At 38.5% G+C, this 68556-nt stretch overlaps 8 protein-coding genes, 1 long non-coding RNA gene and 2 pseudogenes across 11 annotated transcripts in view; 7 read left to right on the top strand and 4 right to left on the bottom strand.

The window, feature by feature from the left end:
* Window positions 1-552, top strand: part of LOC145906777 (uncharacterized) — a 1522-nt gene extending 970 nt beyond the window's left edge. Inside the window, exons 5-6 of the long non-coding RNA XR_014402864.1 lie at window positions 314-367; window positions 433-552. This is a non-coding gene — a long non-coding RNA (uncharacterized LOC145906777). The remainder of the gene's footprint in view (window positions 1-313; window positions 368-432) is intronic.
* A 3410-nt stretch (window positions 553-3962) lies between these two features.
* LOC145907053 (uncharacterized) lies at window positions 3963-7713 on the top strand (annotated as a pseudogene).
* A 658-nt stretch (window positions 7714-8371) lies between these two features.
* Window positions 8372-9823, top strand: LOC145907052 (uncharacterized). Its single transcript, XM_082994491.1, has one exon. It carries the CDS (start codon window positions 8372-8374, stop codon window positions 9821-9823), a length of 1452 nt encoding a protein of 483 aa, XP_082850617.1.
* A 2201-nt stretch (window positions 9824-12024) lies between these two features.
* Window positions 12025-28693, top strand: LOC145906681 (matrilin-1-like). Its single transcript, XM_082994131.1, has 6 exons — window positions 12025-12125; window positions 27345-27510; window positions 27567-27639; window positions 27711-27856; window positions 27957-28062; window positions 28549-28693. Exons 2-6 carry the CDS (start codon window positions 27362-27364, stop codon window positions 28684-28686), a joined length of 612 nt encoding a protein of 203 aa, XP_082850257.1. The 5' UTR covers window positions 12025-12125; window positions 27345-27361; the 3' UTR covers window positions 28687-28693.
* LOC145906305 (uncharacterized) lies at window positions 18765-20312 on the top strand (annotated as a pseudogene).
* LOC145906304 (uncharacterized) lies at window positions 21259-24934 on the bottom strand. Its single transcript, XM_082993720.1, has 9 exons — window positions 24160-24934; window positions 24038-24097; window positions 23396-23434; window positions 23003-23044; window positions 22881-22928; window positions 22640-22684; window positions 22490-22534; window positions 22088-22141; window positions 21259-22022 (listed from the first exon to the last, which is right to left on the bottom strand). The coding sequence occupies exons 1-9, from the start codon at window positions 24932-24934 to the stop codon at window positions 21259-21261; spliced, it is 1872 nt and encodes a 623-aa protein (XP_082849846.1).
* Window positions 28694-35631: 6938 nt separating the features above from the next.
* On the bottom strand, window positions 35632-49883 carry LOC145905365 (intraflagellar transport protein 140 homolog). Of its 2 annotated transcripts, none has more exons than XM_082992541.1 (34): window positions 49821-49883; window positions 49325-49566; window positions 48859-49083; window positions 48463-48593; window positions 48034-48179; window positions 47778-47902; window positions 47442-47581; window positions 47107-47213; window positions 46851-46993; window positions 46550-46724; window positions 46141-46247; window positions 46009-46081; window positions 45773-45885; window positions 45509-45636; window positions 45294-45411; window positions 44978-45114; window positions 44096-44249; window positions 43567-43698; window positions 43175-43243; window positions 42584-42729; window positions 42075-42252; window positions 41782-41865; window positions 41415-41521; window positions 41144-41239; window positions 40951-41083; window positions 40528-40671; window positions 40074-40202; window positions 39585-39767; window positions 39256-39359; window positions 39051-39147; window positions 38261-38473; window positions 36948-37114; window positions 36589-36730; window positions 35632-36011 (listed from the first exon to the last, which is right to left on the bottom strand). In XM_082992541.1, the coding sequence occupies exons 2-34, from the start codon at window positions 49469-49471 to the stop codon at window positions 35772-35774; spliced, it is 4533 nt and encodes a 1510-aa protein (XP_082848667.1). In that variant the 5' UTR covers window positions 49472-49566; window positions 49821-49883; the 3' UTR covers window positions 35632-35771. The 2 variants fall into 2 exon arrangements, with proteins under 2 accessions (XP_082848667.1, XP_082848668.1); XM_082992542.1 differs by having other exon boundaries at window positions 48034-48176.
* A 1934-nt stretch (window positions 49884-51817) lies between these two features.
* Window positions 51818-54149, top strand: LOC145905478 (peroxisomal 2,4-dienoyl-CoA reductase [(3E)-enoyl-CoA-producing]-like). Its single transcript, XM_082992691.1, has 8 exons — window positions 51818-52207; window positions 52417-52485; window positions 52580-52697; window positions 52992-53061; window positions 53124-53248; window positions 53308-53401; window positions 53668-53772; window positions 53834-54149. Exons 1-8 carry the CDS (start codon window positions 52035-52037, stop codon window positions 54040-54042), a joined length of 963 nt encoding a protein of 320 aa, XP_082848817.1. The 5' UTR covers window positions 51818-52034; the 3' UTR covers window positions 54043-54149.
* A 7-nt stretch (window positions 54150-54156) lies between these two features.
* Window positions 54157-64200, bottom strand: LOC145905477 (nuclear pore complex protein Nup85-like). 2 transcript variants are annotated; one of them, XR_014402748.1, is made up of 21 exons: window positions 63795-64200; window positions 63521-63620; window positions 63017-63115; window positions 62883-62946; window positions 62747-62820; window positions 62561-62595; window positions 62430-62499; window positions 61683-61834; window positions 61296-61361; window positions 61167-61214; window positions 58125-58247; window positions 57604-57735; window positions 56872-56958; window positions 56356-56456; window positions 56010-56227; window positions 55425-55510; window positions 55234-55366; window positions 55072-55171; window positions 54884-55004; window positions 54673-54813; window positions 54274-54601 (listed from the first exon to the last, which is right to left on the bottom strand). XR_014402748.1 is itself a non-coding variant. In XM_082992690.1 (20 exons), the coding sequence occupies exons 1-20, from the start codon at window positions 63852-63854 to the stop codon at window positions 54497-54499; spliced, it is 1974 nt and encodes a 657-aa protein (XP_082848816.1). In that variant the 5' UTR covers window positions 63855-64200; the 3' UTR covers window positions 54157-54496. The 2 variants fall into 2 exon arrangements, 1 of the variants encoding a protein (XP_082848816.1); XM_082992690.1 differs by lacking the exon at window positions 54673-54813 and having other exon boundaries at window positions 54157-54601.
* On the top strand, window positions 58621-60743 carry LOC145905479 (uncharacterized). The gene is made up of 6 exons (XM_082992692.1): window positions 58621-58911; window positions 58980-59161; window positions 59352-59472; window positions 59737-59848; window positions 59956-60042; window positions 60222-60743. Exons 2-6 carry the CDS (start codon window positions 59028-59030, stop codon window positions 60422-60424), a joined length of 657 nt encoding a protein of 218 aa, XP_082848818.1. The 5' UTR covers window positions 58621-58911; window positions 58980-59027; the 3' UTR covers window positions 60425-60743.
* A 115-nt stretch (window positions 64201-64315) lies between the features above and the next one.
* LOC145905480 (uncharacterized) lies at window positions 64316-66359 on the bottom strand. The gene is made up of 7 exons (XM_082992693.1): window positions 66208-66359; window positions 65959-66054; window positions 65679-65771; window positions 65455-65571; window positions 65283-65372; window positions 65175-65216; window positions 64316-64948 (listed from the first exon to the last, which is right to left on the bottom strand). The coding sequence occupies exons 1-7, from the start codon at window positions 66302-66304 to the stop codon at window positions 64845-64847; spliced, it is 639 nt and encodes a 212-aa protein (XP_082848819.1). The 5' UTR covers window positions 66305-66359; the 3' UTR covers window positions 64316-64844.
* Between the last annotated feature and the right edge of the window lie 2197 nt (window positions 66360-68556).

Below are 68556 nucleotides of genomic sequence, written 5' to 3'. Positions count from 1 at the left end.
ATCAAACATATTAATGTACTACTAATACCCACTTTCTGTGCATCAATCCTATATTTCCTCATAAGGTTCACAGGTTTCGCAGCCAAGGCATTGCGAAGCCTGTGAACCTTATGATCAGAATATTAGAGCTGTGATCGCCAAATATAAAGGACCTGCGCAGTGGGGCGATTCCGCCTTGCTATGCGAAAGCATGGCATTACTTCTGCGTTGTCCTATATTTCTTATTAGGATTTTCTCAATGTCAATCTTTAGGACGTGATGGAAACGTTAGCTTAGTTTTAATATTACAGCTCATAAAGTATGTCGTTTGTAGGCACTTCAAAATACAGAAATAAAGTTCCTTTGCTGGAAGCTCTGCAGTCTGGAGGTATTTTTCTTTTCATTTGAGCTAAACGTTTTTGCGTTTAAATGTTGGTTTTTGTTTGCTTGTAGTTCATATGACGGTTGCCCAAAAACAGTTGCCAAACGCTTTGAATAAATACGATGAAAGCGTGAAAAAGGGAAATTGGTCAAATGCAAATTCGTACTTGCATCAACTATCTCAACTTCTCCACGACAACTTTCAATCAACTGCTGAAGAGTTAAAGAAATTAGCCGATGATTACCGCTTTAAAAAATTTTTCAATCGAGCTCAGGCCTTCTATTACCTTTCTGCTGAAATGTTTGCTTGTCATGCAAACATATCAAATGCAGCAGTGGGGGTTAGAATGTGCCTCGGTGGTTTGAAGGAAATCAACAAACATGTGAGAGAAACAAACTCCATTGATCGGTCGATGTGGCAACAACATGTCATTCCAATTATGAGGAGCTTTGTGGTAAAAATTCAAAACATGGAAGACCTAAGCGAACGTGACAGGGTCATTAATCAAACGTGGTGCATGCAGTTTACCGCTTACTGCTTGCTTTCAATTCCTGACCTTGAATCCACTGAGCCTATATTGGAAGAAGCCATTCACTTGATGAAATCCACGTTTGGTGATAATGCTTGCAAATACCACGTGTTAGGACATTGTGTCTCCAACCTTGGTTCAGTGTATGGACGTCAAAAACGGTTTCAAGAATCCCTGAAGCTTTATGCGGAAGGTGTAGATATTTATACTAAAGCTGAAGATATCAGCGAAGACTACAGAAGTTTGGTATTAGAACAAACTAAGAGAAACAGATCAATTGTGTGTTCTTCTCAAAAGCATATTTAATGGAGAATGCTTACTACACAGCCGCAACAAATTTGCAACAAATCTTAACAAAAATTGTGTTATTTCGAAAACATTGATTGAAAGTTGTAGTTTCGTTACCAGTGTACCTGTATATTACTCCTATACTGTATGTGTCAGTTTGTGTATGTTTGAATTTGAATAAAAATTCATTTTGTTCTGATTGGTCAATCTGAAACATTTGCAATTCATTCCTTGGGCTACCAAGTCAACTTTCGCAGAGTCCCTGTAATGGAAAATAAAAACAGTTTGCAATGAAAAATACCTTTGACAAATCTGCTGTCAGTAAAAAATCTGCTTTCACTTTCAGTATTATATGTCACGTTAAACTTCACTTGTAAAGTAACTTTTTCAGCGTCAATTATCAACATGTTCTTGGTATGTAAAACTGTAAGGTAGTCTGAAGTTTCGAAAAGATGCTAAAGCCTCAGGAAAGCAGCACAACTATTTTTGTCGTATTTTATATTTGATATTGGGATACAAATGTAAGTGTCACCAAACAAGCAAAAAAATAGGGATCAAATAAGTAATACCACAAACAGTATGCATATATTGGCCAAATGAGGTTACATTTGTTTTACTTTCCGGGGCATGGGGGTGGTATCAACCCTCAATTTTTATTTGCGTTTGGGAAATAAAAATATCAAATCAAGAGGAAAAAATGCAGCGAAATATGAAACTAAGCCTAAAAAAGTAATATTGCCATGGTTACACCACTGTTCCAAGGTTGGACCGGATAACATACCAGACGCTGATACACCAATATATACATCAGCAATTTTGATAAGGTAGTGTATTCTGTTCTAATCATTTTACAATTAACGGGTAAATGTTTTGAGTTTCTGTGCCAACCAACCAGACGAAAACCAGGGCTTACAGAAGGTTGCTCTTTCAAAAGAAAGCAGCACTAACCTGAACAAAGAAGGCTCTTTTTATCACAAATTGAAACCAAAAGGGCAGTGCTGGTTTTGGATTGATCAATCGTCGTTATTTATAATGTTCATCAAAAAACCATGATATTTTAAAGCTGTCTCTAGCTTCAGCGGTCCTACGAAAAAATATATATGGCGGATGTTTTGCACACGTTTAGTTATCCGGCTCGTCATCACCATTTTTTGTTTTGAATTGCTCACTATTCAAAATATTTTAATGTCCCATATAATTCATAAGTTCAGGGTACCGACGAAACCCCAAACAGCCCTGACAAGCAAATTTTTATTTATATCCAATACCATTGAATGAAATATAACTTTTTAACACATTCACCCTGATGTGCCATGGCAAATCAAATCAATCAAAATCATGTTTATTTTTGCGAGAAAAGCAACTACGCGACGAACAAAAAACAAGGAAATAAAATGGCATGGGCACCGATCAAACCATAAAGGTTATGGAGTCAGGCGCCCATGGCAGTGGTTCCCAACCTGAATTCTATCGCGAATCACTTCAAAGTCCTGCACAGTTGCAACGAACCATCTATTGATTTGATTAAAAAATATGGCATAAATGAGTGAAGAACCATCTTTAAACCTTGGTTTGGTTGCATTGAATAACCAGACCGTATATTAGAAAATATATAAGTATAATTTCTGCAAATCAATGTTGGATTGTTAGCGCCAAACATATTTGTCAAATGTTTTGTGCATAAACCTGAATGCCCATCGCGTACCACAGGTTGGGAACCAAGACCACAAACACGTTTGCTGCAAAAAATTCTGTTGATCTCATAATATGCCGTTTTGTGTTGGCAGCGTTAATTTGTTTTAACAGCTCTATATTGTTCTTTATGATTAGAAGCACCGATAAAACCTTTGCACTAAATTTATATAACAGATTGCAACGACCAAGTTTTACGATGATTGGCAAACGTGAAACGTTCCAAAAGTGTCCATTGTGTTTATACACGACTTAAGCTGGTTTTATTTCACGTTCATAACAGAGATACCCAAATGTGACATAAATATGAAAAAAACATTCATGCACATCTACGTCAGCAAAGGGACATTGGTTGGTTGTATTTTAACTCATTTGCGCGTGACGCATGGTTTTTGTAATGCGTCATAGACTATCGATTAATGTTTTGGCACAGTTAATTAAAACCTTTCTAAAAATCACAAAAAAAGGATTTAACGCGTGTATACTGAAGAAATGTTGCCTGTCTTCTTGATGCTTAGGATTGCTGCTGTAAGATTTCTGTGCGCGTAACTTTCCATGTGAGGAAATTTCACAACAATAGAAACGTCACAATCCCCCTACCAACTGTATGATGCAAGGCTAGTGCCAGCAGTCTTAATGTTTGCCACGTGTTGAACTTGTCCGTGTGCATTAAACTGTTTTGGTGGTTAAATATCTGTTGTGAATTGCAGTGAATTGACTTAAGTTGACAACTTAAATAGTGACTGCCTAACGTAAATTTACCTGGTGCAACCGAATGCTATTCGAAGTCGGTCCTTGTGCATCTTGTATTGGTGAGTTAAATGTTGTCTGTCATGTTGCATGTGTGTTCGCTAATATGTGTCTGTTCGCTAATATGTGTTTGTTTGTTTAGTGAACGTGTCACAGTTTGTTAACTGTGCCGCAGAATAAAAGAATACTGTTCTTTCCTGACGGTGCGGTAAAACCCCTGTGACAAGGTTAGCTTAGCCGTGTTACATCGTTAACAAACTAGGAATCGTCAACAAGCGAAGGATCGACGATTGATTTGGTCACCACGGACATTGCCGTGAAATTGCATCACAAGTAAACTGTATGACGGAAGATCAAGAAAACGAAATAGTAGAGGCTTTAAAGGCTCTACAAGATAGCTACGCTTGCGCAGAGAGTCTTATGAAAAAGCTGTAAGATCTTTCAGCGCTACGTGAGTTCCTGCCCCAAGTAAATGCAAACTTTGGTAAGCTAATTGAACTTCACTCAAATATGTCGGATAGTGATAAACTACCTGACATAATCTCGCGTTGCCGAGACAAACAAGAATTCAATGAAAGGGTCGCTCGAAGCTGCATGACCCGCAGCCTAGATCAGTTCCCCTACCATTGTCACCAGTCGATGCGTTGTCTGTTCACTCGAGTAGAAATTCAACCTCGAGTTCTAAACGAAGTGAAATTCGACGCAGTAAGGTGAAACTAAAGCTTGCGAAATTCGCAAGTGCTCAAGAAGCGGAAAATGTACGAAGGGCCTCAGAAGAAGCGGATAGATTACGTCGTACGGCCGAGCTGGAAGCAGATCGTGCATGTCGTACGGCCGAGCTTAAGGCGGAACGAATTCGACGTGAGGCGGAGAATGAAGCCCGGCGTACCAGTGAAGAAGCGGAGAAGCACGCTGTGCAAAGGCCCCACGATTTGCAATTCGCTGAAGCTGAAATGGAGGCATGGGAGGAAGAGTCTACTGGCAATTCAAGCCTGGCGTCTGTTACAAAAGGTAGTTCAATTTCTATCCCTCGCCCACGATTGCTGTCAAATGTTTTTCAACATACGAGCTCACAGTTGCCGTCAAATGCTGTACGGGGCTCGTGTCCACAAATTAGGTCAAAAGCGCAACACATTGAAGCGCCTGTGAACGTGCCCGCACCACGCATCGAGAAGCATAGGACTGGTACGTTTGATGAAATCCCTCGTGCAGACGCAAATAGATGTTGCCCTAGTCCCCAAAATATCTCGCCACTACCAAAGACGTATCAGGACGCATACCATGTGAACTTGCCGAGTCCTGAAGTAAGCAAATTTGATGGTGATTCACTAAATTACAGGCTATTCGTACGACAGTTTGATACCTACATTGCTAAGAAGGCCCACAATGATGAGATGCGGCTGTTGTATATGGTACAGCACTGTAAGCCTCATATTCGGGAAAAAATTGAACGCTTTAACGCGAAAGATGCAGCCGAAGGGTACAGGCTGGCCTGGCAAACCTTGTATAACGAATATAGCCAACCTCACATTATCGCACAAAGATGCGAAGAACAGCTGATGTCAGCTCCTGTTGTCAAGGACAACGACCCCGATGGTCTCATGAAATTATCTGTGCTGTTGGACAAATGCTGTACGGCACTACATATGACATATAAGACATGCTTCTAGTGTTGATTCCATGGATGTCATGTTGGCTGTTATTAGGAAACTCCCATTCAACATGCGAAAGGAATGGGTTTCGATGTCCGCACAGATTGAGCATGACACTGAAAAACGAGCTACCTTTGCGACTCTTACAGAGTTTGTTGCACAAAAAAGCAAGGTTGCAAACTCGATTTTTGGTAAGGCGCTGTATTCATCGAAAGAAGACAACAAAGGAAGCCGCCGGCCGAAGGCAATTGCGCACGGCACTGTGGCGACTTCTGCGCCGAAAATTAAGGACAAAACACACGTGCCAATGAAGTGTTTGTTGTGCAACGGGAGCCATTCTCTTGACGCATGTGTCCAGTTTAGGAAAATGTCGTGAATGATCGACGCAGGTTCGTGCGTTCAATGGGTTTGTGTTTTAAGTGTTTAAAGGCTGGCCACCGTGCTAGTGACTGTGATTCCAGTCAAAGTTGCTTTGTCAACGGATGCGATGGTAAATCGCACCATAAATTGCTGCATTACCCAGCCCCTCCTACTGTATCCGAAGGGGTAAAGAATGACAATCCTGCTTGTGCCACGATCCGAAGTCGCCAGTACAGTGCAAGTGTCAACGCGTCTAGTGTGTACCTGAATGTTCTACCTGTCGTTGTTCGCCATGGGACCACTTCCATTGCCACGTACGCTTTTCTGGATCTGGGTTCACAACGTTTTGTGAACGTAAGTTGGTAGACAAATTAGGTGCGTCTGGACGACCCAAACAAATTTTGTTGAACACACTGACGACACCGCAAAAACTGGACACAATCGCAATTTCCGTGTCAGTCGAACCACTTGATGGAGGTGAGCAAATAAACTTGCCAGAAGTAGTAGTTGTTGAGTAAATACCTGTGAAACCGAACAAGTCTCCCACCTGGAAAACTCGGAAGATGCACCCATCAATAAGGAGTCTACAACTGTCTTCCGTTGCTGGTGGAACTGTCACATTGTTGATTGGTGCTAATGTACCTGTGGCACATCGTGTACAGTGCAGTCGTCCTGGAAACGACGAATGCCCAGATGCCGTGAAGACGCCTCTTGGACGGTCTTTGCTAGGTCGATCGCTCGAGGCTGTCCGCAAATCTGCTGCAGATGCCAACTTTGCTTGCGTCATGGACGCCGCCCATACCATGTTTCTAAGCGACGAGAGTGACCTGATCCCCAAAGAAGAAGAAGACGAATTGCTTGGAAGTCCTTTCTCCAGGGAAGATCGGAGGACGTACCAGTTGATGAAGGACTCAGTCCAATACATTGATGGACATTATGAATTGCCACTGCCGTGGAGACATGATCACCAAGTTTTGCCTAACAATCTGAAGATGGCCAACAAAAGATTGGAATCGTTGAAACGTCGATTGAGCAACGACGAGAAAATGCATCAGAAGTACACTGAGCAAATGCAAGCAACCATCGACAAAGGATTTGCCGAAGAAGTACCAGAGGAGGAACTGATTACCAAACATCTGACGTGGTACATACCTCATCATGGTGTTGTGAACCCTCACAAACCTGGTAAGTTGCGTGTTGTGTTTGATTGCGCAGCTCAATACCGTGGACTGTCTTTGAACCAAACGTTGATGCAAGGTCCTGATCTTGTCAACAGTCTACTTGGCGTCTTGTTGCGCTTCCGCAAGTCGCCAATTGCCTTGGTAGCTGACATTGAGGCCATGTTTTACCAAGTGAGAGTTGCCCCTCGTGATCGTGACAGTTTGCGTTTCCTTTGGTGGCCTGGTGGGAACCTGTCAGGTGAGCCTGTGCCCCACAGAATGAATGTACATTTCTTCGGGGCAACTTCGTCTCCAAGCTGCGCAACCTTTTGTTTACGTCAAACCGCTAGTGATTTTGGGAGTGAATTTGAACCCATTGTTGCCTCTACGGTTGAACGTAATTTCTACGTCGATGACTGCCTCACATCGGTGACAGACGTTCAAACTGGATTGCAGCTTGTCGATGGTCTGCGCTCCTTGCTTGAGAAGGGTTGGTTTCGCTCGACCAAGTGGTTGTCAAACTGCAAGGAGATTCTTGATCGCTTACCGGAAAATGAATTATCAATGGCTTTCCAGGTGCGCCCGATGGACGCTGAATTACAAGAGCGTGTGCTCGGTATACAGTGGAATGTTCATACTGACGCATTTCTATTTGCTGTTTCGTTGCCAATAAAGCCGCGCACTCGGCGAGGCCTCTTGTCAACTATGAATTCTCTATTCGACCCATTGGGTTTTGTTACCCCCGTCGTGTTGCGAGCCCGGCTTATTTATAGAAGCTTGTGCAAGCAAGAAATTGAATGGGACGAAGAGATGCCTGCTAAGGACTTACGAAAATGGGAGAAGTGGTTAGTCTGCTTACACAGCCTGCAGGAAAGGCGTATTCCACGATCATTTGGATTTGGTGTCAGCGCCACAATGTGATGATAAGAAGTCAACTTCATGTGTTTGCTGACGCATCCAAAGAAGTCACGGAGCTGTGTGCTACCTCCGATCAACGAATAAAGAAAGCGAAATGACCTGTACCTTGGTTATGAGTAAATGTCGTCTAACACCCCAGGGTGAAAATTCTATTCCACGGTTGGAATTGATGGCTGCTGTTCTGGCTGTGTACGTGGAACTGATTGTCAGAAAGGAAATGTGTTTGGACCTGCGTCCCTCTATATTTTGGACGGATTCGTCTGTGGTGCTGCAAAGCATTAAAAATGATAAACGAAGATCTCTCGTCGTTTGGCAACGATCGAGAAGAATACCTGTGTGAAGAACTGGAAACATGTTCCGACGACGGAAAACCCTGCTGATTTGGCTTCGAGGGGAGTCTCAGCCGATGCCCTGGTGAGGAGTAAATTGTAGTTTGACGGACTGTCGTTTCTCAAGAAGACGCCCGACTGCTGGCCAAACATGTTTGGTTACGCTGCTACAGATCCTGTTGAGGTTAATGTATTTGATAAGAAACCTTGTGGTGTGTTTACTGTGGTAGAGAAATGTCCTCCCACAGATGTTTTAATAACGAAATTTTCTTCGTTGTATCAACCTAAACGTGCTGCTGCATGGTTTTTGCGTTTGAAGGCAATTCTGCGAAATGCAAAAACCGCGATTTGGCTCCTCGGCCCTGAGAGTTGATGAGCTGCAGACGGCTGAAGCCGAGTTGGTGAAATATGTGCAACGAGGTCATTTCTCACAATGGGTGATAGCAATTACCCCAGATGGAAACTTGAAGAAACCAAGCAAGTCATCGGCAGTTTTTCGTATGGATCCTGTGATGATTGATGGAATGCTTAGGGTTGGCGGTCGTTTGGAAAAGGCGCCAATTCCTTTTGAGGCCCGACATCCTGCCATTTTGCCTCACAACTCGTACCTGACTGAGTTGCTAATTTCCCATTTCCATGCAGAGTGTGGACATTCTGGCGTGAGCCACATTCTGTCCCAGATGAACCAACGCTATTGGATCGTTAAAGGTGCAGTGGCGGTGCGACGTGTTCTCCGCGCATGTTTGGTATGCCGGCGCCGTAACGCAAAGTCTGAAGGGCAAATTATGTCCAATTTACCGCCAGCTCGTCTGCAAATGAATGAATTTCCCTTTGCATTTACAGGAGTCGATTATTTCGGACCTCTAGTCGCCAAGCAAAGGCGCTGCGAAGTTAAGAGATGGGGTTGTCTCTTTACATGCCTAACTACAAGAGCAATTCATCTCGAGGTGGCACATGACCTAAGCACCGATGCCTTTATAAATGCCTTTCGCAGATTTATTGCTCGTCGCGGCGAAGTGCTGCTAATTTATTCCGATGACGGCACGAATTTTGTGGGTGCTGCGCGTGTTCGTCGTGACGCCGTACGTGAATGGAACCAGAACCAAACAGAAGAGTTCTTCAAAAAGAAAGAAGTTCAGTGGCACTTTAACCCACCTGGTACAAGTCACATGGGAGGTGCCTGGGAAAGGATGATTCGGTCTGTTCGACGCGTCCTCTCCTTGCTGACGAACGAACGAGTCCTCAACGATGATCATCTGCAAACGTTTTTGCTTGAAGCGGAATCAATTATCAACTCGCGACCCCTGACTCGGGTCACACTTGATGACGTTGGTGAGTCACCATTGACACATAATCACTTGCTAAGGATAAATCCGTCCGGAGGGATGCTTCCAATCGTCACAAGTGATCGTGACTGCTACGCGCGCCGGGGTTGGCGCAAGGTCCAATATATTGCAGATCAATTTTGGAGACGATGGGCTCGGGAATACTTGCGTACAATCATCGCTCGCCAGAAGTGGCATCATGAGAAGAGAAATGTCCAGGTCGGTGATGTGGTACTTCTGGTTGATGATGCTGCCCCCAAACGTTCTTGGTCGATCGGCCGCGTTGAATCAACCAATCCTGATGACTTTGGTGTGGTCCGCAGTGTTCGAATTCGATCGAGAGGAACGATTGTGCGAAGACCCATTCACAAGCTGTGTGTGGTCGTACCAGTTGATGGGAGAGGAGACGATCACCTACCACACGATGACCCGGCGACAATGGTCGCTGAGAAACACTGACAAACGATTGATACAAACGCGCGTCGAAATTGTGTTGTACGTCGCTGCGACAATTTTTGGGGGGAGTGTAAGATTTCTGTGCGCGTAACTTTCCATGTGAGGAAATTTCACAACAATAGAAACGTCATAATCCCCCTACCAACTGTATGATGCAAGGCTAGTGCCAGCAGTCTTAATGTTTGCCACGTGTTGAACTTGTCCGCGTGCATTAAACTGTTTTGGTGGTTAAATATCTGTTGTGAATTGCAGTGAATTGACTTAAGTTGACAACTTCAATAGTGACTGCCTAACGTAAATTTACCTGGTGCAACCGAATGCTATTCGAAGTCGGTCCTTGTGCATCTTGTATTGGTGAGTTAAATGTTGTCTGTCATGTTGCATGTGTGACTGTTCGCTAATATGTGTTTGTTTGTTTAGTGAACGTGTCACAGTTTGTTAACTGTGCCGCAGAATAAAAGAATACTGTTCTTTCCTGACGGTGCGGTCAAACCCCTGTGACAAAGTTAGCTTAGCCGTGTTACAGCTGCAATTTCAGTTCCTTATTAGTAAAGCCATTGTAAGTTGATATTGCAGCCACTAAACCAAAAAGATTTGACTGTGGCTATTGCATGGGGAAATTTCCCAGTAATAAAAACAGAATTGCTGTAATTTGTATCGCCCAAATATATGGATCGATGAAATTGGCATAGTCCCAATTCTTGTTTGACTTTTTGAAGAAATCATTTTTGTTTTCTTGCGGATTTAATTCAGCAACGCGGGAATTAATTAAGCCTAACGAGGAATTGATTTGAGCGGTTACTCCTTGCACCAAACACAATCCTAGAACCTCAATTAAGATCTGTCCCCATCGCTTAACAAAACGTACCATCAATATTAAAAGCTTCGATACAAAATACCCACCAATAAACATTTCAGTACAATTTACTCGCTCGACAACACTTTTGAACCAACACTACACAGCGCGGCGCCCATGTAAAGGTCGAGCAAGGTCGTCGAGGCTGTCATGAAGAATTTCTACGTCGACGACTGTCTAAAGTCTGTGCCGACCGAAGCGGAAGCTGTGCAGTTGGTCGAAGGTATTTGCGTACTTCTTGAAAGGGGAGGGAAACATTTCAACGCTTTTGGTTTCATAAAAAATAGAAACACAGTTCTACTGGTATTCAGTTAGACAATTTGGCATCGAACTAGAATCAAGCTTGCATTTAAATCAATTACGTTTTTCAACTACAAAAAATTTCATCACGCTACAGCTACTTTGTAGCGTGGGCTTTTTCCGGGAAGCGTGAGAGTGCTTAATTGGGAAGTGATTGCCCAAGTGTTGTTGCATCAGAGTCTAGCAAGCACTTAAAACTTATTCAAGGTAACTCTGTGCTTTTTCCAACGGGTGGAGACCATATTTTTTGTCTACCCGAAATACTGGGGTCCGCATGTTTTATGCGAAGCCACATAAATCCTATAATCGCGAAATGTTAGTTGTCGCCACAGCTTTGATTGTGTCGTTAGAGGTACATATAGAACGATGGTAAAAACTCACGGATGAATGAACACAAGGAATATGGTGGAACGCTAACCAAGCGTTACATTCTAGGAGAAAGACAGATTTTCCTTTTGAACGTCGATAATTTGTTCTTGCCTCGAAAGTTTCTCAGAGCGCAATAGGTAAGATGTCAGCGCATTCGCAAAATGTAGAAGTTCAGGCAACATTTACAACGAAGGTTTCAATTGATTTAATTCGGTTAATTTCGTTGCAATTTCTTTCTTTGGAAACCCATGTTGTGATATTTTTGTAAACGATGTGTTTCCATTTTGGGGTTTTGGGATAAAAGTGGTTTGGGTCGAAGACTTTTTAGAAAAATATCATCAACGCTATCAAGATATACTCACCGAGTACATGACTTCATTGTGTATCAATAGTGCTGTACTAAATGACTGGCTGCATTAACATGTCCAGACCAACATGCACGGTTTACAAATCAATCCACGCAGATACTAAAACGGGAGTAGTAGAAAAGGAGGTGTGTTTTTTAGTTCAGCAACCGTAGTACGTGGAGTTGCAGAAAGCTTCACGCGCACATAAATAATTTTACTTGTAGGTTTGTCGCCCCAAGCTTTGTTATCAGGTTTGGTGATGTCGAATTTATGCAGCACCAAACGGAAAAGTCTTCATGTTAATTACAACTAATCTTTACTTGTTCAGTGATCAGCATATATAAGCAAGTTACTGCGAAAAATGCAGATGTTAAGAAAAGACTTAGGAATTGTTTTTGGATCGTTGTTAATCCTGTTCGGTATTATATATGTGGTAAGTTTCGTTCATTGATACGTGAATTTTGTGTATCATGTTTAGTTTTATTTTGGGCCAAGTTTATTTTACTTATCACCGAGTGTCATTGATTTGTTGCTTGGTTGATGTTGTGCTTTAACTTCCAAGTCGATGGCAAACATAGTAAGTGTAAAGCTTTTGTCGGCCAACCTTCTGTATGGTTCGTAACTATTGACTCCTGGCGCACCCTCTTAGTGAGGCAAAACAATGCCGGGCGAAAACAGCAACGATATGCTGACTGCGTAACAGGGGAGGGGGACATTTCAACACTTTTGGTATCATATAAAATAGAAACGCAGTTCTACTGGTATTCAGTTAGACAATTTGGCATCGAACTAGAATCAAGCTTGCATTTCAATTAATTACGTTTTTCAACTTTAAAAAAAATCTAATATATATATTCTTATGTGGTATTGTTTGATGCAAAATGTGCTGAAAGTGTTCTCCTAACTGTTCCCAAACCAACACCAAGCACATATAACACAACACAGACCTATTCAATTAACTATCAGGAATCTACAGTTTCTGTGTTGTGGCAAAATAGAAAACAGATTATTTTAAAATCCTTGCGAAAAACAACAAATCACAATAAAAAGAACCGAAACAAAATCAGCCCAATCAATTTAATCCTTTAGAGCCCAAGGGTATAAACAGAAATATATTAATGTACACATTTCATAAAAAAAATTTAGATGTTTGACCGTTAACCCCCATTTTCTGGTGGGGTCACCTGTCATCCATGGGCTCTGGCGGATGACCAATGAAAAAAATTAACTTTCTTATTTTTTTGGAATCAGTGAAGCTATGCATTTCTTTGGTAGTACAAGTAACAACCTGAATGAAAGTTATTTTGTAGCGTGAGCTTTTTCCAGGAAGCGTGACAGTGCTGAATTGGGAAGTGATTGCAAAGTGTTTTTGCATCGGTGTCTAGCAAGCACTTAAACTTATTCAAAGTAACTCTGTGCGTATTCCAACGGGTGGAGATCACATGCTTTGTCTACCCAACATACTGGGCTACGCATGTTTTATACCTGTGGTTCACAAAGTTGGCGCCAGCGCCCCCCTGGGGGCGTTTGCAATCGTACGGGGGGCGCTGGAGACCGAATGGGCGATAGAGGGGCGTTAGAAAAGAAATGACCGATTGGTGGGCGCTTGGTGACAGGGAAAATTTTCTCTTGTAGTGTAAGTCAGTGTTTCCCAACCGGTGGTACGCGTACCACTAGTAGTACGCGACTGCATTCCAGGTGGTACGTGAGCACCTTTCCGTAGTTTGCGTATAGTTTGAATTTAAAAAATCGTAACTGATGAAATTTTTGATAGGTTATCCCCTAGGTTACTTTGTTACTCCCAATAAGGTGGTACACGACGGAATTGTTTTACCTCCAAGTGGTACGCCACCATAAAAAGGTTGGAAATCACTGGCCCAAATGATTCAGTCCAATCTTTGTATGATTCATGCTACTTCAGAAAGGGCATTTCTCGCATGCTGAACTAGAAGTTTAACGTCACAACGAATTTTATTTATGCCACAATGTGTCATCAATAAAGGCTTAATATTCAAATGAGACTTTTGATGGTATGGTTTACTTCTTTTTGACTAAGGTTTGGTATTGGAATATTAGAAATCAAACGAAATTGGTGTCATACCACCAACCTCACCCGTCGCATTAATTGACAAGCAACAAATAAATTCGTTATGTGTTTTGGATGTTCTGTTTGGCGTTGTTAAATGACTAAGGTGTTTTGGGGGCGGGGCAAAAAAAAGTTTGAGAAACACTGTTTTATTCGAAGCCACATAAATCCCATAATCGCGACATGTTAATTGCTGCCACAGCTTGATTGTGCATAGAACATAGGACGGTGGTCGCGTGAATCAGGGACTCATGGTTACTATGACCGCACACAGAGCGTAATGACCGCAAGGTGCCGATTGGCCTGTGTCCAAATGCTGAGTTTAATTGGCTTGCTGTATGTAGTGGCACAGTTTATTTAGTATTGTTGGTCATCTGCAGTAAACAGTCAAAGCATTGACTTGCAGTCCAAATTCTTTTGGCGAAGTACGTAGTGTTTTTGGAAATACTGCTGCCCAGATGAGTTCACACGGCCGTGGGTTTAAGTCCACAAACTGTTTGTAGTAATATGTAGATCGCCAAGTACACAAAGAATTTGTTCTCTATTCGCTTGAATAGGCACAGAGCTATCCAGAATAAGATCCGCTGCAAAGCGTCTGTGGGAAAAACTCACGGATGAATGAACACAAGGAATATAGTGGGCCGCTAACCAAGCGATACCCTTTCAGAAAAAGACGGATAACTTTTTGCTTTTTAAACGTCAATAATTTGTTGATGCCTCGAAAGTTTCTCAGAGCGCAGTAGGTAAGATGTCAGCGCAGCATTTGCAAAATATAGAAGTTCAGGCAACATTTACAACGAAGGTTTTAATTGATTTAATTCGGTTAATTTCGTTACAATTTCTTTCTTTGGAAACCCATGTTGTGATATTTTTGTAAAAGATGTTTTTCCATTTTGGGGTTTTGGGATAAAAGTGGTTTTGGGTCTAAGACTTGTTAGAAAAATATCATCAACGCTATCAAGATATACTCACCGAGTACATGACTTCATTGTGTATCAATAGTGCTGTACTAAATGACTGGCTGCATCAACATGTCCAGACCAACATACACGGTTTACGAATCAATCCACGCAGATACTAAAACGGGAGTAGTAGAAAACGAGCTGTGTTTTATAGTCCAGCAACCGTAGTACGTGGTGTTGCAGAAAGCTTCACGCGTACATAATGGGCTCTGGCGGATAACCAATGAAAAAAATTAACTTTCTTATTTTTTTGGAACTAGTGAAGCTATGCATTTCTTTAGTAGTACAAGTAACAACCTGAATGAAAGTTGTTACAGCGATATTTGAAAACTTTTGCTGGTTAATGATTATTTATACCAATAAAATTTGAATAAACCTTCACAAATAGCTATATTACCGTGCACAAAACAAAAACCTGACCCGAAATCGAGATAATAGATGATGCACGTATTATTTCTAGTATCATGTGATGCTGTTATGTAATAATAATAATTAAAAAGCTTAAGCATGATTCAAAAAAATTCATCGTAATTGTCACCAATGCCCTATGTCATATACACGACCCCATGAAATTACAAGGTGTGCCGTTTCTTGAAAATACGTGCTACGAATACCTAACTTTTTTTATAGATACTATACAAGGCCTTAGCTAAAGGATTACCAACTTTATTTGCAAATTGTTCACCAATTGAATGGTATTTTTTACATATGTAGATGTAGCTTATAAAATGTTACGACTTTTTTAATGGCAGTTATCACAGTGCCACACTGTAGCCGCTCAAACATAGAATGAAAAACCTACCATGAACGTTGAATCCTTTTCAAGTGACACTATTAGTCACAAGCTTATATACTGTTCATGCGTCAACAACACATACACGTATGTACAAGATATGAAGACAATGTATGTTATAAAGCACTTTCGCGTTTTCTTTCGGTGTGCTTTCTGTGTCAGTCAAAAATGCTTTCTGTGTCAGTCGACATCTACAGGCTTTAAAATTGTATGTAGATCAGGGCAAAGGGGGGACTCTGGGCTTCAGGTACATAAAAATGAAAATTAGAAACCCTTCTTGTATGGTTCTTTAAATTCATGGGGTTACCGGTGACCCCTGGGGCTCTAAAGGGTTACACGTTAAACTTTGTGTTTGAATTGCCATTTTAGGCTGTTTTACCGATAAAAGAGTCGAAGATTGTACTGAGACACAAGAATGGTGGTTCTCATACGCTAATGGAACGTGATTGGTATTATCTGAACGGACAGGTACCGATCGGTTTTGACTGGCGGAGCTTGATCACTGGAGCGTTTTGAACGACATTTAAAACATAATGTACGTTCCATTGGCGGGAACTTTGCAGTCGCGTCAATTCGATGATAACCAAACTAGATACAAACCAAAGAATGTAAACCAGCACGGTGGAACTCATTATAAACAAGCAACTGCTTAGAAACCAATAGTCTGTGTGAAACAAAAATCGAAAAGAAAATATGACATGTTTAAAGCTATAGGTTCACAAAAGGTCTAAACTGCCTGAAGGTGGTTTCCGCACAGAAATCACGCCACAGCTATTTTGTAGCGTGGGCTTTTTCCGGGAAGCTTGACAGCATGTTTAATACGAACCCACATAAATCCTATAAACGCGACATGTTAGTTGCTGTCACAGCTTGATTGTGCCGTTGAAGGTACATATAGAACGGTGGTCTCGTGAATCATGGACTCACGGTTACCATGACGGCACACAGAGCGTAATGACCGCAAGGTGCCGATTGGCCTGTGTCCAAATGCTGGGTTTAATTGGCTTGCTGTATGTAGTGGTACAGAGCTACCCAGAATAAGATCCGCTGCAAAGCGTCTGTGGTAAAAAATCACGGATGAATGAACACAAGGAATATGGTGGGCCGCTAACCAAGCGATACCCTTTGGCGTATAGAATGACGATAAAAGCGCTCCACCAGGCCGTTCGCTTGTGAGCAAAAAGCTGTCGTGCGGTGAAGACAGATACCCAGCAGTTGACCACTAGTTATCCATGGTTGGGACGTGAACTGAGGGCCACGTTCTGACGAAACGTTACTGGGAATGCCGAACCTCGCAACCCAATGAAAAACAAAAGCACGTGCACAAGTGATGGTGGTGGCGTCATCGATTGGTATCGCTTCCGGCCATCGGATGAAGCGGTCGACCATAGTTAATAAATACCTTTGACCTCGACAAGGTTGAAGAAGGCCAACGGTGTCGATGTTTGTGTGTTGAAAACGAGATGTCGAAGGGCTGTACTCGGCAAATGAAGCCCGAACATGGCTGCTGAACCCTGGCGCGCTGGCAAGCTACACATTGGTTGGCCCACAACGCTACTTGCTTCTTTAACTCATGCCTAACAAATTTGGAGGCAACAAGGTTCTTCGTGGTGCGAATGGACGGGTGGGACAACCCGTAAACGGCATCGAACACCTTCTTTTGCCAAGACGAGGGAACGACGGGTCGAAGTCTTCCAAGGGATGTGTCACACAGCAGCGTGGTTCCTGAATTGCCAACCGGGACATCTTGCAGAGGCATCCCGGTAATTGCTGTGTGATAAGACTGCACTTCATCAGTTTGCTGCGCGTGTGCCAGAGCTTCGCAATCAAGGTCGAACAGAGGCACCCGTAGGGCACTCAAGAGAGACCTGGAAAGTGCGTCCGCGAGAGCATTCGAATTGCCGCTAATGTGCCGGACATGCTGGGTAGTGAACTCTGAAATAGAAGAAAGTTGACGCTGCTGGCGAGCAGACCAAGTGTCGGCAGTCTTCTTGAATGCGAAAGTAAGGGGTTTGTGGTCGGTGTACGCAGTAAACTCGCGCCCTTGCAGAAAATAGCGGAAGTGCCTAATGGCCAGGTGCAGCGCAAGAAGCTCGCGGTCAAAGGCGCTGTACTTCGTTTCCGACTCTCAACTGACGGCTGAAGAAAGCAAGAGGGACCCAATGACCTTCGAAAAATTGTTCAAGGACCGCACCCACAACGCTCGCACAGGCACCTGTCGTGAGTGCGATGTAGGCTTGCCACTGTGGATGCAAAAGTGTAGCATTGGCCAGCGCGTCTTTAGCCTTATCGAAAGCCCTCTGCAGGTTGACCGACCACACCAGTTGTTTAGGTTTGCCCGCTAAAGCACCATAGAGCGGTTTCATAATATTGGCAATATTGGGCACAAACCTGTTGTAGAAATTGACCATCCCTGAAAACTCCTGTAAACCTTTGATGGTTGTCGGCACAGGGAAGTTCCTCACAGCGTCAACTTTGCTGGACAGGGGTTTGATACCGCATTGGTCAACGAAATGCCAAAGAAACTCGATGCTGCTTTTCTATCTTTGAAAAGAAGGAACCAGCCGCGAGATGCGCGGTGAAATCATGGATATGCCGGGTGGAATATCGAATGGCCTGTGTGGCGTCGTTAAGGCGACCATAATCGCCGCAAGGGCGCCACCCACCGGAAGGCTTTTTCTCCATGTGAAGAGGGGATGCCCAAGGGCTGGCTGATCGGCACACTATGCCCAAATCCAGCATCTTTTGAAACTCGGCTTTAGCCAACACTAACTTTTCAGGCGAGAGGCGCCTGACTCGCCAATGTACAGGTCGGCCATCAGTTACTATGTGGTGCTTAACACCATGCTTGGAAAAGGTTTCGCCAGACCAAGTGGATAAGTAACAGCGAGCGAGTTCTTGCGTCCATTGATGAAATGGAACGGGCAAAATCAGTGAAGGAGCTGAACCTCACGAGTTTCTCCTGGCTTCATTGTATGACCCTCTTGGTTTTGCAGCATCTGTGATCGCAGTGGCCAAGACGATGCAAAGAGAACTTTGCAGAAAACAGCTTGGGTGAGATGACGTACTCTCCGACAAGGACTCCGAAACGTGGACAAAATGGTTGCAGCAACTCCCGCTCTTGGAAAAAGTCGTTCTACATCAATGCATAAAGCCGCGTGATTTCGGTAAGGTGCACAAAACAGAATTGCACCATTTTGCAGATTCGTCGTCCACAGCTATTTGAGATTGATGGACGACCGAGAACGTATTTACTGTTCGTTCGTTGTAGGCAAAGCACGTGTTCCCCCCTTGAAGACGTGTTCGATCCCACATCTGGAGTTGAGAGCGGCAGTTGTTGCAGCCAGACTGGATCAACTTGCAAGGAAAGAGCTTCGACTGGTCGAATGTCAATCTGTTTTCTGCACAGATTCGACTACAGTTCTTCAAAGCATTCGCAGCAGCAACAAGCGATTTCCAGTGTTCGTGGCAAATCGTCTTGCCACAGTCGAAGATGTCTCACGTCCTGGTCAATGGAGGCACGTCGGTACAAAGGTAAATCAAGCTGATGAAGCGTCTCGTGGGCTAAGCGTAAAAAAATTCCTCAGCTCCAGCAGATGGCTCACTGGTCCTCAGTTTCTTTGGTAGAAAGAAAATGCGTGGCCTTCTTCTCCTGACTTGTCGTCTTTGCCAATCAATTTTTTTCCTGTGAAGAAAGAAGCTCAAACAGTTTGTCTGGTCGTTTGTGAATCCGCAATAGATCGATTTATTGCGAAATATTCATCTTGGAATCGGCTGAAAAAGGCTGTCGGTTGGCTGCTCCGGTTCAAGTTGGTATTGATGTCAAAGAAGTTTCCTGAAAAGTACGAAGTAACTTTTGGACAATTGGCCGTTGCCGAACTTAAAGTTGCTGAGCTCGAAATTGTAAAACATGTGCAAGAACGCAGTTTCCCAGAAATTATCGCCGCAATGTCAAAGGAAAAGGGCGAAGCAATTCGTCTACGAAAGAAAAGGAGAGCTCTAGGAAAACTTAATCCAAATATTGTTGACGGAGTTATGAGGGTTGGTGGAAGACTTGAGCGTGCAGTTGTCGACTTTAATGTGAAGCATCCGATCATTCTTCCATACACCCATCGGGTTACGGACCTGGTGATCATACAGCAGCATGAGGTTGGTCATCGTCCTTACGACAACGCTACTAAGTGGCAGTTTGACGTGTACTCGGCAAGTGTGTATCGTGCCGACGAAGAAACGGATCCCCGGGAAAACAATTCATGGCGGATCATAGTTCTGCAAGGCTGCAGGTTAACAAGCCACCTTTCTCAGTGTTCAGTGTCGACTACTTCGGACCCTTTCTTGTTAACCAAGGACGAAGTGAGGTGAAGAGGTACGGATGCATCTTTACTTGTTTTTTCACCAGCACTTATTGAGATAGCTGATTCATTGTCGACGGACTCGTTCATCGGAGCCCTTCGACGGTTCATTGGTCGTCGTGGACGGCCAGACCAAATCTTCAGTTACAACGGTACGAACTTTGTTGGAGCTGAGCGCATACTGCGTGAAGAACTGCATAAGTGGAACCAAAAGCAGATTCAAGAATATTTGCAACAACGTGAGATTGCGTGGAGCTCCAATCCTCCTACCGCCAGCCACATGGGTGGGGTATGGGAGCGGATGATACGCTTGGTGCGCAAGATTCTTAATACACTGCTTGCGGAGCAGACTTTATCTGATGAGAATCTGAGAACTCTGATGGTGGAGGTTGAGGCAATGCTGAACTCCCGTCTTTTGGTTCGGTAACGTTCCATCCGAAGGATGAGGAGCCACTTACACCAAATCATGTACTGCTGCAACGTGCAGCGCCGAATATGTCCCCTGAACTATTCACAAGAAAGAACTGTTACCACCGTAATCGCTGGCGCCAGGTGCAATACTTGGCGGAAATGGTCACGGGAGTACCTGCCTACGCTAATGCCCAGAAAGAAGTGGACCAATGAACATGGTAATTTCGCCATCCCTGATGTTGTGCTTGTGGTGGATGACAACCAGCCACGAAGTAAAGGGCAAAATGGGGACGTAAGAACGATGTACTTTCTGATAAGAAGGTAGTGGTGCGTCAGGTGGTCGTAATGGCTCACTGGTGCCTTAATACGCCCAATCGCGAAGTTGTGTTTGTTGTGCCCCGATTGGTTGCGTTGTATTTAGGTTTCGCATTTTTTTGCTTGTTTGGTTACACTTATATTTGTATTCCATATCTAATATAAAATACGACAAAAATGGTAATCCTGTTTCCCTGAGGCCTTAGCATCTTTCCAAAACTTTTCAGGCTATCTTACAGTTTTACATACCAAGAACATGTTGATATTTGACGCTGAAAAAGTTACATTACAAGTCAACTTTAAAGTGACATATAATATTTCAAATTTATTCATTCAATTTTGAAACGCTTGAATTTTTTACTGAAAGCAGATTTGTCAAAGGTATTTTTCATTGCAAACTGTTTTTATTTTCAATTCAAGGAACTCTGCGAAAGTTTGACTTGGTAGCCCAAGGAATGAATTGCAAAATTTTTGGATTGACCAATCAGAACAAAAGCGTATTTTTATTCAAATTTAAACATACACAAACTAATACGTGCAGTATCAGAGTAATATACAAGTACACTATGGTAACGAAACTACAAGTTTTAATCAATGCTTTGAAAGAAACACTTTTTGTAAAGATTTGTTAAAAATGACATTTTCTTTTAAGTATGCCTTTGAGAAGAAATCTCAATTGATCTGTTTCGCTTAGTTTTTTCTATTACGATACTTCTGTATTCTTCGCTGATATCTTCAGCCTTAGTGTAAATATCAACAGCTTCCGCATAAAGCTTCAGGGATTCCTGAGAACGTTTTTGACTAGCATACACTAAGGCAAGGTTGGAGACACAATGTCCTAACACGTGGTATTTGCAAGCATCATCACCAAATGCGGATTGCATTAAGTGAATGGCTTCTTCCAATATAGGCTCAGTGGATTCAAGGTCAGGAATTGAAAGATAGCAGTAAGCAGTAAACTGCATGCACCACGTTTGATTAATGACCCTGTCACGTTCGCTTAGGTTTTCCATGTTTTCAATTTTTACCACAAAGCTCCTCATAATTGGAATGACATGTTGTTGCCACATCGACCGATCAAAGGAGTTTGTTTCGCTCACATGTTTGTTGATTTCCTTCAAACCACCGAGGCACATTCTAATCCCCACTGCTGCATTTGATTTGTTTGCATGACAAGCAAACATTTCAGCTGAAAGGTAATAGAAGGCCTGAGCGCGGTTGAAAATTTTTTCAGAGCGGGAATCGTCGGCTAATTTCTTTAATTCTTCTGCAGTTGATTGGAAGTTGTCGTGGAGAAGTTGAGATAGTTGATGCAAGCACCAATTTGCATTTGACCAATTTCCCTTTTTCACGCTTTCATCGTATTTATTCAAAGCGTCTTGCAGCTGTTTTTGTGCAACCGCCATTTGACCTTCAGGCAAATATAAACCAATATTTAGATGCAAAAACGTTTAGTTCAAATAAATAGAAAAATACCTCCAGACTGCAGAGCTTCCAGCAAAGGAACTTTATTTCTGTATTTTGAAGTGCCTGCAAACAACATATTTTGTGAGCTGTAATATTAAAACTAAGCTCACTTTTCTATCACGTCCTAATAAGAAATACACGTATCCGGGTTGGGATTGACGCACAAAAATTGGGTTGCGATACAAACTTTAACGAATTTAGCGCTCGGATAATCACACTGGAAGAGAATTTAGTCGTTACAGCGAAAATACAAAAAGTGCGGATGATTTTTTATGACCAAGGTTTGCACCCATGACTTCTTCGAAAGAATCGGTTGTTACTTTGCCGAACATTGACTGCAAGTACACTCCTAGTTGAAAGTAAGACTCAGAAATTAAAGACAGCAACAAGCTAACCTTTAACCTAACTTACTTGGAACTAATAACTTGGGTGCGGTGTGGCTGGAACGCTGAACTTCTGAAATGCATTTAAAAAATTTGTTAGTAGCACATTAATATATTTGATACTAATTAAAATGAAGCTAATCCCGGTCGAACAACTTAATAAATAAAAAAAACTTACCAAAGGTTTCCTTGGGAACCGTAGTATCGTCGAATCGGGCAACAGCTATAAAAAAACAAAGATTCTATTTGATGTTGTTTGTAAACATTTAAAATTACCGCAAGGGATCAAGCAGCTTAATTAATATATTGATAAACACAACAAGATAAAACGTTTTTTATTGAGTTGTAAAATTGCCAACTGCCGAAGAAAATACTTTTTTCTGTGTCTAATTTTACCTGGACATTCATGCAATTTTTACCTGAAACTTCTTTGGGGGTGGTTTCATCATTCGTTGTAGTTTCTCCTCCTGAATGAAATTGATATTAAGGATCCCAAAAACACAACTTTTAGGATACAGAACGTTAGGCAAGTCATACCCACCTATGAAACCTTTGGGAAAGGTGCTGATACTTTCCACAACATCTGCAAAGTGACAGTAGTACATTGTTATAATTGCTACCAATAGCAGTCGTGCAAACAAATTACTAAATTAAAAACAGGCTTGCAAAGAATAGTTTCTCAAATAGATTTACATTCTAGATGAAAGCTCGCGTGCCATTTTGTGACCAGCCGCTTGCCAAACGCGGGCCATTTTTTGGACCACTGGTTCAAAGAAATCGTTTGTCTAACTCAAACCTCGAATTTTATTGTAGTGTTTATTGTTTGCATATCAGCGATAAACTAGGCGTGAGGTCGGCATCCTACGGTCCTTCGTAAAAAATTGTGCCTGGTAGCCTTAGAAACGGATTCATTCCAACGAATTGACAAACTTACGAAAAAGGGGTTTGGGAATTGTGTTTCCATCATCTCCACCTGAAAGTTAAAAAAAATGTTTTGCCAATTCATATGTACTCGCACAAAACTAGTAAAACACTTACTAAAGAGGGCTACAGACAGGGTGTACGCACAGCACTGTTTCGACCTGCAAGGTCTCATCAGTGCAGCTGTTTACTGTGGCATTGTGCTAGCCTTTACAGTAGCAAGCACACAGATTTTCAGCCGACAAGACCCATATTTAACTGACAAGATCGTTCTGACTATGGCTAACTGCTTGGAATCCGATAGTGCTACCGGTTCGGGTTACCAAGCAGTTATTTGGCCAAGGTGCGCTCTACGGTGGTTCGTCTTTGTTGTTTTGTCCGTAGTTTAGTACCCAACGGATCGACGTTAACCGAAAGGTACCACAAAGTGAAAATCTGTGTGCCTGGTAGTGTAAAAGCTGGCGCAGTTCCACAGTGAACAGCTGCACTGATGAGACCTTGCAGGTCGAAACAATGTGTACACCCTGTCTGCAATTCTCAATAATTATTATGGCTTTTTTAGACTTATAGACTACTTCGGGAAGCCACGCATTGTCGATTCGAATTTTACATGAAGTTTACTTTCGAACATGATTTTGTCTTGTGATGTATATACCTGTATGCAAAGTTTGAGCCACCAGCGCTGTTGATGAGCTTTCTTGTCGTACTTCCACATCTAAAATATGTTTCAATTTTTTTTAAATATCTCAATCACAAGCTGGGAAAGTTAATACTTACTGGTAAAGGTTCTTGATTCAGATGAGAACTGATGTAAACGTGCCAGTCTGTGATAGTTTGTGTCAAAACACGGCGTTTCCACTTGCATACCTCTGAGTGCAGTTGTGACCTGTTCAGCCACCACCACCGGATCTTGCTTGGTAAAGTAACTTTCAAATCTATCACGAACACTGATTATATCTGGTCTTAAGGATGGGTTGGCATGCCAACATCTTTCCATATCACTTGCAAGAAGCCGCATGATCTTCTTATCCGCGTCGCATAGCAACGCTTCAATTGCTGGGAATCCCAAACAATCTGGACGAAGACCATTTTTGACTGCTCTTTTGAAACCCTCGGGGTCGCTGATGTTGACAAAGGGCGGCTGGCGAGTCAACATTGTATAAAGAACCACTCCATAGCTGTAAACATCCTGTTCTTTCGAAGGTTTCAAATTGAAGTTGTCGAATTTTTCTGGTGCAGCAAATTGCATCGTCATGTTCCACCTTCGAGCGAGAGGTCGATCTGACGAAGATGTGGATCCTGTGTAGTTGGCGATCTCGGCACATCCGAAATCCGATATTTTGCAGTGAAGCGTTATAGTGAAAAGCACATTCTCCGGTTTGAGGTCGCCATGTATCAACCGCTTGTCGGAAAATATGTTGTGAATGACGGCAATGCCAGTTGCTATTTCAACGGCAAACCGAAGACGCAGGGTCATTCCAATGGTGACGTTTTCGTCAGCAAGTAGATCTCTGAGATTTCCACCTTGGTAATACACCATAACGATAGCCATATTGAAAGGCCATTTTGCCCAGCCTTATACTCGTGCAATACAGTCATGGCTTGCTTGCTGAAGTAGGCTGAGGATTAGTCTGACTGTATCAAGTGCGAGTTTTAAAAACTTACCGTTTAACTATGTTGGCCTTTTGTCTTCCGCCACCAGTAATATTGAAGCACTTCATTGCCACAAGACTTAACACTTTATGTCGTCCAAGCAGTACAACGCCAAAACTTCCATTTCCAACCTCGCAAGAATCAACATCGAGCAAAATATCTACTGGGTCGAATTCCTGAAGCTGTAATGTAAAAAAATCTTTTGGAATGAAGTTTACTACAGAAATGACAATACTAATACATGAAGCACTGGTTGGTTTAAACTTTGAACAATGGTTCACTTGTACTAATTATATTTTGAAAGATTGCATGTAGCATCGTAGAAGTAGATTTCAACAAACGTTTACTACTCTGTTAAATCCATTGAAATAATTGAGCTGCACCAATTACATGAAAAATTCCTCACTAAATCAGGTTGTATGTGCAATTGCCTATATTAAAACTACAAGAAAAATAATAAAGTCAATAAACTTACGATCTCCAATTCATCCATGATATAAGAATACTAAATAGCCGAAGCTTAGCTAACAGATAAACTTCTTCAGCAAAACAGCAGATAGTTCAGACGTCCGTTGCAACTAACGAATCATTCTGTTGGTTCAGGACAAAGCAAACATCAGGTAAATCACTCAAGCATAAAGCTACTGCCGACCACACAGTAAAACTGTTTTTTGCAAAGAAGATTTAACTAGTCTGTCCATAAAAGCTATCCAAAATGTGGTAGCATTACCAGCACGCACATCAAAAGTCGATTATGCAATTCCGATACTGATGTTGGTAGCAAGCAGCAGTATGAATATCCTTGCTGTTTTTAAGTCTTTTGATAGTATTTGCACTGACTTCTTTCACAAAAGTGAGGTGCTAGACTGAGATTACAATCTGTTAATAAAATTTTTTGTTTTATTTGGCCTGGGTCTTCGTTGTTACAGTCATTTGGGGATTACGAAATGCCACAATTCAATATAGACCATGAGAAGTTTTTGTTCAATTGCAAAATCAGAAAGTAAATATCAGTATGTAAACACCTGATAAACACAGTATGTTCGCTGCCTTCCCATGTTTTACCAGCAATCCCTTCATGTAGTTTGTACGCTGTAACTCTGTGTATACGCTTTTCATTGTCTCAGTGGATTCAGTGACCCGAAGTTTTGGTGGTTGCATCCAAGCAGAATATTGTGCACAGAAAGTATGCAATTGCGGGCACATTCTTACTCCCTCAAAACAGTTGCTCACACATCAAAGGCGGTTGACCGCACACGACGTCAATTCCAAACGAATGACGCTGCACAATACGTGTTTGTGGTTTAAAACGCACCAATGTACTAGAGAGCTTTAATTGCCAGCGTGTTAAGGTTACTATTGTTCAATTTCCAATGTGGTTCCCAACCTGTGGTAAGGGAATTTAGGTTAGTACGTGAAAACATTTGACAAATATATTTGGCGCTAACAATCCAAAATACAATTAAACAAATTATACGTATATATTTTCTAATATACGGCCCCGTTACTCAAACAATGCGACCAAAACAAGGTTTAAAGCTGGTACTTTACTCATTTATGCCATATTTTTTAATGAAATGAATATATGGTTAGTGGCAACTGTGCAGGACTTTGAAGTGGTTCGCGATAGAATTCAGGTTGGGAACCACTGCCATGGCACATCAGGGTGAATGGGTTTAAAGTTGGATTTCATTCGATGGTATAGGATACAAATATAAAATTTGCTTGTCAGGGCCGTGGATTTGGTAAAAACAAATAAACATTCGGTAAATTATCAAACGAAAGCTCGGTGTCCCCACATTAAGTGGCAAAGACCTACATTTAATCCTCAGTATGATTTTTTCATTTTTTTTTATTACACCAATTTTAAGGTGTCGGAGCGCCACGGCAAGAAATGAGGAGCAAACAAATGCAGAATACGTGTTTTGTTGATGCACAACACCAACCTTTACCACCATGTAAATACGCATATCAATCGCCGCTGTTACTTTATCTGAATAATCTTGTTGAAATTTTTTAACTTACAATCCGTTCTGAACTGCAATTAATCACTGTTGCAACGTTACGAAACCACGTCATGTTTCACAGTTCCAGTAACTTCTGTCTTTTACGATTCAACAAAAATTCCAATGCAAACAGACGTAACCCAAGAACGTGAGAGAACGTTTCTTGTGTTCACAAAACCTTTCCAAAACACAGCTTTGACTTTCCAAAAGTATTTTACACCAAATAATATCTTTAAAATGAAAAAATTAAACCCAGATTATTTCAGTTGTGGTGCAGAAATTGACTGTGATTCAAAATTGTAGGTTGTGAGACATACACGATGGATTTGATGTTTCTAGTCGATGGATCGGCTTCAATCGGTCTTACAAACTTCAAGTTGGTAAAAGAGTTTTTAAAGCAGGTTGTGGCACGAATTGACATAGAGAAAAACCAAGTCGGGGTGATACAATATTCACACTTCCATGGAAGGTATATTTGCTTATCTTTTAACAAGATAAAGTGAATAATACCTCATTTATTTCCAGGTCCTGGAATGTTGAACATTTTATCCGAACAGAAATTGGTTTGGGACTGTTGAAATCACATGTTTTGTTTAATGTAAGTAGCCTAGTATGACCTACTACTTTCGTTTCACCTATTTTGTTTCTAAACTCACTACGGTATTGTAGAACTCGGTGGACAGCATTACGTATCAAGGTTATACAACGTATACAGCAGCGGCGATTCGCAAAGCTACAGAAGTTGAATTTCCCGCGTCTTCTCGCTTCAATGACTCTTGTTCACAAAAGATTGCGTTTGTTATTATCGACGGCAGGTTAACGCAAACTTAATTTTGTGGCAAGGCAGTCTAACTATATAACAACTTTTTATGCTATGTCTCATAATTAGGTACCTATATATGTACTCATATACAGAGCAACGGATGAGAAGTTTCTAAAGTCAGCGGTAAAAGCCGCCAACGACATTGGGGTGACTTTCTTTGCTGTTGGTGCGGGAGCTACTGATTTGCAAGAACTGAAGGTAACTTACAATGAATAATTCGCCACGCTTTTCCAGAGTGACGACGCGTAATTGCTGCTAAAATGTGACAGGTGTACCAAAGAGCTTTACATGTTTGCAGCTAAATACAACCATTGGCATTACTTTAGCAAACAAATGCCATAAAAGTGTGGTGCGCGTGTATCAATACGCAAACAGTCACGAATGACAGTTGTGTATTTTGCAATTTTGTTTCGACGCATTTAAAACTTTTAGTCAGAAATAAACCGGTCTGTATAACGAAAAAACTGCTACCTGTACCCAAGCACTGCGCACTACGTTAGAAAACCCACCATCACTCAATTCACGCACGTGTATTGGCGCACTTGTCATTTAGTATTAGTGACATCACTGCGATTTAAATTAATGCTGAACAGGAAGGAAAGATAAAAATGCCATTAAAGTTTTATTTTTAAAATTTATTTTAGGTAGCAATGTTTTACAGTTTATCTTACGCCTTATTTGCAGATAATTACCGGAGACAGACTTGATCGAATATGGCTAGAGGCAGATTTCACTGATCTTACCCAATTCGTTGAATCGATCAACCAATCGCTTCTTAGTGTTACTCACGGTTTGGCACGTATAGCCATGTGGGTTACATGATTTATCAACAGGAATGTAGAATATTCAGTTTATTTGAAATAAAACAACATGACTAACTGAACTCCGTGGTGATTTTAGGTCTTTTTAATTATTTCAAAACATTTGTGTCACTGGTTATATTGTCACCGAAAATTGCATCAAGTTATGGATAAACTAAATAGAAAATGAAGTGTACTATGACTGAATATGCTTAGGTGCAAGAGATATTTTTTGCGGTTAAACACACCGCTGTTGGCACACCACATGCATGCTACTTCAACCAGTATAAATAGTGAGGATTTTATATGCTAGGCTTTTTGTAACGTTACGATATAACATCAGTTGGATAGCTTTCGTCTAAAGTAGTGTTTCCTAACCGGTGGTAAGTGTACCACTAGTGGTGCGCAAGCACCTTTCCGTAAAACGGATATAGTTCGAATTGAAAAAATCGTAAGTAATCCCAAAATGTTCGTTACTTCATCCGTTAGGTTACTATGTAACACTCAACTAGGTGGTACACGTCGAAATTGTTTACTTCCACGTGGTACGCAACCACAAAAAGGTTGGGAATCACTGGTATACAAGGAAATCAAGTAAACGCCGCGCTGTCGCATTGTGGTCAAATGCAGTGCAATTTATATCCCGACCTAAAATTTTACAGCTAACGCCTGTCTTGCCCACTCGAGGAAATGTTAATCAATCAATGTTTACGATTAGGTCGGCGATTGGCATGCAAGTAGCAATGTGGCATCAATCTAATATTGAAGACTAAAACGTATATACATATGCAGTTCAGTAACCACGCAATAAATAAACAGACAACACATTCACTTTGACAAACACGAAACGAGTTAAAATTTTATTGGTTACCTACAAAAAGCAAACAAGTCCCTTGTTATGAGAAAAAAGATCAAGTCACAGTAAAACCTGGAATGTTTCAACATAAAGTAAAGCAAGAATTATAGGGCGGTCTCAAATCGTCCATCCCTTGGCATTTGGCAGGTACAAATTAATTCTGTCAACTGGTAAAATTTGCGGAGAAATTTGTCACAATTTTGCGTCAATGAAATAACGTCAATGTATAATGACCATGGTTCAGACCATTCGCTTGATTGGCGGCAATGTCAATTTACATATTTGATACAAGTAGTGTATTCTAATACTTCGGTAAAACATAAATATCTGTATATTGACCTTAAAAACTGTGCAAGCAACATTTGTGCAATTACCCAATAATATCGCAAAAATACAGAACATTATGTGGTGCAAGCGCTGAACCAATGAATATGTTCTTAAGGTGTGAAGGAAATGTTTAAGACCTGTGCCAAAAAGTTATAGACCTTTACAATAATACACAAAAAAATCATGATAACACGTATCTAATCCACAAAGATGCAATGAAATAATCGAAAAATAAACTATATTAGGGATTATAATGCTGCTGTTGTCTGAAGGTTACTGGTAACAAAATTGTTTGTTTTATTCGTATTCATGTCACTGACTTCAGGCAATGACTCATCTTTTTGCTGCCGCGTAGGTCGGCACAGTTTCATAATCACGTTTTTCCACTGGTTCGTATACAAGAACGGGTTAAGGGCACTGTTAACTGGAAGCAAGAACCCAATCATGTAGAACGTCACGTATTTGCTAATAGACGATTCATCTATGGACTTTGTGATCGCGATAAGTGAAATTGGAACCCAGCAAGCAAAGTCCGTCAACACAACGAGAAATATACGACGGTGCATTGCTTTATTTTCTTGTTCTCGGGTGTTGTCTTCAGACGAACTACAACAAAAGCAGCTGCAAATGCCCCAACATTTCATAGAGGAACCTGCGTCGAAACCAGATGTTCGTCGTAGGATTATGGAGTAAGAGAGGGCCATGTAGGAGAAGGCAAAGAAATTAAAAAATACGATTTGCAGCAGGAACCCCAACGCCGGGTTTTGATCTGTGTTGAAATAATTGGGTGAACAAAAATTTGTTCCACTGTAGTAAGGATAGGTCTTCAATGTTGTCTTGTTAAAAAGTTGCATATCGTCTAAAAACGAAAACAGTTCATCCCAAGAACGCGACATCGGTAATACGTACGAGCAGTTGACTTTCTTCAACATTGGTTTGACTATTTTTACCAGCTCGGTGTACGTTGCTGTAAACGGGAGATCAAAGCATTCATCTTCAACATACATGCTATTGTGAAACGTGTCTTTGTTTCCAAGTAAGGGGATGCACCCTACAAACGTCCACACAATCCAAGATAGAACAAGGGGAAAGATAACAGGTTTGATTTGAACTATTTTGTACGGCCAAAGTACGCTGTACAATCTACATGAAGTAATAAGTATTAAAGTTGTAACTGAAACTTGACTGGAGACAAACCCAGTTATTCCAATGAATGAGCAAGTGTTACCAGCTTTCCATAGTTGATAATCTCGCGACAAAAGCGGTGTTCCAATTTTAGAATACAGAACCATATGAGACAAGAGAAACAACCCCATAAAAAAATCAGCAGTGCTTAAATTTAACAATAGGATGTTGTGGAGTGTCTTCACTCTTCCCATGATACCAAACTTCTTGTATAGGAGAGAAATACTATTGAACATTATAAGAACGTTGCCAAACAGAGCAAATACACCCAATGCCCATGTTAGAATGTAAGCAATGGCATACATCGCATCAAATTTAATTCGATCGTCTCTAGGATCCGGGGCAAATCCACAGTTTAATAATTCGTTTGTTGAGATGCATTTGTTTGTATTCACGTAATGTCCCAATATACCTTGAAACCTTAACGACTTGCATTCGCCAAATGAAACGTTTCGACAGATTTTGAACTCCTGGGGATAATTTTCATCGGTGGTGTTGCATAAGCTGATACATTGCCCAAAGGTTGCACCTAATGGAATAAAAAGTTTTAGAATTCTTTTGAGGTTTTTGTACTGCTTTTTTTAAACTAAATTTTTCTGCATGATGAACATATCAATGCTCGTGTACACATTTATAGGTGGTCTGTTCACCTGATATAGTTCTGCTCTTTAGAAGATTGGATAGGTCGTTATCTTTAAATAATTAATGCATTTACACACGATGAGACATTGGTAGCATGATCTCAAAGCACGCCCCAAGAAAGTTCTTGCCACCGTTTACACACTTACAATATCGTTGTAACCTACTTCCCTACTATAATTATTGGCTCAATTACATTCACAAAACGTTCAATTACAGTCAAATGTAGAAGACATCATACCTCCTGGGTATAGATCTGTCATTTGTGGACAAGGTTAAGGTAAGTATTACCGAGGTTGAATTTTACGTTGAATACTAAGCCCTGCAGATAAAACAAATTTTTAATATAATAATAGTAGTCTGTTGCGCAATTCACGAAACTACATCAAACGTCCTTTGACTGCTAATAAGTGATTGTCCACGTGCTTTACGTTTTTATTCACAGAAGGTTATCTTACATGCTGAATGGAAACGTCAAAGTCGGATCTATATAAGTTACTATGCATTAAAACAAGTAATAAAGAGCATGCAGTATACAAGCCACTTCACTGTAATCCACTCAAACAAGCCTTTACAAGTATGCAAATTTAGACGCCTGTCTATGATTAATAGACACTTTTTCGCGACACCGCAAGACTTGAGTTTAATGTGAGTTCAGCCATGTCCGCGGTGTCCTTTTACTCTTACATTCCCCTGTCAGTCTTAGTCGATCATTGAAGTTTAACTGAGGAAGTATCTAAATATCTTGACAACCTATTAGGTCCTGTCACAGGTTTATACAATACTTGGTTGTGGCCAACCATGACTCATTTACAATGTAAGCAGCTATCCTTCATTACCATGCAGTAAACATCTGTTCTCCACAAAGCCCGTTAATAACCAGTCATTAAAACTCAGACGTTGGTAACCCGAAATTACGCAGGGAAAAAGTATTAAACCTTTTTATTTGCTTTTGAATTCACGAAAACCTTACCAGCAAGCTTACCTGCAAAATTTTTTGGGCAAATTTTCAACGAATCTTACTCCACACAAAAATTTAAGAAAAATACATTCTTTGCCCATAGCGAAGATTACGTTTACAACGACTGACACTTTCTGACTGCTTTTAGAATTTACGTGCGACGAATTTAGGCCCAGTCGAAGAAGATTTTTTCCTTGACATTTGCATTTGTGATTGCACATAACACAGTTAAAATGTTGCTATGACTTTTTGGAACAGATATTACACAAGCAATACCTCACCCACTTATAAACAAAAATATACACGCCACGATGCCCGATCACGTTTTACATCTAATGAAATTATAATTTTATTAAAGCTCAGCAATGTGATTCAACGACCTATTTTTTATATCCGGACGCTCGTTTTTGGACTGAAAAAAGACTGAAGCAGATGCAATATCCTTACTTCGAATATTAGCTCAAGCTTTATTTAGCGCAAATGGACAGCAAACAAACTCTTTGGGTTATTTACTGACAATTTAATTCCAATCTTTAAGTTGGACACTTTTGGACTCTTTGATGTTTTTTTTTAAAGTAAGTGAAAATGCAACACGACTTTGCCTGATCTGAGTTACAAAACCCTTTCAGCCAGCGGACAGCTTCTCTGACTTTATTTAGATATTTATACAGCCGATGTGACGCAATATCCGCATGGACGTGTTTGCTTCCGACAGGTCCTCATTACTTTGGTTATAAATGCCCGTCTGTTGTCGCCAATCGATCATCCACGAAACGTTTAAAACGACGTGAAATACAACACCTCAAACCACTGCAGCTTGTGGTTACGGCATATTCGATTATTTTACAAATAAAGTCACAACATAGGGAAAGGTCCTAAAGCATGGACTCACAGACAGTTCGGCATCGTCGTTTCACACACAAGACTGTGCAACATAGAAACCTGTGCAAATGTTAACGTCCAGGTTTCGACAAGGCAACTGCAACAATCCTATAATGACCAAGCAAAAAATATTGCTACGTCATCACCATCAAGGCAACGGCTGAGTTGTGTAATATGTTCAGTGCATGTGTGTGTAAGAAAATTCTATTTCCCACGTGAACAGTTAAAGTGCTAGTTAATGTTATTGTGCAAATTATATCCTCTGCTCTGGGCTGATTGCATTACAGTCTAGCGTTTGGTCATTCTAGTCTTACTACTATCACGTGACAAGTGCACGCTTTGCCTGCCTCGGTCCAAGGACCGGGGTATAGGGCATTCTATTCTATACTCTATCGGTTGCCACGTAAACTGTTTATGTGAAAAGGATTAAAGTTAACATTGCCTGCCTTGTGTTCATATTGGCACTTAAGAATAAAATTGTACAAACAAATTGGAAGATTGATCAGTTCGAAACCAAAAGTAAGGATATTGCCAAATTCCAGCCCCAAGACTTGGGCCTTTTAAAGGTCAAGGACCATAAACTCTGAAGTGAGGTTCACCTAGGAAATCTATGCCTAAACTAAACGCTACCTATTGCGCCACATGTTGTTCAACCGCCTGTTTTTGGTCATAAACTGAAATTAAAATACTATTACCGTTTTGTGAGTACAGGGTTTAGGATGTTCCCAATACAGGAACGTCTGGTTATGTGTGAACCAACGAGTTCACATAAAAATAAAAAATATTTAACATAAAAAAACAACATGCAGAATACAAGCCACTTCATTATTATCAACTGTCTGAGAGTCAGGCTTTAGCACTTTCGCAATACAGGAACCTCTTGTCATCCCTGAACCAACGAGTTCACTAAAACCCGTCTTTACGAAACAAAAACAGTTAAAAGTCGTAACGACCTCGCAAACATCTGCGAGACAAGCTGTATAGTTGAAATTGTGCCATTTGAAGCAAAGCGGTATTTATGTGACCTCACTTAACGATTGAAAATGGCACAATATACAAGCAGTCCATTATGTACAACAGCAATGAGTTCAGAAAGCAACCTAGTTTCTGTTTGAAAACTTTGCATCAGTCTTTCATCTTTCTCACGAATGTCTGATAAATCCCTACGGGACATACGATCTATTGTTAACCGCAACTTGAAATGAAAACACTACAGAAGTTAAATGCCTCATTGTCGATAAACCGCCCTTCCCAAAGGTCTAATACTTTTAAATTAGACAAGGCATTCGCGCAATTATCTGCAAATATCGTCGACTATGGTGAATTGTGCACAATGCTATTGATCAGATGTTGTGAGCGTGAAAGAAAAATTCGATTGTGCAAATTTACAGTTCCTTTGTCGCAATGTGCTCGAAGAATTAGACAGTGATCAGCGCAAAAACAATCTCAAAACATTTGATATTTGGAACTAAGTCCACGTTTTGTGTATTGTAGGATTGTCCACCTTATAGTTCCGAGTAATTTGCAAACCACATATTTCTATTTCCACTGCAGCATAGCCGGTGGGAATTAACCTTCTCCTACGAACTCCTCTTATGATATTTGATAATAATGAATACAAGTCATCAAGTAATCAATATTGCGCGGGTGTGAAGCGGTTAAATGATTACATGAGAGTCTGCAGCTGTTTACGTAAATTAGGGCGGTATGGAGCCTGTTTATTGTGCTTAACTCTCATTCTTCTTTGGGCTTTTGGCCACATGGGTCGACATTTACTGGTTGAAAAAAGCAGGAAGGAGTCACCTGAACGCACTTTTCGGCAATTTTGTGTTGGGCCCAACTCTCATGTCCAATTGCATGAAAATTAGCAACAAAAGCGAACATTTTGGATTGAATTACAATGTGGGGTATGTAATCTTGACCCTAAAATTGTCAAATAGCTCGACCTTCTTCCCAAACCTTCGTCAACAAGCGAACGGTGGTTAAAACCTGTTATATTTCGCGGATTATTACCATAACATATACTTTTACAATGTTTCCAACTGTTTCAGACCTTTCTGTAACGCTGCTTTATACCGTGTGTCTTCCAATACTTTGTAAAAGTGTTTAGTACTAAGTCGCAGCTGTAACATGTTTATTTACAAAAATAAATTCCATAAATAGAAGGAAAACACAAACGAACCTCTCGGCATGCTCAGAAGCAGCGAAATCACAGTAAAAACTAGGGTTGCGTCGCAAAAAATGCAGAAAAAACAACTCAACGAAAACCGTAAGGCCCGTTATCGTCGTCATAAAGCTCTTCTGTGACCTCATCATCGTCTTCCATGTCGTCATTGAGGTTGGGGCCGTTGTGGGCGTCTCCGTTAGCATAGTTAACACTTCTGCCCAGTGGGACACCGACAGCAGAGTGCACAGCTTCAATAGTGCGCATACTCACGTAGTATGAAAGGTTGATGGAAGGAATGCGACTTCGAAGTTCTTGTATATAGTGATAAGCCTGGATACAAAATAAAGGATTCACTTTCTGTTTTTTCATGTGTCGGGGATTTGTATAATCTAGCAAAATGAGCCAATATGATCAGTAAGCAGGGCCCTAGAGAGAAAACAGAAACTTTTCTTTTGCAAATCACATAAACTTTTCGATAAAACCCAGCTTTTAGTTAGAAATTCCTCAGTTTTGAGGGAAATGGTTATCGTGGGCCCCCTTTTGTTATTAATGGGCCCATAGTTTGACATTGACCTTGGTGCGCCGCAGTGGGGCATGTCAGTGAGCAGCCAGTGCACGCTGTTAAGCCGAACAGCGTCAATCACCAGCCACACACGAGATCCGTTTGGTCGAAACAATTTGCAGTCTGTAGCGCTCTGGCAAACTTTACTTGAAAAAAAATCAGCCTAAAATACGCATAAGGTTAGTCGAAAAACCATCGCCCTTTAGTTAATCTGATGGTAACAAAAGTAAGTGTTTGACTTTTTTTTTTTGCAGTAAAAGTTTTGCAGTAAGTAGTCGGGTATTCCTTTCTACGTAACCTTTCTACGTAAACGTGTACAAAAACCCACTACCAGGATTCACTCACCCTGTCGAAGTTATCTTGTGTAGCGTAATATTCGATAAGTAACGCATACACGTCACCATAACGTACAGAAGATTCAAGATCAGATTCATCTAAAAGGGTTTGACATTGCTTCAATCCCTCCTGGGCGTCCGTTTCAAATAATCTGCAAATTTGCATATTGTTAAATACGCCATCACTGACGTGAATAACGTTCAGACAGTTTCATTCAACGAAATTAAGAAAATTTTGTCGCAAATTTGCTTCGTATGGAACGGTCCTGTCTGGAACAAAAAAGTTACGCACAAGTCAAGACTTTAAAGACTCCACCAAACTTTTATTCGCTTGTTGAGAGCTGTGACGTAACAATAACGTCTTTCTACCTTTTAGTTTGTGTAAACTTCTTCATGACGGAGATTCGACCTTTGACCTCTGACACTTTGCTTTCCTGGAGTTGACGGTCGGCCATCTTTGCTTTCGTGAGACATTTCAGTGCTTCCGTGAGAGCCCCGATCGCTTTGTCGTAATTCTGATACTCGTCTATCTCAACCTGTGAGAAAAAGCACGATCACATTTCCCTGACAATGGTGACATATTAATATGTTTTTTAATCTCCAAAAACATGCGTCATTGGATAAATCGTCTGCCACTCCATATGCGTAATTTCGGATGTCTCAAAAGAAATGACAGACCCGTCGGTACCAACAGACAGAATAAACTGATTCCGGTCGTTTCGACCCTTGGTGGTGTTTTACTATTTGTAATGACAAGGTAACTTCTCAACACGACATGTTGTGTCAGTAATTACCCTTTAACCAAAGACATTCAAATTGTAGTAACATTCGTGTGATGAATATATGTCTCCACTTCATTAAAATCAAAGCCAGATGCGGTTTGGATAATTTAGGAGTCTGGCAATTAGTGTGTAGTTCATAGTCTAATAAATAGTTTGAAATCAATATGAAAGCTTTTCCAGATCAAATATAGTTTTCAGATTAAATGTTATGACGTGTTTATGCAGAAATGACTCCAATTTTTTGTATGTCTACAGTTACGGAAAATCGCCAATCAGTTCTTGCACTCACTTCTGATATATAGACGTATATTTGGGTAATATATGACCAGCAATATAACAATTCCGCATACACCCGAGCCGATCTGAATGACCCCTGGTCTATAATGTATTTGATCACTAATTGAAAAAATTGCGGGTAAGAATATTTGCGGCAATTCGTCCCCAGTTAATTATGGGCGCCAGACTCGATAACCTTAATGTTTTTATCGTTGACCATCGCACCTTATTTCTTGTGTTTATTGTTTAACCGCGTAGTTGCTTTAAACAAGAAAGCCAAAGGTAATATGCTGCTACATTCATTTGAGAAACTTCAATAATGATGGACACAATAGTGTTCGAAACGTTATTAGATTTGGGTTTCTTGTTTAAATTAATGAACTTCAATTTTTTTTTTGCCAAAAATGCAAATGATATAATTTTTTGAATGATTTGATTTTCCAACCAGTACTCGCATTTACAAGTGGATCTGCATCATGGCAGTAGAAACGGCTACATTTCTCCATTAGTATCTAAATATTTTCCTCTGCTTGTGTAAATTAGATGGGAATAACAAATTAATCAACGTCAAAATCTACGTAATCAAGTACAGCATTTAGAACAGTTAATATTTCAACCACTTGCCTGAGCACAAGCGTCGTAAAATCCAGCCAACGAATCGAGCGCTCTTCCTTTGGTGTAAAAGTTGATGATTCCCTTCATTATTTCAGGGTCTTTTCGCCAATCTAGTGACTGAAGATAATTCGCTGCCATCACGTAAATGTTTCTGGATCGCGATACTCCGGCAAAGAACATGATTTTTTCTGTGTCCCCGGATTTCAGCAGAGCCCGCATCGCCTAAACGTGCAAAAATTTACAATTAAGAGTTTTAAAAGACAAGAATATTTTAAATCTATTGGAAAAAAAATAAGTCAAGTTTATAACTATTGGATATAACAGTTTTAACTATGTAGGCCACAGGTATTGTGCACTTTTGGTCAAATAATCAATAATATTAATTATAGTATGTGCAATAAAATGGTTAATTAGTTAACATACAATGAATTGGTTTCTAATTTTCAACACATTATATTTACAAACTGATCTACGGCAGCGCTTCAAATTTACGACAAGAGAAAACATAATTTGTAGTGGAAGTTCATATTGTGTGCGAAATACTTGGGAGCGCATGATTTGAAACATGAAAGCCAAATCTACGCGTCATGTGTGATGACGTCACTACTCTGTATATATTTATAGACGAGGTGTTGTCACGTTATGGTGTTAGATCTCAGTTCCGACTGTTTGTCCCTTGTTGGGAACAGTCGGACACACAAACATTTGCCTATATGTTTACAAACAGACTTCTTTGGAGTTCATCTTTAGTACTCTGGTTATGTTTGAACATAAATTTTGTAACAAAAGTACTTCTTACCCTTTCCTTGTCACCAGCTTGAGTGTAGATTCGACAAGCGAGGTGATATTCACCCTGTTTCATGCAGCAGTCCGCAAGTTGGACGTGGAGTCGTTCTCTAATCAAACAATATTACTTATCAAACGTACAATACCAAACCAATAGTGAACAGATGACTGCGGGCAATTGGTGGAAAAACAACACGTTGCGCAATAAATAAATTTACCTCTGCGTGGGGTCCATCGAACCCTTTGGTACGGTCAGCTTTGTAACGAGCTCTTCGTTCAAGCGAACGTTTTGCGTGCTACAGATGTTGATAGCCTCAGAATACTAAACGCCAAGAAAAACAAACAGTACATGATGAAAACGCCCTAATATACAGACTAACAACAAACCGATGATCATTAACTCAAAGTAAAACAAATTAAATGATAATTTCATTACAACAAAAATGTCAAAATGTGAGAATTATTTTACAGAAGAAAAAAAGTCACCAGTTAATGCGACTACATATCACATCTCATAGAATTAAAGAATGTTCAAACGAATTTATACCTTCTTAGCGACCACGAGCATGGCAACCGCGCGATCGTATTGTCCATGTTCCATAAAGAAGTCGGCGCATCTTTCCAATAATACAGGGTCGGTTTTTTCATCCAGTTCCTGAGAAATTAACTCAAGCGCTCCAAACTGCTTACTTTCAAATGCAAGTTGCAGCGCTTTTGAGAAATGTCCAGCCTAAATATAAAAAAGAGAAGGTTAGATAAAGACATTTGCAGATTTGGAGAAGAAATAAATTATTTTTTTGTGAGTTGTTACTTTTTTTCGTATTTTGTTGTTGTTGTTTTTTTTAAGTAGAAATGATATTTTCGAAAAAACTTAAACGGTTGCTGTACACCCTAAATACGGCAACACTGGAGGGTATCATGGGCAAATATCTATCAAGAAATGCTATGATAAATACAATACAACATGGGAACAGGGCATGGGCAATTGTTTGGCCCAAGTTTTTATGACATAAAAATAAAGATGAGAACATTAGACCTTGTGGTAGAGCATGACCGCTTTATCCATTGTATCAGGTCTGTCTTCATAGTAAGCTGCCGCCTCCACCATATCAGTGGGAGTACTGAGAAGTGCGAGGTTCATCAACTGATCTTCGAATCCATGTTCCTAATATTTATCAGAAAGTTTCGTTTTCGTTTACTCAGGTTCAGAAGTACAAACGGCAGTGATTTGCAATTTGTCGTTAAATTACATTACTAATCAAATAAAGACAATAAAATGAATAAAATGGAACAATCTTCATAGTTTTTATATAGGGAATCAGAATTTTGCTTACAAGAGCAGGTATAGAATTTAATGTCTACTCAGCATTTAAACTTTTCATGTGTTCAATGTGTATATAACAGTTACGCCACATAGGTAAGTCTATTTTATATACGGAGTAGTCCCAAATGCCCCAAATATACGTATTACATTAATAGCTATAACTCACCTTGCATATTCTGATTGCATTTCCATAAGCCATTGCTCTAGTGAAGAAGTGAATCGCCTGTTTGATGTCATCGTTATTCTCGCATTGACGAGCAAGATGGTAACAAGCTGCTTTGTCTCCTGTCTCGTTCGCCACTTCTGCCGCCTGCAATCACAAAAATTCGATTACAAACAATGGATGCAATCATATGATTTAATTGAACTGCGTATCAGTGCCATGCACTATTTCGACCTATTGGGTCTCATTGTTGTTTCTTTGGTGACTATATAGAATGATCTTATACACGCAAGTGGCAGCTCACTCAAAACCTTCAACATTAGTGAAATGACAAGTCGGTAATCGCACAAATAAGCTGACACAACTTCCATGCATCATTTGGGAATCTCGGGGTTAACAAAAGGACAAATTCGTTCGAATACTAACCTTCTCTGTGTTGCCGCAATAACAGTAAACCCTGACGAGAGATAGGGGGTCGGCGGCTTGTTGATAAAACTTTAGAGCTGTGTCCATATCACCCGTTGATTCCATATACTGGGCCCACCATTTGCGCAATTTTCTAAACGCAAAAATTAGAAACTACACATCCGATGTGTGTTTGATAAGTTTGACGCCATACCTGTCCTTGGTCTTCATGATGTAAGCTTCCAACATTTCCGACTCGTCAAATAACATCCGGGGCACTTCGAAATAGTGAGTTCCAGATTTTTCGAAGCTAAAATACCGACGTTTGGTTACTTTTTTCCATATAAAACGTGTAATTTAGGAACTAGACATGCAATATAGCTCATTATTGTTGTTCGACTGGAGAAAAAAGGACACACTCCAGATTTGGCGTTTATTTAACAACTAAAGTATTTGTAAAAACTTTGTAATGCAACAAATCTCACTTAGGAATTGCCGCCGAAACATCTCCGCATGTTTCCAAGTGTTTCGCGTATTTGTAGAAAGTTGATCGAAGGTTGATTCTGTCGTGTTGTTCGGCAGTGTCAACAGCCTTATAAGCAAATAAACCACGCTTTATAACCTATTTGAATAAGAACTGACGATGCTTATTTAGCGAAACATGTATTCTTGAAAATAAATGCGTTGACATCAGGCTATTTGATATTGTAATTTTGCAAACGTGAAGTTTCCACCTGTGTCACGCACAAGTGGCGTTGGAAAAAAGGTAGATTTCGGAATATATACATTAAATGTTGTTACGTTTTATAACCACCCGCTTTCCAAAATGAGATATCACATCAAAATACACACCTTTTCCCACTGCCCGGTTGCTTGGTAGAAAATATTGAGCAAATCGTATCTTCCACAGTTGATGTACAGTTTTTCGGCCTCGTCCTGGATGTAACAGACGACGTTTTTTCGATCGTTAAATTAAGTATTAAATAAAGTCATATATTTTGAGACCTATTATGAGTTGTTATGAGCATACGTGAACTGTCCAAATGAAACAGAAAACAACGGACATCATATTATAGATTATATTTTGCTGTGGTTGAATATAGTGGTGGTCGGAGTGTTTGTTCAATGCAAGCATGGAAACTTACATTCATTCCTAGCTCAAGGGCAAGTCTAGCGATCCTTGCGTCACGTTGTGGTTCCTTAGCAACCTCTTTGAGCGCCCTGGCCCCCCTGACGTTACCCATGTTCGCCAGACAAACTTTGGCCACGTCGAGTCGTCGTGACTTGACACACATCTGTGCCATACTTTCCCACACGGCAGTTCTGCAAAATAAAATAAATCTTATCGAATATTTTTACCGCCTAAACGCTTTGTCATCCAATTGCAACTTTGCTTTGTAGGATTAACCTCGTTACAACTTTAATAACAAACAAATGCCAATTTATTTGAGATCATGAGAACGTAGTTTTGTATTGCAAATATATATACAGTATTTCACATCTATATTTCAATTACAATTTTAAAGTTTAATAAGATAAACAAACATCGACTTGCGTGAGATTCCCAAAAAAAGTATTTTTTGACAAAATTTTTTTGAATTGAATTCACTCAAAATTAATTTAATGTCCAGTAAGTTCGTACGATAGTTTTTACCCTTTAATGAGCTTGATTGCCTTGAAAGCTTCGTCCATATCTCCAATAGTGAGGTAGTAAGAGAAATCGAGCATTGCAGATATTGAACCACCATCACATTCATCCAAACCAACAAAATCACGCATCGTCTTTCTGTAAACTGAAGTCTGCACGGAAGGGACAAATGTTAATTCACACCGGTTCAAGAGAAATTGTCATAAAACACTGCTAGAATCTAAGCAGGGCAGTGTTGATTGACAGATCTGCCTTTAAAGTTTCAGTACATCCCGGGAACACAAATAGACGATCAGCGTCAGTTAGACATAGACGGTGTATGTATGTATACACCGTGTCGCTACACTGTGTTATGTATATATACACACATTTGAGCTTGAATACTGGTTACAAAATGCGATTGTGCAAAATATATCAAATAAATAATTTTAAAGGCATTGACAAAGCGACATGATAGTTTAATCCGACAGTCTATGTTAATTTTGAAATAAAATCCACCAGAAACCTATGCAGGATCTTATCTACATCCCCGCCGTGTATTAGTACGTATGATAGATGGAGGTGGAAAGAATGTTGTATATTCTGGTTAGTTTCTACCTTTTCCGGACTTTTTTCTTCCTCTTGATCAGACGGCGAGTCTGCTTCTGTGGTTTGTGGTGAGGCGATCTACATGTTTCAGTTATTTGTGTGAACAAATAAACTGACTAGATATGAAATGTAAAAACGAAACTACAGCGACGAAAAAGTCTACTTCAGTTTTCTTGCATGAAACTGGTTGAAAAACTATATTTGATCAACCATTTTCGTTTGGTTGGTAAAAATGTTGTCACAAACTACGGCTACAGCAAAAGTGCAATGCCTATCATATGAACACTGAACAGAATAATTAATCTTTTAATATTAATGCCAGAGCAATGTGCTACACAAAAGCATGAACATTTGATGTTAAACATGAGAAAAAGTACGATTGAAACTTTTCAGCAGTTTACCGATTTTGTGAAGTAGAAATATGGAACTTTGTGACCAACGAGTTGATCGTATTCTACATTCCGATCGAATGATCCTTGCAACATGATGCCGTTATCTTGTGTTGTGAACATCGTCACAATCATAACATCAGCCTGTACAAACAACATACCTACCCGTTGCAAAGAAGTAGTGTCAAATGGCATGCTGTTATGCCAAATGAACCAACCGCCAGCTTGACGCTTGTGCGTAAAATGTGTTAACATAATGTGTTTAAACAAATTTATAGACAATACGTTTTGTGCAGCCACTTTTGCTCGCCATAACTTTCAAATGAACTTAGGATTTACAAACAAATTTCGATTATTTTAAAATAGGTGCACGTTATGCAGATATTGATATTTTGTACCCCAAAATTGCAAAAATCAGATACAGTCTTACAAATTTTCACTACTCAAAACTTACATGAGGGCTTTAAAAGATGCATGAAACTTCACTGACACAACTACTCAGTGAATATTATTTGAATTTGATAACTCTCGTACAACTTACCGGCTTTGGTTGACCAATTGATTTTTTGCCTTTACTTGCTGGAGGTTTATCGCTGACGTGGGCCTCGCACGTCAACATCCTGTTGTCAGTTGCATCCCAGTGGACGCTGATCGGAAAACGACCCGCTACCTCGGACGCCGCATCTGCGCGACTTCTGTAAAGTGATGATAAGGAAGACATTTTACCATTAGGCCAGGCAAGAAAATTTAGCAGTGGAGCCAATAATATGAATTGTGTATAAGCTGCAGACAGATGGCCACTGTTTCGACTTAAAAGGTCTCATCAGTGCAGCTGGTGTGACTATAAGACGACTTTGCTGAATAAACGGCCAAGCAAAGACTTCCACTTTGTGGTGACTATACAATCACCGTCATTCGTTGGGCACTATATTAGGTGGAAGTCTTTGCTTGGCCGTTTGTTCAGCAAAGTCGTCTGATAGTCACACCAGCTGCACTGATGAGACCTTTTAGGTCGAAACAGTGGCCATCTGTATGCAGCTTACACAATTTTATATTCAAAGAAAATTTAGATTAAAATTTTGCATTTTTATGCAACTAAAATATTGTATTTTAGAGGTTTTTGAATACCGAACTGAAACTTCAAAATTCGACATGAGTATGGTCTACATTAGATGTTTATATCCTTCATTTGCTCAAATATTATGACGAAAATGCCTAAAGTGTCGACTGCAAAGTCACCACAAGGTGGGGCGGTCTTTGCTTGACCAGTCAGTTGACAAATTTGTTCTTAATGTTCAAACAGTTTGAACTCACTGCAGCTCACGTGTTATAGCAAGTTGTAATATGTTGAAACGGCAACTGAATCACTTGAATATTGTACAAGTGCCCTCATTATAAAGTAAGTGGTGCTCCATTAACTTACTGCTCAATATCAGACTTTGGACCAAGGTCGCTAGTGTACTCATCCTGGTCATTTTTGCCGGTTTGAAAATCAAAACTTTCAATTTTGTCCAACTCTGTGTCGTAAATGTACAACTTGGGATCTGGCACGCCATTGTCCTGCACAACAAAACAAATGGATTGGTGAACGCTTTTCCTTTATAAATTGAAATTATGATTGAAATTATGAATTATGCAAATATTCTAAATATATATTACCGTTCATGTGTCTTACAACAATGAATATATGTCAATAAAATTGTGCAATATTAAGTTTCGGATTGTAGACAAGTTCTTACTTTTCTGCATATAACAGCTACTTTCGAGCCATTATGGTTACACACAACTTTTTCCAATGTCCCAAATCTTTCCATAGCTTCTGTCATTGATTTTGTGCTGCAATGTGGTTTGGCATCTCTGAATTATCACACACAAAATTGTTAAGATTACTTGACAATTCTTAATTAAGAGCAACATATATACACCTACATACTAAAATGTGCAAATCACTTGCCTGCGAGTTAAGTCATAAACCCTTATGCAGCCGGCAGAGGTTCCAACCACCAGATAATCTCCTGACACGCTCAGTAAAGTGGGGTCACCTTCACTTTCTTGAAAATGAATCAATTGTTTGACTGTTCCCTGAAAATATTTATTCATCACATAACTCTTTTATTTTTTTTTACTTTTAAATTGATACTTTACGAACACATATTCATGCTGAAAGATTTAATATCATTATTTTGATTTATTGCATAGTTTGTTAGATTACACTTACTTGAAAGTTTCTTGCTTGTATTTTTGTTTTGTCTTTAGAATCTTTAGGTGCCTCGATGCAAAATACACTTTGGTCATGAAGTGCATTGGTGTGTGAGTCACACTCAAACATTCCTGTATTATTAAACAAGTTATCAGATTACGACTAGGCAAGATGAAATGAAAATACAACATATGTCACTGATAATGAATATCACTTATTCAGTAAAAAAATTAAAAAAGGGGTTTTAAATTTACCGAGGGAAGTTTGTGATCTTTGTGTTATTGCATACACCGCCAATTGTCTTCCATTCCACACCGCCAAGTTTTCCTAAAAATAATAATCAAACACTTTATTAAATTGCCTGATGCAAGTGGTATATAACTTACACTTGAAGCTGACATTCCGTTGAACACCATTTCCACGTCCAGTGTTATATGACCTTCAACTTTGCTTGTTGTATCTTGTGTTGTATGGACAGGGGACATACCAAGACCTGTGTTGTAATTATGATTTATTTTTTTATTGATTAACCAATGAACAATCAGTTCCTAAACTTGTTTATGAAAAACTTCACAACACTTTTGTAATATTTTTTACCACAGTGTGGCAATTCAAAATTATAATTATGCCATAAATTGTTGTGAATTACATTGTTCAAACTTTTGTTGTGAATGAATTGTTGACAAGAAAGAATCAAAGATTACACGATGATAGGAATGAACACAATGGCACACACATAAGAAACAATGATTTGACACAAAGTTAACTAACACTAAAATTTTATTCTGAAATTACCTGTTAAGTTTGAAGGTTGCTGGGCTTTAATTCCAATAAAGTCGACTGCCACATTTCTTGGGCCAACCTGTACTGCTACCATAGTTGTGGATAGCGACATTTTTGACTTTTCTTCTGCTATTACCAATGCTCCTTCTCTAGATCCAACTGCAAGTACTGGTGTATGTGGGCACCACTAAACAAGTTAAATAACAAGGCTGATAGAAATAAATTAATGAAAACCAAGTTAGCTCAAAAGAATTGTAATGATTATACATTTTAATTTTGGGGTACTATAGCAGAATACAATAAGTTTTTGTGCCTTTATTCTCCCACATGGAACGGTCAACTTGACTGCATTTTGCAGTTTCCATTTATCCTCAGGTTCAGTCTTTCCTTTGCTGGCCTGTGGAATGGCCTTCCATATTGCTATGTGATTTTTGTCGGTCCCTGCAGCTATTATTCCTATAAAATCAAACAAAAGTTGTAGCACAAAGAGTTTTATTCAAAAAACTACTTGATGTTGTTTAAGTTTGCATAGGGCATGCAAATAACAAATATATTCAAAAAACCTGTACCTTTTAATTTTATGCAAGAAACATTAATAATACATTCCCCTCTGGCAAAACCAGAGGATTCTTCCAGCAAAAGTGTGTAGTTATCACCAGATATAAGATCCCACAACCTAATCACAAAGAAAATAACATTACAACAATCATTATTTAAGTAAACAACTTTGTATTTTTCAAGATTTTAAACAACAAATTTACCAGCAAAAACTTGTTTGTTTAGTTACTTTTATATATTTATATATTATTTACATTAGGGTTATTAATACGTATTAAAAAAAAAAAATCAATAAATGGCCATTCAGCAGCAAACGTATTTCAAATAAACAGGAACTTGGAATTACCTGAGTGACTGATCAGAAGTTGCAGCAACCAGCAAACCCCTATCAGCCCAAGCAATTTGTGCACTTCTTTCTCGTCCACTGAACTTTACTCTTTCCAATTCTTCAACCTGACCATTGCTGTCAGCCAAACACTTTATGACCTGAAAAAATATATTGGGTCATAACTACAACTTCACACAATGGACAAACACTGTCAATAACTTTAAGTTATGGGATTATTCTTAGACATGCTACAGCCAAGAACAGAGGCAAAAATGAATAATGCATATATACAATATACCAAATAATTTAAACAAATACTGTTTGCTTCACAGTCCACATTCTACACATTTGCACCTGCAAGTCACTGGAAACAGCTACAACAAAATCTTTTTCATGGCAGTAGAGAATTTGTTGCACTGATGAGTCCAGTGTAAAGCATGTTGTCCTTACTCCCTTTTCGTCAATGTGATAAACCACACCTAAACAAAAAAAAACTTTATTTTAAACAATATTTTGTCTTGCATCAAAGGCGAAAATATAACAGGCTCGTGATTTGAAAACGTGATTGCATGAACAAAAAATAAAACAAAACCAAATTTCATGAACAAACCGTCTGATGTGCCGACATAAAATGAAAGACCTTCTTTCTGTCCGGATTTCAGTCGAATTCTGGAATCCATTCTTTGATTAATTTCACGCATGTCAAATGACAGCTCATCACCCACAAGTGCAGCTTTTGCCAAACTTGGAATTCTTCTTAGAGTATAAAATAATAATTAGGTATTATACTTGAAGCCGTATCAGTCTTGTGTCACTAAACTGTATAGTTAAGTACAAGACATTGGACTTGTGTCAATGTTAACCGCATGTAAACTAAGTTTAAGATGATAAATATTTTTTTTTGATAATTGTATTATTTAAAACTATTACATATTGGAAACAACTTCTAGGTTTTAACCTTAGAAACAAACAAACATCAGTCTATTTTTAGCATTACATTCATAAATAAAGAGTAGAATTTGTCTGAATTAAAACTTACAAATCAGATTCTGCAGGACGACCAGGTCTTACAACACAATCAGTTACAGCTGGACCAATATCGTGTCTGCTTAGTGGATCATGTTGCACCCGTCCTCTTGCATCACATTTCCACACAGCAAACACTCCCTCCTAATATTAAGAATAATTTGCATTATAAAAACTTTTTCCTAAAAAACAAATAGTTTAAATTAGATTTTAGGCACCGAGCACAAAAATTATGTCAACAACTTTTTTATGACGTTTATGACATAACCAACACTAAAAATGTTTTTACAATTTACGCTCTTTCCAAAACTCATGGATGTTTTTAAACTCATGGAAAGTGCTCGCTCTCCAACCATAGATAAACAAATCATCTTCAAAACATATAAAATATAAATTACTTTCAACACACCTTATCTCCAGATGCTATTCTATTTCCTTGGCTCGTCCATGCTAGACTCGATACACCTTTCGTGTGAAGACGAGGAACCTCGTAAAGCTCCTTGTGTTGTTCATTCCAAATCAAAATTTCACCACTTTCCCACCCAACTGCCACAATGTTTTTGGTTGGATGCCATACAACAGATGTCGGTGAAGCTGATCTTTGCATTAAGACACCTTGATAGGCATTGCCTCCCTGTTAAATAATTTAAGTTATAGTTACATCAATACGTACAATAAACAAAGGGCTAACCATACAAATTGAGGTCAGTTTACAAAACATTATTGTGCTTACAAAATATTGTTGATAAATCTATATTTAAAGATGTGCACTATTGGATTAACGATAACCAAGACGAATGTTAATGGCGTAGAACTGGTCAAACATATTTCAAATTTATATAAGATTCATGCATGAAATGAATAATGTTCCTTACATCTTTGTTGTAAAGCTTCACTATTCCATCGGTCCCTCCAGACAAACAATAGCACACTACAAGAAGACCCTGTTGTTCATGCCATGCAATACAGGATGCTGAAGCACCAGGGGGGAAATCCAGTTGGGAATCAAAATACAGAGCCATTTGAGGGTAAAATGTCAGAACTTACAGTTTATCATGAGAATATTAAACTTCAATAACAAGCAGTGGAACTCCCCATTAGTCAACTTTTTGTGAACCTAAACAGAACCAAAAAATATATTGAATGGGTGAAATATTCTTATAAACAATAATAAAGACTCAAGCGGACGCTGTACAAACATCATTTGATCAGGCACACAATTTTGTGCCACTACCCAACAGGCCAACAACAAGCACAACAAATAGCCTACTTTTCTTTTGTTTTATTTTCCTCGTCGTCAATAATCAGCATAAAAAACAGATATATTAAAAAAATGAACGCCAGCTAATTATTCATTTTAGATTTTCTTACATTTTGTGTACAAACAGCCACTCTATGTTAATTTTCTTTTCCAGCCTAGGGCGTTCTTCATTTTGTCCATTATAAATAACAAAACATTCAACCACTGAAGCGCGTCTTTTCTATTTCAAGCTGTTTGTGTAACTCGCTGTAACGTAAATCAGACCGATCAGACTCAATATCCCGTTTTATTATCACAAAAAATCACTGATCTCTTTTTATGAACTTTTGATAGCAGGTATTAAACTGTTTATGTCTGTTAAACTAAATATTTTTTATTTAATTGAATTAAAGTTTAATTCAAACGTCTTAAATATTGTTCAGCTATTTGTTGATTTTGCAAATAACAACTTTTAGTTTTTTCTTTGTAAAGATGACGCACACCCACTTTTCAAAACAAAAATGATTTGAAATACCTGAATTGATATAACCGTGTCCGTTTGGTCTCGTCTCCCACTCGATCAACGTAATATATGTTCCCATGTCCCGTGGCAATCGCGTCGCCCTTTTTGGTTTGTCGCTAGAAAAATAGGCCTATATAATATTCTTATCTGGAGTCTGCTTAAAGCTAAATGATATTTTTTGGCGTGATTCAAGTACGTTTGCATCCACGGCCACAACACTATTTTAGCGAAAGCTGGTGGACCACAAGTGGGCTATATAAACATTAGGCTTGTCGTAGCCGTAGTATTTGTAATTGATGGTAGAGTCTGCCATACACGTAGACCTACACTACCACAATTATTGAGATGTTTAAAATATAAATATATATATATACTACGTGTGAAACGATAAAGAATTAGAAATATTCTGATGTGCCGTGTGGGCAGCAGGAAATCATGTCGGAAACCGCATGAGGCCCGCGGGGCGCACTTTGGACCACACTAGGATATTATGCTGTACAACCTAGCTAAGTGCATGAGGCAAAATTATTTTGTCTCGGGATTGCTCGCTATTTCGCAACCCAATGTAGATTTTTTTATTTATGAAAACGGTTTCGGTAAAGAACTTTTTTGTACAACAAGCTCGCACGAGGTTTTTGTTCACATTTTTAACAGTTAAACCAATCTTAAAACTGCCATTAACTATACCGGGAATGCCATATATGTTGATAGCCTATAATTACCGAAAATATAAAGGATAACGTTATGTGGTGGCAAGCATGAACATTTTTCAACTAAATATCTTTTTGATATGTTGTTATCAAAAAAAAAATAAATAAAAAAAACGACATCCGAAGTTTTGCATCTCATATTCCCCATCACGTCACCAATTTTTACAGTCTGTGTTCACGGACCAAACATGACTTAAGTGCTCTACACTGCACACAGGATATGTGCACATACAGTGCAGAAGGCTATGATTATAACTCATTCTACAGAAAAAATACTAAATTCAATCGCAGTAAATTAACTATTTAACTTAAAGTCTAATTTCCAGAAAGCAAACCAAACTGCCAATGTTTTTGTACTTTTCAAGTTTGTTAAATGATGTTGAAAGTGAGATTTACATTTGCTAATATCGCCTTCAGCAATCACAGCCGCAGTGCCAGTGAGAAAAATCGGTCCGTCCTGCGTTTGCAGATTCTCTGTTGGTTGCTAAAATCTATCTGAACACCAATGGTTAGATTATAGCATGGCGTGCGACGACCTGGAGGCCTGATTTGGCGGCAGCCGGTTTCTCGCTGTAGCTCCTTGTAGTTTGGTATGATGGACAAACTGATGGACTACTAATTACAGTAATCCGAATAAATTATACAGACCGTATAAGGTCGGCTGAGCTTATTGTAATAAGATATAGATAGAATAGATCGAATGGATACGTATCATAGTGCAAAAAACGTTGGGATTTACAGTGACTTATTGGCAATCTATGTTGCGTACGAATTCACGAAATACAAAAGTGCATTGTCATTATTGCAATCAAAATATCGTCCAATAGAAAGGCAACCCTGCCCACCTCACACAAACCTGATGTTTGCGTTATGGTTTGGTTTTATTCATTGGATTGTTAAGAACCGAGAAACACACACAACTTGTCCGCCGGCACCGCACTAGGTGTGTGGCTAAAGTAAACAAAATGTGCAGTTGATAAGATGTACGTGGAAAAATGTAATAAAAAGCAAAGTCATACGCAGGCGATGTAAAAAGTAAACACATCGTCCCGGCACAAACGAAGTGCTCAGACATCCGAACGTGCGTTGAATAGTTACTGAATAACGAGAAGATGTTTGTGGTTCGAGCCGTGTTGCGTTATCGCCCAGTTTCAAATTGCAAGAATTTAACTGTTCGTATTCGGCCTTATTCAGCAATGGCTTCAAGCAGAAATTCGAAAAATGAAGTCGATGGAGATAATTGCATGACCAACTACAACTATGTCTTCAAGCCAGATTTGTTGAAGTAAGGAATTAAGTGTGAAAGCGTCTTTGCATCCCTCGTTTAAGCCAAAACACTTTTTTATTGGGACAGAAACTTTATGCAGCCTGTTACTCCTGTAACATAATGTTGCTTTCAAATTATCATGATTAAGGCTAATTTCTGGGAAATTTACATATATATATGCAATACCTAATTGTTGCAACAATAAATGTTAATAATATAGTTTGCAGGGATAAAGTTGCATTTGTTACCGGAGGTGGTTCAGGCATTGGATTTCGAATTACTGAAGTTTTAATGAGGTACGTTTGTAGTATCTTTGTACATAGGTTAATAATAGCATTTTACTTGGTAAGTTTTATAAATGTTGTGTTCTTTTTTTGTGTTATTGTTCAGACATGGTTGCAAGGCAGCCATTGCCAGCAGAAAACTTGATAGAGTTCAAGAAGCTGCAAGGAGGTTAGAGTCTGGAACTGGTGGAAAATGTGCTGCTTTTCAAGTTGATGTTCGCAAGGTAGTGTATGGGGCTCTGTATTGTTCTTTGGAAAACCTAAATCATACAGAAACATGGCTTAATCTTTCAGAATTAGAGTTAGAAAAAAATAAAAGATAATTCAAAACTAGAATATATATATGTGACCCAGATAGGCAATAATGACCCAGATAGGCAATAGTATCATTATTTGAGGTGGATGGGGTCCTTTTAAATATATTATTTGTTACTTTTATATGAGCCTAACGATTACATTAAGGATCATAACATATGTTAGGGGTGCCAGGTACTCAATGTCTGAAATGTTTTGTTCAGCCTGAATTAGTGGAAAAGGCAGTAAATGATGTCTTATCACATTATGGAAGAATTGATATACTGATCAACAGTGAGTTAATTATACATTGATGTTTAAACTGTGTCATTATAGCTTGCATTAATATTATTCAGATGCCGCTGGAAATTTTTTGTCTCCAATAGAAGGTTTAACATATAATGCCTTTAAGACGGTGATTGACATTGACACAGTTGGAACTTTTAATGTCACAAAAGCTGTGTTTGACAAATGTTTTAAGGTATGTATTTGATTACCCTTTTTCAGTAACATACAAAAAAATATCAAACTATGTTGCAGGAACATGGAGGAAATGTAATAAATATTACGGCAGCTTTGGCATATCGTGGAACTGCAATGCAACTACATGCTGGCTCTGCAAAAGCAGCAATAGGTGCGATTACAAAAGTGGTGCACTAAGTATTGGTGATTATGGTATTAATAAGAAGTTTGATGCTGATAAGAGAGTAGAACTTCCTAACTGGTGGTCAGTGAATGCAATATTTGATGTCTGTGGCATAAAAAAATTAGTTACTACTAACTTGTGCTATTGTGGTTTGGTTTATATGTTTGGTTGAAATTGTCATTATTTTGTACTGTATTATAGTGTCACTGACTATAAATGAAGATGTCGAGCAAAAAACATTCCTAACTTTTTAGATGCGATGATCAAACACATGGCAGTGGAGTGGGGTCCAAAACATATCAGAGTGAATGGTATCGCTCCAGGACCAATTGGTGGAACTGAAGGCATGCGGCGCTTAGGTAAATCCTGTCTGCCGTACTTTCCTAATTATTAGACAGCAAAACTTTTCTTTGTTTACAGGTGGTAAACACCCCCTCGCAGATAAGATGAAAAGTCTTATTCCTCTTGGAAGGTGGGGTTATAAGTCGGAAATCGCCGACACCACACTGTATCTTGCCAGCGACGCATCATCTTATGTAACAGGGACAGTAATTCTTGTTGATGGGGGTAACTGGATGACATCAGTTAATGCTCCAAATATGGCAGACATGTTAAAAAGTGGACTCTAGGACTCCTGTGGAACTGAAGAGCTCTGTAGTCAAATTTTTTTTACAATTTATGCAGTAATGAAACAGCAATTTTGTTTTCTGGACCACATTAAATCTTGATGATTTCATTTTTGTTAATCATGTTAAAGAGGATAGGGATAAGGTTGCCAATGACTGTTGGAATCCTGAAAAGCCTACAGCAAGAACACGCAAGCGGACTTTAATTTCAGCACAGCAGCCGACTGGGAATGATATTGTATGCTGCAGGACTGACTAAACAAACTGTTGTGTGTATTATGATTGGATCAGTATAGAATTGAATGCAAAAATAATACCAAAAATTCTTTAGAAAAATGTTTATTAACATTTTTGCAACATCGTTTAACAAGTATGGCGCTTGGTTTCCACCTTTCGCTTCCTTTATTCTGAGGTGTAGGAGTGCTCTTCAATTTAATAGTGGCATTTTAATGCAAAATCAGGACACAATGGCTCTTGCAAGGTTGTTAGTCAATGCAAGTCGAAGATGTTTCATCTTTTGAAGTTGGTTTTGCTTTTCGATGTCATTCAATTTGTCGAAAACCTAAATTTAGTTCAATAAATTCAAAGCTCTTCTGGCAAAACTTGTTTATGCCATCAACGTTTAGTCGTTACCCAACTGATCCTTATCAAAATTTACAAACACTTCTATGTGGTTTATGGGATTGGTCGCATACGATGGTAGACGAAACGTCGGTTTCAATAAACACTTTTGAAACTTAAGTTCCAGAAGTCCAATCCCATTAATTACTATGCCTGGCAGCAAAAATAGCAGTATACTTCCATGTTGATTTAATAGTTGCATAATTATGCATAATTGATGAACCTTTTCTTGTTGGTCCAGGGTATTAAGACAGGAAAGTAAACTGGATGTTTCTTGTACACCATAGATTATTTCTTCTTTTTCGACCAATGGAAGTGCATCCATCAACAAAGACAGCCACAACCTTAAACGTACAATAAATGAAACAATGACAGTTTTTATGTTGCATATGAATATATTTTGTAACGTACTCAGTCGGGGCAACTTTAGACACAAGCAGGTTTAGGAGCAGGTTTCCAGCTTCTTTGTATCTTTCTTCACCATAAAGTTTGTGAAAATCTCTGTACTTTCCTTGAAAAAAACTTTTTGGTAATTTCACCCTACTGAATTCAAAAAGAAAACAATTTTCCAACCTAAAAATGTCAACCTTTCCGACATCAATATGGTTGGGCCCAGATAGTCAATGACATCAATATTTGTAAAGGTTCCAGTTTGGGCGTATTCAGTTAGCATGCGGTCAGCTATGTACATTGCAAATGATGAATCCTGAAGAAATGTTAAAAATAATGAAGATGTATAACAAACAGCAATATTGTTCTTATACATTAGACTTAATGCACCACAGAAGGGCATTCCCAAGACGATTGGATTTAAGAGCCTTCATTGCCATTTGCTTGGAGATGCTTTGAGCTAAAAAGTAAAACAAAATGCAGTTGAAGTTTGGTGATGCTTTTTCTTGATTTAAGGGTCACTGATTACTTTTTAAAGTGTTGGAGATTTAAATAGGATATGAATAACTTTACTACAGAAAAACAAAAGTTAAACATCTTTTACAGAAACAAAAAATAATAGGGCTCTTCTGATAAAAACAGCATTGAGATGAAGGTCCGCTAGACCATGATCATACAAACTCTATTCTCATATAAAAATATTTTGTCAGTTTATGTTAGTAATACTGTATGCCTGACAGCATGAGTAATTAGATCTTATTCAAAATCAAAAATGTTATTCTTTTTAGTTCAACGTAAGTAGAGTTACAGATAGCCTTTCACAAAATTAAGGGTATAAATCTGATGATCAATTCAATTTCTTGTGTAGAGTTCAACAAAAATATGTACCCACAACAAAAGTTAGTATTTATTTATAAATTATTGAGAGTAGTCATGACGAATTATAAGTGTTTCCTTACCTTCCGTATTTAACTTGTGTTTTTCACATAATCTTAAAACCTTCGCCACTTTCTTTTCTGAAGTCAGTGGAATTCGTTGTACAAACAGCGTGAGGTAATGACTTGATTCACTTGTGCAACACGACAAATAATCGGCAATTACATTCCAAAGGCTTTCAACTCCACTAAGCGTGTTGGCATACTGAACAAGAAGAAAATCTCGCAAATCTGAACTGTTTCTGTAACAAAATGTTTTGAAGAACTATAAGCCTTACACAAAAGGTTTTTATATATCTATCGTTTAATTCTATCAGATTAAGCTAAGTTTTTACAAAATACTATAAGAAAAAACAAATTAAATGCTTACTCAGATGTGTGCTTGGGAATTAGTTCTGAGTAATAAAGCAGGTCGGTCAGATGAGCAGGAAGCCACCAGTTGCTAAAATTGATGCAGCACTCTCGAATAACCTGGTCAATGCAAAATACAGAAAAAAATAAAAATGCAATTAATACAGAGCAATTTTCTCAAATACAAACAGAATTTGTACTGCATGTTTGTCACAAACTGATGACATCATATGGAAATATGTTTTGTGGGTCAAAATCTATTGCTTACGAGTCACAAACTGAAGTAACAATTAGCACTATTTTTATTGATAATAGTTTATGGTGGCACCAAAGCCAAGCGGAATAAAATGCACCTTTTCTGTAAAATTGGAAGAGAGATATGAAACTGCCTTAATGGACATTGCCATTACCCCAATGATACTGCATTGACATAAAAGCATATATTTGTTCTGGAGCTTACAGAAGTTGATGGTTTCCCGATGCAGAAAATTATTTCAGTGCAGAAAATTATGTTGACATTCATAAACAAACAAACCTGTGAAACATCAAACTTGAATGCAGCAAGAAGAATATTATCCAGGGCTCCAAGTTCTGCATGTCCTCCATACATATCGATGCAAAGCTACAATATATTTTGAAATATCAACATGGTGCATAAAAATTGGAATCCTTTTTTTCCCACTAGTATTACGGTTTTTAAAATTAAATCATTGGATTTGTGCCTTAAAAACAAACTTTTAAAGGCATCGCATGACTAATTCCCAAAAAGTGTAGGTGGTGACTAATTACCTATCTTAATCCCTGTAATTTCTCACTGGTTAAGAACCACTGCTCTACACAATAAAGTTTCAAAAACATATTGGTGTGTCAGTCATGAAATTGATACTTTTTTCACGTATTTTAAAACTTGAATAATGGTGCCGCATTGCTGGTAAAAGTGCCGTTGAAAATCACATAAATGCACCTTTAGTGATGTCAGCAAATGTGCCTTATTGTGTCTTTATCTAAAAAACTGAATAAGGGTCTCTTAAAAATGCAGTCACGATTGTTTTTGGGTAAAGTTAATGTAAGTTTAAATCAAAAATTTCATAATAATTTCTTGACACAACAAATTTTTCGAAATAGGTAAATTCAAGTATTTTACATTAATATATCACACAAATTATACCTAAGTCAGAATTTAACAATTGTTTTGTAGAAGATTTGCTGTAGAAGCAAATGTACATCAATTTATATTTGGCAAAACAATCAATGGGAAGAGGAATACCTTGCTGTGGTAATGGAGATCATACAGACTAATTGTTGGGTTTGTGTACAATAGGTAAGTGATCAAAATTCGATACCAACTTCCACCGAGCTCAGACAAACTATGAAAAACTTCTTCATCTCCACATAAAATCTGCACAAATATGTTAAATCATGGGTGTTTGAAAATAAATTGATGTTTAGTTCTTTTTGATACAATTTGCTATTTAGGCCGTTGTATATTTTCGATATACTGAGGGATTGTTTGTCTAAATTACATGCAAAAAATGCATAGCTAGGAATAGGATTAATGTAACAACCCAAGTCATTTGTCACAAAAAAGTCCTGTTTGTGATAAATATACTTTGCTAGGCATATGGAAAATTAACATATTAAAAAATGTGGATAAATGCATTTCAGCTATATTTGTCCAATGATAGGAACTTTTTTCGACAAGATTCAATTTTTTTCAGTATCTGATGGATAAAGTTTCCATTACTTTAATCAATTTACGTTGAATACAATTCAACCGTTGGTTCTTACCTTACAAATTATCTCCAGTTCGTGCACATTGTTAAAATCGCCAGCACGTAATCTTTTGAGGCATTCATCTTGCCAATGTCTCCATTTCATTTCAAACTCTGCTGTTGATTGTCCCTGGTAGTACTGCAAAGGAAAATCATCAATTTGACAGACTTCTGAATGTAACAATGCTGCTTTGTATGATGACAAACATGTTGACACAAATACATTTTAGCAACAATTAACTCCAAAATTAAATACATTCAGAAAAATGCATCAGAATTAAAATACAAGTTAAAAACCCTGGACTTTACCAATGGTGGTGAAGTGGAGTGTTTTACATTTTAGTATTTTACAGTGTATATAATTTACAAAGAGAAAAAAGGCCGACAATTTTGACAACAAAAAATTTTGTGTTCATGAAAATGTCCTTTCATCTCTGGCTAAGGCAATGCAAACAAAAGTGGGATTTGGTATTTAAACTTTAAAATCCTGTATAGTGTATCAGTATGTGTGTGAATCACATTCAAGACATACAATAGGATGTGTTGATTTTGTGTGAGACAAAAACAGGCCTGGAAACTTGACCCCCTTTGTTAGCAGACGCGTTGGAATAACTTGGGCACTCTAACAATGTTTGTATCCGTAACCTCACATAGATATGTGTACGACATAGGGGAGTGTGTCAATATTAATGATGGAAGTATTGACTGAACATGATAAGAAACCTATGGTCAGAGTAGACCAATTTGTACATAAATAGTTGGGCTAATAGATAACAAAACTTGTATTTTGGAACCGAGACTAGGTGAGGTAGAAAGGGCAACATAGTTCTGCTTTCACAACTTAGTTTAAACCTTTTTACGGGTATCACAGAATTTGTATGTTTGAAATTCTACTTGGTGCAAGGAATAACTTTAAACTATGGTAATGGCCAGGAAAGGCAAAGCGACATCATTGCTTGACTCATCACAATATCACAATGCTCTGAGAGTGAATTTTGTTGAGACAAACAGATTGCAAAAAGTAGTTCGTGCAATATCTGTGGACCAAGAGAGGTACTTTTTAAACTTTTTTGAAAACATTTAGCAAAGCAAGAAAAATTACATACAACCACCAGGCAAAAGTTATAGCATTTAAGGTTATTTCAATATTTTTGCATTTTACAACAGAAAACATGTTTTATTTGAAACCACCTTTAAGAACAGAACTTTAATTTAATTAATTCATTATTATTTTGTATTGCAGAGTTGCAAGGGGCAGGGAAAGAAGATGGGAAAACACCCAATTATGGAGACAAGACTTACAGAAGTCTACGGGAAATGCAGATCTGAAAAAATACGACAATTTACTGACCACTAAAACTGAGGTAACAAAAAATTTCTGTGTGCTTTTATAAACAGATAGTATTCTTAAAACATGTATTATATATGGAATCTCCCGACCGTCTTATGGGCAAGTTGCCCAGGGCAACAAAGATTTGTATGTAATTTTTAATTTTTTAAGTTATATAAGAAAAAAACCTAAGTCATTTGTATTTCTGTTGTTTCTGCCGTATATATTTCTATAGACTGGGTAGAAATCAACACAACGAAAATGAAATTATGTTTAAGGCTATTTAATATTATTTGAGGATGATGATACTGTCCCAGAGTTTTATTTTTTGTACGGAAGAAGCATTGGAGAGAGACCAAAACTCATGAAAAATTTTCTTGGAAATCAACGCAAACAAAGTCAAGCCAAAGGTAGAAGTGTTTTGATGGTGGCAGTTTAATATTTTGTTCATTAGAGTCTTGTTTATAATCCAGGAAAGATATGCAGATGCATTTATCAAAAATTTTCTTATTTTAAGAAATTAAACACACTAAAGAGGCTGACACTGATCAACAAGAAAATTTTGATGAAGTTTCTGAAGGAACTGAGAGCAAAAGCATAACAGGTGCAACATGCAATGCTTGTAACAAATTATCAATAAGACATGAGCAGGTTAAGTTAAGTATAGGCATTATATGTGTGCACAACTGTAACTGCAGTCAAAAAAGTAATGAGAAGTCAAGTGTATAATATACAATAATTTTAGACTAATTTTAATCGACATGCAACACGTTTTGTGCACAGAACCAAACCAGTACAACCAAATAATGATTGAAAATCAAGTTGTTACACAAGTGCCAATAGGATACAGGAAATCAAGTATGAGAAAGCAGAACTGGCATACAAGCTGTACAAGTGAGGGAATGAAAGCTATTAATACCCGCATCCCAGAATACTACAAACTTAAACACAAATATGTTCTACCACCAGTGAACATGTTTCGATGACAGCCATGACCAATATGTGTGCATTCTTTATTTATTGTCAATACTTTGTTGCATTTTAAGGAATATAAAAAAATAGCATAAAACTTGTAATTATTATTGCAACAAATACAAAGTTGTTCATTTATTACTAAACCAATAACGTCATAAGTTACTGCTCAAATGAATTGACTATACTATAATCCTTGCAACATCTCTCTATAGATTACATAAAAGTCTTGCAAATTGATTTTGAAACTGGCTTGCACGTATAGTATAAAACTTGGTTTTGTTTACTTTGCTTTGGACAAAACAACTTCAATACAATTACTACCCACATACAAAAACCAAACATTTTACTAAAAATCCTACCATAACAAGCATACTATAAAAATGGCTTTACATTAGGTAATTGACAAAATTCCAGGAAAGGCACATACAGTGTACCTATACAGGGTGACTTTGTTATTGTCAAAGGAATGTGAACAAGTCAAGCTTTGGTTCAATTTTGATACTTTCAAATTACACTGCAATACATTTATCTCTAAAGCAGTGTTTATTACTAGGGGTGAGAGATCTGTTTCAAAGGGTGCATGGATGCTGAGTCTTTGGTTTTTGTTATGTTACACACATATTTATATCATAAGGGAAGGTGAAAACTAGTTAGGCTTTATTGTTTTTGACAAAATGGTTAATGTCCACCACAACCTTTCGCCAATTACTAAAGTTGGTAATAGTTTTCTATTAAACATGTACAGAAACTCACCGAAAAAAGTGGCATCTTCCTTAGAAGTTCATCGATGCTTGAGAATGACTGAAACAACATTGAAATTTAGCTGTGAGAAAAGTCGCATGATAGTCCGGTCATGCAAAACATCGCGCAGTCAGTACTTACATCATAGACCTGGGTTTGATAACGAGGATGAAGTTTCAACATATCACGAGCTTCAGTCACTCTGCCCTGTCAAAATCAACAATATTTTACCCACAAATTTGTTTAAATTTATCTCAATACAATAGTTCTTAACTAGGAGTGAGGCATGTTACTATGGGGTGTCATGGTCATAGGCACATACAGGATTTTTTCAAGAGAGGGATCACATTTTTAGGGGGTTTCCCCGCTTTTCCACTGTAAACTAAGGTTAAGCATTGCAAAATATGAACACCAGTGTTGGTGCCAATCATAACATAAATGGTGGCTTGCGAAATTGCGTAACACTATGAAACACCCAATGCGAAAAGGAATCCAATGCAATTATTGACACTTTTAAAAAGTTCCAACCTGTAAAACCAAGGCATATATTGCATCCCAGTATTTTGGATGACTGGCTGGGGGACCTTCATTGTTTGAATGAGTACATTCACGCACTAGTTCATCTGCCACAGGAAAATGCCATTTACACCATTCTACCAGTTGTAGCAGGATTGCACCATCTGATAAAAATGTGGCATACTAGCTAAAAATCTAGACAGGCAAATTTTGATTTTGTTTTATTACATGTGAAGTGATATCATCTTTGAAGACAACACATCTTATTCAAATATACTATTTTAAATGGAAAACCTACTAATAATCCAGGTTCAATAGCCCCCACTATAACACTAAAGGACTGCTAGGTTTTAATTTCTAATACACAGGTAAACTAAGCGTATGATGTTTGTTAGGTCAGGTTTTTATATAATAAAGATCGGCTGGGCATACCTGTAGTATTACAAGGCGGGCGCTATTAAGACCTCAAGGAACTAACACAGTTAGTTATAACCTGAACACTACAGAAAAAGTTTTTTGGTAATTAAACGTTTTTTTTTATGCAGTTACAATGCAGGTTTATAAATTAATGACCTCTTTGCTAGTCCCACAAATGGTGGCCAAGCACAAAGTGACAAATTGCTGGTGTTTTACCACTGTACAATATCTTAATGTTCACATTTACATGTCATGTATATACACAACACATGCAGTTTTTGTTGTTTTTGCGTTATGCACAGTGTGAATCAGACATAGAGTAGAGTTGTTGGATAAACTTACCTGGAAGATTTTCAACAAACAAAATTTCACAAAGGCTCCAAACCAACTCCATCATGCCATAAAGCTTCATCTGCATAAACAGAACCACATATTTTAGTTCCATTTATGTAAAAATATGTGCAAAAACATGCCTGTTGCTCAAGTCCATGATTGTCTTCATATTCCCCTGAATCAACAACACTTTGTTTTAATCAAATCTCACATAAAAAGATGTTGTCTTAATATGATGTTGTTTGTTTATATATTGCTATTTCATTAGGACAATCAAGAAAAACATATATATGTGAAAAAATATGCCTTTAAAAATAATCACTAACTTTCCATTGTTAGTCGTGTTTCCATGAAATTCGAGTGAAGTATGGATCGGTATTTGCGGCTAAACTTTAGTAACCTACATAAAAACATTGACAATTGCAGAAAACATATAGTTTGCAAAATTTTAAAGATACTCACAAAGATTTATCCAGGCATTGGTCATTAAATTCTTTTCTCATCTGCTGCAAACTTGAGAAAACCACTAAAAACAACAAAGTTAATGTTTTTTGCACAATCTAAATTGTAAATGCCACTTTGATGAAAACACTTACTATGCGATTCATTTATCAACTTTCTGGACGTTGGGTGGTTAATGTCAGTGTTCATTTGAATGCTGTGAAGATAAACAGGCAACCTTCCACCAAAACCATCTGTTTGCAAAGAAATAAGTGGTTTGCTAAAATGATTGGGTAAATATAGATCTCCTGCCCAGTTTGCAGAATATGGCAGTTCCCGACAAGATCTTGGGCATGCAGGACTAAGTTTTTCCGCATGCGCTTGTGCACGACCCCTAGGTCTGCGTAGAAATGTCTTTGGTCTTTCTGTTAATTGTTTTATGTTTAGACATTCGCATGCCTGAATAATTTTCGCATGCAGTCACAAAAATTTGGCGTGCAAACAAAAAATTTTAACTTGCGCATGGAGCTACCATACTCTGCAGACTGGTCTACTGCAACATTATTTAAACTTTAGTAGTTAATAAGTTCATGCTGATTACAACAATTAGTTTTATAGTAAACAGTATGCAATTATGGGGAACATATTAACACACATACCACTTCTACCAGTTGTTCCTCTGTCAAATGTCATTATTTTGTTTGAACCTTGCCATCTGGCTACCATTCCAATCCCTTGTATTGCAGGATCTGGTATCACCTAAACAATAAGGACAATTCCAGGTGATGATAGTTTTACATATTTAATGTTGAATTACTACGCAATATATAATTTTGGGGCAAACAAAAGATGAACATACAATAAAACTTGCGTCGTTTTTGTAATTAACAAATGTTGTTTAAAGATAGATGCCATTGCGATACATATACTTACCATTTTATTTATTTGTGTAATATCAATCACATCGTCCATATTTGCCGATGTTGTTGTCATGTGGCGACCCGTCTTAATTACAATTTGCACAACCGTTATTTCTGCGAAATGGAAATTTGTTTGAATCGAAATTATTTCACGCACGAGTAAACACGGCTTCAATCAACGTTCATACCATAGTATACTCTTAAGTATGCTATGTTCATACGCAAAATGTGCATTAAATTAAAACAAAAAGCTGCAATTTAATAACGAAATGTCGATTGTGGCCATAATTTCAAATTTAGTTTCAAACATGTTCCGGGCCATTGATTTTCAAAAATGTGGTTTGGATTAAGCTTCAAACATGTATATGATATCACACTCTACGGACTGTTTTAATTTTCGTTTATACGTCAAGATGTCTTATTTTTGTTTTTTTCTCGCAGTAAAAATCTTCAAAAACTATCAAACTTGTGGAAGATGCTACAACAATACGATTGTCACAAAATAGCAAGTAGGAATGATAACAAAAGCACACATATTGTAAAGGCATTTATTTATAAATGTACAAATGTTTATTTATACAGTGAGGAGCTGGATGGAGCAGTTACGGTTTTATTCATATCTGCTTTTGAAGGTTTTCACATGTGCTGCAAATCGACCGTCCTAGACCCAATATCCAAAAAAGGTAAAAAATAGATCTGACGTAAAGCATTAAGCTTGCATAAGATCTAGCAAAAACAGAACCCTGTTGACAATATATACAATTAATGCTATTCACGTTAAACAGTGCATACTAACACATACATTTACATGCTGTTGACGAAGCATACAATTTCACAATGGCGTTTAAAACCAAAACAATTTAAATGTACACAAAAGCTTTGGAAAGTTTCGGTGATAACCATGTTTGTAACATATATAAGAAACGGGATGTGCACAATATCATGCGCAGAACTTGAAAGCAAAATGAGCACGATGCATATTGCTTTTCAGGAATGGATCTTTCGACTTGTAAATTAGCCTAAGTTGCTGTGTATTGTCGCAGTTGAACGACACGTTGCGAGATCAGTTACTATTATCAGTCACATTTCCCATCACACCAAATATGGATCCTTTGATAATCGCACCTTGGGCGTTTGTCACCTGCTTTTGTGCAGCTGGGCGGATTGCTAAACAAAGATGTGTTACACACTTTGATGTTTTACATTAACATTAGCAAATAGGTTGCTCGGACGATTAATGAACACATCGTAATGGCATTCAATTCATAATTTAGTTGTTTAGGAGCCAAGATTTAACAGTTTTCATCAGCAAATGATGCACTAAAAAAAGGAATTGAGCGTTTCCATTTACTCTCAAAACAGAAAAGTCTCATTCTTAAGAAAAATAAATTACCAGCCGGAACGTTCCTGTCCTGCATGTGTTGACTGGTTGTACCTGCAATAAAACATATAAACATAAAAAAAATCATTTTAATGTTTAATATCCTTCTCTGGACCGAACCTTTTTGCAAGTTGCCCATCACGCCCACAGTGGAATTCTCTATGGTTGCATTTCCAAAGTTGTTGGTTTGTTCCTGGCTGTTGTTGTATTCTGAGAAAATGTATTAGCGTTTTGGAATTGCATGAATCATAACGATATTTATGTAGAAGTCAAACAAAAGGCATGGAATTACCTTTCGTTGATCTGTTAATGTTGATGTCCTGCTTGGCGGTATTAAAATTTGGATTTCCGCCAATTTCACAATCTTCAAAGACGGTTGTGGCAGCCGGTTCTCCATCCGACCCATGTTCTGTCAGAATCATAGCTTAAGTTTAACCAATTCCAGAGAAGGATATTAAACATTGCATAAGTGTTGCAACAACCGAACAAATATAACATGCTTCAAAAACAGATTACCTGTTTGTTCTTGCTTTGAATTCAATGAAGCGTATAGCTTCTCTCGGGGTTTCGATTGTTCCACGCTTCCACAAATCTCTTCCGAGCCCGAAACTATTGTTCAATATATAGTCAAGGTAAACCAACAATGTAAAGGCTTCGGTTTATACAACGCATGTGCACAGATAAGTACCAGTTTCCAAACACAAAATTAAATTGTTGGTTGTTAATATACATACCATACATAGCATGAAATACATTTGAAATCAAACATGGTCATACCAAATGAACAAGGTTATACCTTCCTGGGTCCCCATATTTCCCATGACCGCGGTCGTAGAGTTTTTGATTATTGCACCATTAAAGTTGTTGTTCTGTATTTTCGATGCATTGTTAACTGTAAGAACATTTTGTTTAGCTTTTGCATTCTAAGGCGCACGTGTTAAAAAGTTGTATCACGGGATTTGGATTTACGGGTGTTTCGTGAACATTTACAGTGAAAGTGTTTTTAAAGATCCAGAACAATGTCAATGATTTTCACTTTGCCTACCTGTTCGACTCTCATCGATGTTTATATTCCTTCCAGCTGTATTAACAGTTGTATTTCCATTCATCTTGCAACGTTTTAAAACGGTTTGAGCAGACATTATGTGTTCAATCCCTAATATTTTCAAAACTTCTGCGGGTATATTTCAGTTTTATTCAGCTTTCTAATTGACAATTAAACACCTTTTAAACCTTGAAACAGTGTAAATGTACTGCGAAACTTTCAGCTGTTGTTATCTGTGGTCTTGTATGAAATTGACAAAATAGGAAGTGCTGAATTTCACAATGGGTTTTCATTGAGATATACCACCAACAGGGACTTCCCCAGGGTTTTAACGCTGGTAACACAAATCCCAGCAGGTTTTGTTTTTAAGAAAAAGGTACCCAGCACAGTAGGGTGATTTCTATGGTAAATTAAACAACAAAGTAGGCTATTTCTTTAGACTCAATAATCCTATCCGCAGCATATCGACATTATACAATAACAACTTAATGACGACTGTATAAGGTGTATCTGCTACGTTTGCCGCATTTTATCTTAAACTTTCAACTATCTCTTACTTATAATGCTTGCTGGTGCACTGCTTTTGTAAGAGACTGGCTAGTAAACGAATTGAGGCTGCACCTGACGAAGCGAGATCAATCTCGAGAAAGCTCATAAAGTCGTTACTATAGTCAGTCTCTTTCAAAAGCAGTTCACCAGCAAGCATTATAGGTATAGACCAGAGACGGACACGTCGAATTAAAGAAATTGAATTATCTCTCACTTATCATTGCACCAGTTTACTAGTGGAAATGGCTTACGTCAGTGTTTCCTAAACTTTTTGTCGATGCTTATATTCCTTCCGACTGTATAACAATTGGATTTCCTCTCATCTTGCAACCTTTAGAAACGGTTTGAGCAGAAGACATCATGTATTTAATTCATAATATTTTCAAACAGTTATACTTTATCCATGGTCTTGTCTATATACCTCGCCCTATGCTTCACATTCGCGAAAAAAGAGGAACTTCTGGATTTCGTTGAGTTTTTTCAGTCAAATACCAACAGGGACTTCCCCTGGTTTAACACCGGAAAAAAGGCGACGGGGAAAGTGTTCTTTTCGACTCGTTGACCTTGTTAGGCGTTAATGAGAACAGTAAGTTGCAATAGTGTGTAACGAGCTGAAAATACGTTTAGAGTTTCATACGTTGATACGTCTAGTCCCACCGCCTGCAAAATACAACAGCATAGACAACGATTCTATAATCCTATCCGTAGCATATCGACATTATAAAATAACAACTTAATGACGACTGTATAAGGTGTAACTGCTACGTTTGCCGCATTTTATCTTAAACTTACAACATCTCTCACTTATCATTACACCGGTTTATGAGTGGAAATGGTTTACGTCAGTGTTTCCTAAACTTTTTGTCCGCGGAATCATATGCATGATTTTTTCCAAGTAAACCAGCTTCGACATGAGACCAGATAGTGAAAACATTTGTGTTTCAAAACGGAATCTTCTTTTGAAAACGCTGATCTATACGTACCAAATTCCTTGGGCCGGAAAGTGTTTTAACTTTTGCTTATATGTGAAGATGTTTACGCCGCCATTACGCTTACAAACAGCCCCTTATATTTCGTCAACCTCAATGACCTGCAGTTAAGGCCATTTCGCTGGGAATTGCGGAGCCGGTGGATATTTTACCATTATACCACGATTGTGTGGATAAATTATACCACGATGACGTACTTTAGGCAAGCCCTGTGCAAAATTATAGGAAATTCTATGGCATGAAAAGTGATTAATGTTTGACATTCAATAACAGCTGCTCTTTGTATATGTTGGTATGTCCCTTATTGCTTTTCTTCAAACAAATTAGGTTGTTTTGTCAGATTGTTGTTCATTCTGATTGTAATGTTTTTTTTGTTTTTTATTGGTTAGTTACCTCTCTGAATCACGCATGCAAAGTGTTATAATTTAACAAATATTGGATTGAAATTATGTTCACTGATGCGTAAAATAATTATTGTAAAAATAGTTTTTGATTTCGCCAAAGCGACGACGATCAGAGCTGGTCAGAAATCCACTCTTTGCCAAAGCGGGAATTTTTGTTTGGGCTGCTGTAACTATGACCAGACTCGTAGCGGCACCCATTGTAAGTCAAAAAAACGCTAAAGCCGTTAAAATTACGTTTGACATTTTACAGCAAAGTTTATTGCACCGCATGTTCATTACAAGCATTATTGTAATCTTCCACGTGTCAATTTAGTTTAAAAAGAGCTTATAAATGGACCCGAAAAATTTATTTCAAAGTAAGTTTACTGCCTGAGCTGCGCAATACGGGAGTTTCCCTTCCTTCAGAT

The sequence above is a fragment of the Ascidia mentula genome, chromosome 6 (genome assembly GCF_947561715.1).
Source record: "Ascidia mentula chromosome 6, kaAscMent1.1, whole genome shotgun sequence".
Classification (NCBI taxonomy): domain Eukaryota; kingdom Metazoa; phylum Chordata; class Ascidiacea; order Phlebobranchia; family Ascidiidae; genus Ascidia; species Ascidia mentula.
This window is presented reverse-complemented; position numbering and strand designations above follow the sequence as displayed.

What these genes read in the sequence shown, in the direction of transcription:
- LOC145907052 (XM_082994491.1), top strand. Translation starts at nt 8,372, where the DNA reads ATGCAAAAACCGCGATTTGGCTCCTCGGCCCTGAGAGTTGATGAGCTG.
- LOC145906304 (XM_082993720.1), bottom strand. Translation starts at nt 24,934, where the DNA reads ATGGCTATCGTTATGGTGTATTACCAAGGTGGAAATCTCAGAGATCTA. An exon ending in GGCTCAAACTTTGCATACAG is followed by an intron (nt 23,435 to 24,037) that starts GTATATACATCA and finishes TTTAACTTTCAG; the next exon opens with GTGGAGATGATGGAAACACA. An exon ending in CACCCCCAAAGAAGTTTCAG is followed by an intron (nt 22,685 to 22,880) that starts GTAAAAATTGCA and finishes GTTTTTTTATAG; the next exon opens with CTGTTGCCCGATTCGACGAT.
- LOC145906681 (XM_082994131.1), top strand. Translation starts at nt 27,362, where the DNA reads ATGGATTTGATGTTTCTAGTCGATGGATCGGCTTCAATCGGTCTTACA. An exon ending in AATCACATGTTTTGTTTAAT is followed by an intron (nt 27,640 to 27,710) that starts GTAAGTAGCCTA and finishes ACGGTATTGTAG; the next exon opens with AACTCGGTGGACAGCATTAC. An exon ending in CTGATTTGCAAGAACTGAAG is followed by an intron (nt 28,063 to 28,548) that starts GTAACTTACAAT and finishes CCTTATTTGCAG; the next exon opens with ATAATTACCGGAGACAGACT.
- LOC145905365 (XM_082992541.1), bottom strand. Translation starts at nt 49,471, where the DNA reads ATGGCTCTGTATTTTGATTCCCAACTGGATTTCCCCCCTGGTGCTTCA. An exon ending in TACAAGCAAGAAACTTTCAA is followed by an intron (nt 45,637 to 45,772) that starts GTAAGTGTAATC and finishes AAATATTTTCAG; the next exon opens with GGAACAGTCAAACAATTGAT. An exon ending in CAACCGGGCAGTGGGAAAAG is followed by an intron (nt 41,522 to 41,781) that starts GTGTGTATTTTG and finishes TTTGCTTATAAG; the next exon opens with GCTGTTGACACTGCCGAACA.
- LOC145905478 (XM_082992691.1), top strand. Translation starts at nt 52,035, where the DNA reads ATGTTTGTGGTTCGAGCCGTGTTGCGTTATCGCCCAGTTTCAAATTGC. An exon ending in TTCAAGCCAGATTTGTTGAA is followed by an intron (nt 52,208 to 52,416) that starts GTAAGGAATTAA and finishes TATAGTTTGCAG; the next exon opens with GGATAAAGTTGCATTTGTTA. An exon ending in TGAAGGCATGCGGCGCTTAG is followed by an intron (nt 53,773 to 53,833) that starts GTAAATCCTGTC and finishes CTTTGTTTACAG; the next exon opens with GTGGTAAACACCCCCTCGCA.
- LOC145905479 (XM_082992692.1), top strand. Translation starts at nt 59,028, where the DNA reads ATGGTAATGGCCAGGAAAGGCAAAGCGACATCATTGCTTGACTCATCA. An exon ending in CAAACAAAGTCAAGCCAAAG is followed by an intron (nt 59,849 to 59,955) that starts GTAGAAGTGTTT and finishes TCTTATTTTAAG; the next exon opens with AAATTAAACACACTAAAGAG. An exon ending in TGAGAGCAAAAGCATAACAG is followed by an intron (nt 60,043 to 60,221) that starts GTGCAACATGCA and finishes TTTTGTGCACAG; the next exon opens with AACCAAACCAGTACAACCAA.
- LOC145905477 (XM_082992690.1), bottom strand. Translation starts at nt 63,854, where the DNA reads ATGACAACAACATCGGCAAATATGGACGATGTGATTGATATTACACAA. An exon ending in ATCATGGACTTGAGCAACAG is followed by an intron (nt 62,500 to 62,560) that starts GCATGTTTTTGC and finishes CTGTTTATGCAG; the next exon opens with ATGAAGCTTTATGGCATGAT. An exon ending in ACACAAGTTAAATACGGAAG is followed by an intron (nt 55,511 to 56,009) that starts GTAAGGAAACAC and finishes TTTACTTTTTAG; the next exon opens with CTCAAAGCATCTCCAAGCAA.
- LOC145905480 (XM_082992693.1), bottom strand. Translation starts at nt 66,304, where the DNA reads ATGTCTGCTCAAACCGTTTTAAAACGTTGCAAGATGAATGGAAATACA. An exon ending in AAATATGGGGACCCAGGAAG is followed by an intron (nt 65,772 to 65,958) that starts GTATAACCTTGT and finishes ATTGAACAATAG; the next exon opens with TTTCGGGCTCGGAAGAGATT. An exon ending in GATGGGCAACTTGCAAAAAG is followed by an intron (nt 65,217 to 65,282) that starts GTTCGGTCCAGA and finishes GTTTTATTGCAG; the next exon opens with GTACAACCAGTCAACACATG.